Source organism: Phacochoerus africanus, chromosome 6 (genome assembly GCF_016906955.1).
Source record: "Phacochoerus africanus isolate WHEZ1 chromosome 6, ROS_Pafr_v1, whole genome shotgun sequence".
NCBI classification, from domain to species: domain Eukaryota; kingdom Metazoa; phylum Chordata; class Mammalia; order Artiodactyla; family Suidae; genus Phacochoerus; species Phacochoerus africanus.
In genome coordinates, this window is record NC_062549.1 from 104,864,747 (window position 1) to 104,936,835 (window position 72,089).

Sequence of the window (72,089 nt, forward strand, 5' to 3'; positions counted from 1 at the left end):
GAGGCGGGTTTCCATGTGATGCAATGCTGTAGCGGTGACTCTGCGGCTGGATGCAGGGCTGGACCAGAGGAACCAAGGTCTCTTCAACCTTATTCATCTTTCAAGAGTCAGCTCAGGTAGCACCTGCAGCCCTTTCTGAAAGCTCCAGTGAAAATTAGTCCTTATTTTCTTTGTTCTCTGTACTCTATCCAGACCTCTGTTATACCTTTACCATTACATCGAAATGATTTGCTTATTTGTCTGTGGGTCTTCCAGGCTTAGTAGACTCTATAATCTCAATTTAGAATTATTTAATAAAAGACTTCTTAAGATTTTTGTGCCATCTACACTTCGGCAATTGATTAAGCTCATGAACCTCTTCTCAATTTATAAATATATGAAATAAAAGTTACAGGATTATGAAATAAACCAACTATATTAAAGTCAAAATTTTAATAAACCAAATTTGGCTATATTAATATACTGCTTATTAGCATAGTAAATAACAAGATCCAGTGGTGGGTCTAATAAACACTATTTTTTTTTTTTTTGGTCTTTTTAGGGCTACACCTGCAGCATAGCAGTTCCTAGGGGTCGAATCAGAGCTGTAGCCACTGGCCTACACCACAGCCACAGCAACACCAGGTCTGAGCCACATCTGCGAATTATACCACAGCTCATGGCAACACAGAATCCTTAACCCACTGAGAGAGGCCAGGGATCGAACCTGTGTCCTCATGGATGCTAGTCAGATTCATTTCTGCTAAGCCATGACAGGAATTCCCTAATAACTACCATTTTTTGATGTAGATATGAGCATACATAATAACCTAAGATCCATAAAAAATTTAATAAAATATATAATACCTGTGATTTTTATTATGGCAAAGTCACAGTTGCCACAAATATTACTGTGGTTTGTTCCTTACACTCATAAAAGAAGATGATGTTAAATTTCAGTTTCAGGTGTTAAAGATGTAATTTTTTGTCATCCAAATTGAATTCTATCCAAAGACTCCCTGACTTAACAAATCAGATTAAGACTTATCCTGATTTAACAAATCATCTGAAAGTTTAAGGTGATCCACACTACTACGTATAAAATAAATAAGCTATAAGAACGTATTGTACAGCACAGGGAATGTGGCCAATATTTTATAATAACTTTAAATGGAATATCATGTATAAAAATACTGAATCACTATGTTGTACACCTAAAATGAATATAATATTGGAAATCAACTTCAATGATTGAGGCCATGGATCCAACCCATATCCTCATGGATACTAGCTGGGTACTTAATCCATTGAGCCACATTGGGAACTCCTTGTACTTAGTACTTTGAACCACAAACACTGATGTTTATTTATGTGTCCTTCTTGCCCACACCTTGAAGAGGGAGAACTGTCTTATTTATTTTTGTTTCCTTATTCCATTAAACAATAAAGCGTACTTATTGTTAAATGATAAAAGGCTCAGCCCTGCAGCAGTGGGTCTCCTTGTCCACCTACAGCCTACCTGTTCTTCAAGGTCCATCTTTCCTTTAAGAGGGCCCTACCTGTTCCTACCCTCATTGCTCTCTTTTCTGAGAGTGTGCCCACTATGCTGAGACACACCATAAAAACTCTTCTCAGTCAATAATAAAAAGACAAATAACTGGCCAAAGGATCTGAATGGACGTCACTCCAGGGAAGGTATATGAATGGTCAACAAAGCACATGAAAAGAGTATCCTGAGTCATCAGGAAAATCACACTCATGTATTACTTCACACTCACTAGGTTGGCGGTCATGAAAAAGATAGATAATATCGCGAGAGTTGTAGAGGATGTGGAGAAATTGAAACTCAACTATGGCTGAGGGAATGCAAAATGGGGCAGTAGTTTGGAAAAGAGTCCGGCAGTTCTTCAAAAGGGTAAATAAACATAATTACCAAATGACCTAGAAATTCCACTCCTAGATATATACACAAGGGCAATGGAAACCTCTGGCCACACAAAATTTGTACGTTTTATTCATGGCAGCTTTATTTATAATAGCTAAAAAGTGAAAACAATCCAAACGTCGGCCAACTGATGAATGGAAAAATAAAATGTGGCATATTGATACAATGGTATATTATTCAGTAATAAAAAGGAATGGAGTACTGATTGATGGCACACCATAGATAAACCTTGAAAATACTAAGCTAAGTGAAAAAAATGGCAGTCAAAAAGGGCCATAAATTGGATAGTCTCTTTACATAAAATGTCCACAACAGCCAAGTCCATGGAGGCAGAAAATAGCTATCTGAGGCTAATGGGGTTGAAAAGACATGGAAAATGACTGCTAACGGATACTGGCTTTCTTTCTGGAGTGATGAGAATTCCCAAAATTGATTGTGGTGTTGGTTGCACAATCCTATGACTATACTACAGACCATGGAATTGTACACTTTAAATGGATGAATTGTATAGGTCATGATTTCTATACCAATAGTACTATTACTATTGTATAGGTCACGAATTCTATACCAATAATACTATTACTATACCAATAGTACTATCTGTACTAATCCATACTCTGCGCCAGATAAAGGGGAGAGAGAGCAGAATTTATTCAGCAAACAGAAAGATGTTTGGCAAGGCTGGACCACTGAAGAATCTCTGGATTTCCTTGCCTCTGGTGAAGAAGAAGCATTTGAAGCTGGAGAGTTAGGCAAGAGCCAGGTCTCAAATGACCTTGCTGAATATGTTAAGGAGTTTGGATTGATTTGAATTGGAGGGGATTGCAGAGGTTTGCAAAGGGTTTAAATAGAGGGATGAAATGATCAGATTCACAGTTGAGAAAGATGTCAAAGGATACGGGTGAAGACAGGTCTGGGAAAAGGGCATCCAGCAGGCAAGGAGACATATTGGGGGTTGTGTTGCATCCAGGTGAGTGCTAAGAGTGGAAGGGACCCGGGGGTGGTGAAGGAAGAATTGATAGGACTTGAGTATGATTGGTTATAGGGGATTAAGGGAGTGAGAAGGAGCAGAGGGTGAGGGGGGAGAAAGAAGTAGTGGCTAAAAGTGTTGAGTCTCAGCTGCCGTCTAGGTAAGCTAACCTGCCTAGACTGATCTGCCTCTCTGGTCCACACAGATCTAAAGCTCAGGAGAGAAAGGTGTCTTGACAGTGAAGTGAAGCCCTTGACAAAGAGACAGAGAACTTGGGGGCAGGGTTGAATGAGGTAAGAAGACAGGAAGGGCTGTCCTGTCTCAAGATGTCCCGATCACCCTCCACAGATGCTTCTCTGAGGAGTTTGGTGCTAAAAGAATTGCCCTCAAGAGGAGGAGGAAAGGGAGTTCTGCTGTGTGCAGTGCGTTAAGAATCTGACTCAGTGGCTCCTTGCACCGCAGAGGTGCGGGTTCTATCCTCAGCCCAGTTCGGTGGGTTAAAGGATTTGGTATTGCAACAGCTGCTGCATAAGTCACAGCTGCAGCTCAGATTCGATCCCTGGCCAAGGGATTCCATATGCTGAACATAGACATATGGAATATACTATACCAAGACCTATGCTAACTTCCATGTGCCATGGGTGCAGCCATAAAAAGAAGAAAAAAAAAAAAAGAAAAAGAAAAAGAAGAGAAGGAAAGAGCTAGGCTGGCCATTCCATTCTTGTGACCTACAGATTTCTTTTCAAGTACTGGCTCTGAATTTCGTGACTTTTCTCTGGAACTTGGCTTGCTTTCTTTCCATCCTTTGACTCCTCCCCTTTCTCTCCTGGCTTTCTTTTATGTTCTCTTTGCCTTTTCAGCAGCCACTGAAGATGGCTAAGAACCTCTTGTGGGGAAAGTCTTTGAGAATTTAATCTGAAGCAGAGAGTCTGGGAAACTAAGCCCTGTGTTCTTCCAGGCAGGTTCCCGGAATGCTAAGGTCAAGTGAATACTTGAAATGCTGAAAGGTTCTTTACTCTATGATTCTTTTAACCAGAGACACCCATTTCTTGCCTTTTTCTGGGAGCCTGTTCCTTCACTTCAGGTAAAGGACTTTGAAGTTTTAGAAATGACAAAGCAATATGTTTTTGAAAAATCACCTTGGAGATCTGTGTAGGAGTGTTTAATAAAGCTAAACAAGTGCATTCTCTTAGACCCAGCAATCCCACTCCTAGGGATATGTCCAACAGAAATATGTACATAGAATCACCAAAAGACATATACTAAAATACCCATGGTTGCACTATTGCTAATAACTATAAATTGGAGGCAACCCAAATATTCATTAATAGTTGAATGAATAAATACATTGCAGTATAGTTACACAATGGAACACTACACAAAAATGAGAATGAACCATCTATAACCAAACACAAACATGTAGATGAATCTCACAAACATAGTGTTCAATGAGAGAATCCAGACACAAGTGATTACTTACTATATAATCCTATTGATCAGAACAGGCAAAGGGGGTAGTTACTAGAAGCTAGCATGAAGGGGCTTCTGGGTACTGACAGTGTTCTGTTTATCAGTCTGGGTTCCGTTTACATGGGCGTGCCATGCTTGTGAAAATTCAGCAAGCTATATGCTATGCGCCTACCTTTTCTTTTCCCTTTTCTGGATTCCTCATGGTATGTGGAGTTCCTGGGCCATGGATCAGCTCTGAGCCACAGTTGTGACCTATGCTGCAGCTGCCGCAACACTGGATCCTTTAACCCACTGTGCTGGGCCCGGGATCAAACCTGCATTCTGGCGCTGCAGAGATGCTGCCAATCCTGTTGCACCATAGCAGGAACTCCAATGCATGCATTTCTTTAGGTATATTATACTACCATAAAATGGTTTTTAATAGCAAAAAGACAGGACTTTGATTAGATTAACTAAGATGGTTTTTGCTGTCTCACAAAATCTATTGATTTCAGGCACAGACTCTAAAAGGGGTGACTATAAATGTGGTTTATAACCAAGACAATTAATTCTCATTACCACCTGAATGCTCTGGCACAAGTTTCTAGTTCCTTTGTTTCCCAAAGCTAGTGCTGGGAGTGTTCTGCCCCTGTCAAGGCAGTAAGGCATGCATTGTCTGCAGGGAATTTAAAACAATAATAAAATGAACTAAGAGTCAGTTTGCTTTTTTATTATTACCACGCACTGGCAATTCTGAACAAAATCCATGATGAAATCTCTCTTTCCTCCCCTAGTAAATGATTTGCTAATCTAAGTTTGAAACAATTACTTGGCTACTGCTGAGCTGGGCTGGACCGTACCCACGGCCCCATCCCTAGTAGGCCAATGATGGAAAGGGCAGCTATAATTTTGTAGGCATATGTTTTGTATCAGAGACTGGACCTGGTCCTTTTTTTCTGTGTATGAATCTTATTTAAACCTACCGGCTGTGTGGGTTAAGTGTTATCACTCCCATTTTACAGATGAGAAAACTGAGAGTTAAGTCATTGTCCAAATTCACTCAGCTAGTAGAAGGAGGAGTGAGACTGAGCGTCTAAGCTTTCTGAGCCTTTGGGGCATCTTCCTACTAGGCTTTCCTGTCCTGGTACCAACACATACGTGGAGGACCCTTGAGATGTATTTGCTGAATGAGTGAAAGGGGGACTGCATGAACTGATCATTATTTTAATCAGTTCAAGGAAAATGTTTTATATGTATAGAACTTCTAAGTTGGTTTCAATAAGAAAACTCTCCGTGTGCCTCGTTCCTTCAAATTTGAAGGGTATATCCCTTAGAAGGTAGAGCTACCGTTTCGCTGCTTATTGTTTCACATACATTGTCTAAATGTCACCATTATTTTAAGCAGGTTTCATTGTTTCCATTTACACACAGGGAAACTCCAACCTAAGCATTCAAGTGATTAAGCAGTGGGAGGGCAGCTAGTAAGAGTGTAAGGATTTACTCAGTGGTTAAGAAGAAGGGCTTCAGGGTCTGGAGGACCAGTGACAGTGCTACCTCTTGCTACCAATGTGTCCCAGATGGCATTTGAAACACTTCTGGGCCTCAGTTTTATCACTCCTAAAATTGAAGTTACGATAGTATTCACCTTCGAGTTTGCACACTCAAATGCCTGCAGGAGCCAGGGGTAGGAAGGTCTGAATTTTTGGCTGGTTAGAGGCTTGGCACCTGCCTGGGATGCTCCTGAAGGGGATGGAGGGAAGGATCAGGGGTAGAGGGGGGCTTGGAGTCCACTCTCTAGGCTCAAGCACACTCATTCCCTCGCATCAGTATTTCTGGAGCACCCATGATGTGCTAGCATGGTTCTAGGTTCTGGATGCAAAAGTGAATAATGCTTAGGCCCTTTCTGCTCTTGAGGGAGGCAGCCTTAGAAATGATCAGTGAAAACACAGTGTTGTATCATGGCATTTTTAAATTCTGGGAATCGCATCCCAGCAATTCAAAGGCTGAAGAGGCTGCTGGCAGCTCATGTAAGTACATTTGCCTTTCAGTAGGATGGCACCCAAACTATTTCAACCAGGTAAAGAACTCTGTTGCCATAAAGCTCAGAGAAAGGATATTTTACAATATTTTGCAGGTCATCAGGTATTTAAAGACACTCAGGTCTGGGAGTCAGGTCAATTAGTCAATCAACAAACCCATGACACAGTCGCCCACCCTCAGCCTGACCAGCAATGAGCCCTTCTCACCTGATGGGGCAAAGGCTGTTAATCGCAGTAGATGTGATTAACACCCGTCTTGTTCTAGAAAGTACTGTCCTCTGGAGGTTTACAAGCTTAAGATAGACAAACAAATCTGGACAGACACCTCAAGACCATGAGGATAATATCGATCAAGCCGCACATCCCTGTGTCTCTTGGCGGACCACACGGCCTTTCTCACACTCCCTGGGGCCCTCCGTGCCCCTCCCTCCCTCTCTTTGCTGCTCAGGCCTCACCTCTGCTCTCAGTCACCTTTGTTCCCAGAGAGCACAAGCCAGGAACCCTCTTACCCCGTGTTCTGAATGGGCCTGTGTGTTTCAATGTGTAATCTCTGGGCTCCCCTCAGTGAGCGTTTCAGGTGATTGTGGACACACAACTCATTTTGTGCTTATCTCTGTGTGTCACTCCTATGGGTCCCCAGCTGCATGTTCGTATGTGTTCACAGTTGTTAGATGGGGACATTTGTGTTCATTTGCATGGATGGAAGCATAACAAAGAGAATATAAGTAGATGTGATGGACACTCATCTTGTTCTAGAAAATTCTCTGGTGGTTTATTTGGGCAATTAAAAAAATAATAAAGTAGTGTGAGTTAAATGCAGGAGGAAAGAAATAAGAAAATGGAAGGTTGGGGGTTAGTGGGACAGAAATCAGGCAAAAAGAAAGCCTGTACCAGAGTTCTTGTTGTTGTGCAATGGGATCCGAGGCATCTCTGCAGTGCCAGGACACAGGTTCGATCTCCAGCTCGGCACAGTGGGTTAAGGATCTGCTGTTGCTGCAGGTGCAGCGTAGGTTGCAACTGCAGCTTGGATCTTATCCCTGGCCTGGGAAATCCATATGCCTGCCACAGGGGGGCCAAAAAAGAAAAAGAGAGAGAGAGAAAGAAAGAAAGCCATTCCATAATGACCTCTCATGTACCAGGGAATAAATGTGTGTGAACATTAAGGTGTGGATTTCAAGCTAGAGGCGTTCCAGATACTCAAACATCTGTTTTCCATTCCCCTTCCCCTACAAAGTTTGCAGAGGTTTCAGGCTCAGGTTCCCTGCAGCCTGGCTTGGGTGGGAGAAGAAGGTTCAAAGCTGGTCCTCTCTCCCTTCCTAGAAAGTTTGTCCTCTCCTTCCCACTCCATCCCCCCTCTTTTTTTTTTTTTTTTTTAAAGAAAAAATTGGCTTGGCTTTTTCCCTTGGATAACGGTGCCCTGGGAGTAGAGTCTGAAAGTTAGCCAGCGTGGAGCAAGGAAAACACCACCTCCCCTCTCACCTGCCCAGGAAAGCCTAAGGGAATAGGATGTGTCTTTGGAGGTGACAAGAACGGGCGGAAGATACTTGGCTGAGGGAGCAGAGAATTGGTCAGTGACCTGGGAGAAGAGTTGGACGTGAGGGAGTTCCCATCACGGCTCAGCGGGAACATAGGTTCCATCCCTGGCCTCGATCAGTGGGTTAAGGATCCGGCGTTGCTGTGAGCTGTGGTGCAGGTTGCAGATGTGGCTTGGATCTAGCATGGCTGTGGTGGTGGCACAGGCCGGCAGCTGTGGCTCTGATTCAGCCCCTGACCTGGGAACCTCCATATGCCATGGATGTGGCCCTAAAAAGAGAAAAAAAAAAAAAAGAGTTGGAGATGAGCACTGAACAGAAAGGACCAGGTCAAGGAGGGAAGATGGGAGCATGAAAGCAGAAGGGCTCCGGGATGTAACCCGGGTGCCCGCAGAGAGGCTGGGGTGCAGTTCCTACAGGTTGTCTTTAGGCGAAGACGTCGAGAAAGGGTGGGGAGGTGCGTGTGTTTTCCAGAGAGGGAGGCTCCACTGCACTGAAGACAAGGCTGGCGCCTGGACTGAGGCGCCCACAGGGTGGGGCATGAGGCCAGCTATGCAGAGCAAGCCCTCCACTCATGGGTGTGGGAGAACCTGAGCTCTACAAGCTGAAGAGACTGGCACTGAAGTCGCAGGTACAGTGTCACATCTAGAAAGGCTCTGCTGCCTCTTGAGGCTTTTGCCCAAAATCCTGCAGGAGGCCTGGGTGACAGCTTGCAGTTCCACACACGCTATCATGAACTCAGCCCTCTAGGCTTATAGAGGGGCCTCCCACTTCCCAAGGGGGAGTCACCTCCTTGCTGAAGGCTACCCTGCCTGTGGCCTGGTCTATTTTGAGACAGTTCAGCGAGCAGACCCAGAAGGAAGGAGCCAGGCCGCACCAGCCCTCTTTCTTGTTTCTCTTCTCCTGGACAAGCATCACCTGCTTCGTTTTTGCATTGCATGGAAGCAAAGACTTTGTTTGTTTATTTGCTCTTTTTTGGATTTTAGGGCCACATGTACAGCATATGGAAGTTCCCAGGCAAGGGGTCCACCTAGAGCTGCAGCTGCTGGCCTGCACCACAGCCACAGCCATGCTAGATCCAAGCCACATCTGTGATTTACACCTTGGCTCACGGCAACAGCAAACCCTTAACCCACTGACCCACAGTAGACACTCCCAAGACTTGTTTATTGTTCAATCAAGAGGGAATCTGGGGGTTACCGGATGGGGGCCAGGCCGTTGTCATAGTGAGCATAAGATATCTCAGTGTTTGATTGCTTGAGAAGACAGAGTGTGGACAGAGAGGCTCAGGAGGAAGACGAGGTGGATGATGAGTTCATGGCTGAGTGTGGAACGTGGGAGCTCCTCCAGAACCCTGCCCCGCCCCGAAAAAAACACACAGCTCCTACCACTCCCATCATCCACCAAGCTCTGCTAGTCTTTTAAATTCTTCCCCACGTGACGTGGAATTGGGCTATGGATGTTTATGGGAGCGTTTGGGGGTATGTGTTGTGCTTTCTGGGAGGATATAGAAACATGTTTGTGTTTCCAGGGGGACACAGAATATTTGTGGCTGTTTGGGAATGTGCTTGGTGGCAGATGGCGGTCCAGTTACCCGCTGATAGTTGATATTTATGGTTGAAGGTCAGAGGGGTGGAGCCTGGGAGAGAAACTCAGAGACGGAAAACTCCGAGCATCTCTCTCTCTGCAGAGAGGTGGCAGTTGATCCCCAGGAGAGTGGATGACAGGGTCCTGGATCCTGAGGTCTAAGAAGATAAAAACATGAAGAAAGGAAAGCCTGGACTGTATTTCTTCATTTTCCTTTGGATCAAGCCTTGATTCGTTCGGAACCGCAGAGTCTCAGACCCTAGAGGCACCTATAATTGAATTCTGTGTGGTGGAGCTGAGCAGTTCTTAATGAGAGCTGTGACTTGAGGGTTAAGGGTTGGTGTGTAATGCATATGAATGAGGGCGAAGGCGGGTCTCCAGCCGCCGTTCTCAAGTATGACAATGCACTTGCCAGCAGAGTCCCAACGAGTGTTGGCAATTGCCATGTTTCTCCCAACACGAGTGAAGAAAAAGATGTACCAAGGTGTTGCCAGCAGGTGTGTGGGGCCATTTACAACCTCTCGGAATCAGGGACGCTCTCCACGTGGGCATTTTCAGTCCTGCTTTACAACATGATTCTGACTCAGCCTCTTGCTAGTGTGGCTTTGCACCTGCCCATAATTTATTTTGTTTCTGGCTTCACCTGGGGAATTGAAAGGCGAGCCAGAACACCTAGGACACAGGAAGAGATCCTGCCAGAAAAAAATAATAACACCACCCACAGCTCAAAGGGGCCACGCTTGCAGTCGATGAGAAAACACTTCCGTCTTTGGGAACTTGACCACCAGCCAGTGAACGGGGCCAAGGTCAGTCCCTCCATGAACCAGGGAGCTCCCTGGGTTCCTGTCGCCTCAGGCTGCTTAGCCCTGACTCAAGCCAGTTGTATGCAGTTGGTCGTCGGAGGAATGTGTGAGAAAATATGGATGGATCATTATTTTCGCCACTGGAAAAACACCTGAAAGTCTATAGTCAATTAAATCTTGCCTATTTAGACACTATCTTAAATATCATCACATGTACCTTGGCTGACTAGGCCTTTCTACAAGTTTAAATGTTGAGCTAACAATCATCTCTGAACGTGCCCTTCTTGCTCCCCCTGCAAGGAGCTCCCGAGGGGTGGAAGAATATTCTGGCTGCCAACTCCCTGGTCCACAGCGTCCAAATGGTCCCAGCTGAACCTCTCTCACTGAAGGCTTCTGGATGTTCTGAATAACTCAGTAACACGTATTCTGTAGCTACATGAGCCAGGCTCTGTGCTTCCCGTGCGGCGTGTGAAATCATCAAAAATGGCTAGACTTATTGCTGTTTTCCAAATGAAGCATAGGAAAAGCAGAGAAGCCAAATAATTTGCCTAAGGTCACACCACTTGTAGATGGTGGAACCAGGACTCAAGGCCAGATCTGTCCAGCCCTGAATTCCATGCCCATGTGCCCTGTCCCGCTATATTCTAAACTCAGGTCATTGCATCTTTGGGACACCAACAGAGAAAAGAGTGCACTCATTCATGAAATATTTGTTGAGCATCTCTTGTGATATAGACAATATTATAGATGGGAGACTAATAAAGTAAAGTTTGATAATAAAGTTTGATAATAAAGTTATCAAACTTTTTTCTACACAAGGCCAGAGAATAAATATTTTAGGCTTCATGGGCTATATGGTGAGTCACAATGGTTTGACTCTGCCAGTGCAGTACAAGGGCAGCTCTAAACAATATGCAAATGTATAAGCTTGGCTTGTTCCAATACGACTTTGTGTACCAGAGCAGCCTGTGGCCATGAACTCTGCCGCTGCTCGCGGTGCTGGGGTTACAGTAGTGGGGAAAAAAAACCCCAAAAGAACAAAAAAACAAAAAAACATAAAAATGCCTGGCTTTGCGGAGCTTATATTCTAGAAAGGGGAAATGATTGTGTTGCCTGGCCTGCTTTGTTTTTGTTTTTGTTTTTGCTTTTTAGGGCCCCACCCACGGTATATGGAGGTTCCTAAGCTAGGGGTTGAATCGGAGCTGTAGCTGCCGGCTTCCATCACAGCCACAGCAACGCAGGATCCAAGCTGCATCTGCGACCTGCACCACAGCTTACAACAACGCCAGATCCTTACCCGATGAGTGAGGCCAGGGATCAAACCTGAGTCTTCATGGATACAGGTTGGGTTCGTTACCACTGAGCCACGATGGGAACACCCAAGACTTTCCATTTTTAACAAGTTCACAGGTGACACTGATGCTGCTGGTCCCCAGACCACACTTTGAGAACGAGCATTCTCTAGCAATAAGGAGTGAGTCTAAGGACTCCTCTCACACAACTTTTCGGATATCTGCTCCTCAGCGTAACATCACTCTGCAGTCGTCTTCAGGCCAAACCCTCCTAGGCCCTTTATCTCTACCATGTATGAGAAATAACTTACAGATAACAAGCTGTCACCACCACTCAGGCTGAATCAACAGCATACAATGCGGGCGGCCACTAAGACATCACGGCAGTTTCAAACAATGAGAAACAGTGAAACCAGTTTTCAGGGCCAAAAGGTGAGCCCTTGTCCATCACAGAGATGGAGGGAGGCAGAGGACAAGGGCCTTGGGACAGTAGCCAGGAAGGCTGGGTTCCAGTCCCCCTCCTGCTATGTGACCTTGGGCAAGTCCCCTCCCCTCCCTGGGTCTCAGCTTCCTCCTCATCTACACTATGGAAGCTGGCTGAGCAGTGGTGATTCTAGAACCCACGAACAGGTGGAAAATCTCGATAGACCTCCTTACTGCCTCATTCCTGGGGACCCTCTCGGGGCCCACACATCCAGATTGCTCTTCTCTTCCAGCAGGGTGCAAGATCTGCCCGTGTGTCTCTCCCCTGGATTTGATCCTACTATTTTCTCTCAAGGGTTGCTCTGCATTCTCTGAGTCTGTGTTAAAATCCAATGTGTTATCTGTGACGGTCACAGGCCTCCAGCAATGAAACTTCTTTCCTTTGTTCCACGTCTGTGAGCAGAATGTTGCTTGGGGTCCTCAGATCAGCAGTCTGTAAACCCACAAAGCTAAACCAAACCTGTCTTCTCCCGCCCCTGCCTCTTGACCCCAGAAAGTACACTACTGGCTTCCAGGATCTCTGCAAGGACCAGTGGGCCAGCAGAGCCACCCAAATTGGCGGCTAAGTTAAATTGTCATCGATCCCCTTGTCTGGTCAAGCAGCTCAGCCTCCCTTGAGGGGGTTTTTCATTCATTTTTGTTTTTTAGGGCTGCACTAGCAGCATAGGGAGGTTCCCAGGCTAGAGGTTGAATTGGAGCTACAGCTGCTGGCCAACACCACGGCCACCGAGCTGCATCTGCAACCTACACCACAGCTCACAGCAATGCCAGATCCCTAACTCACTGAGCAAGGCCAGGGACCGAACCCTTGTCCTTACAAGTCAGATTTGTAACCTGCTGAGCCACACTGGGAAACTCCAGCCCTTGAGTGTAAGTAACAACCACAACACAAATATCACCAAGGACTCTTAGCAAGGTTTCTTTAGCTCAGTAGGATGTGCTGTCCACATTCAGGGCAATACTGTGAAGGGGGTCCATTTCCCTTCCTGTGAAAAGCTGCTCATGACCATTTCCATACAGAGAAAGAATAGCTTAAGGAGTTAGGTAAACTGGCCTGCTAGGTGGATCAGCCGTCCATCCATCCTCAGGAGGTGGTGAAGCAGGAATCAGGTCAGCAGCCGAGGGAGGGGCTGCTGGTGGGAAGTTCTAGTTTGGTTGAAAGGTAAACCTGGTGAAGAAAAGAGAGAGCGCTGCTGAGACCAGTAGCAGATTTGTTGTATCAGCTCATGTAATTATTCATTCTTTCTAAGCCACTTATAATTATTTCCAGGTGAGTCAGTAAATCTTTGTAAAGTCCTTGGGTTCTGAAACCAGACCACCATGGGTTTTTATCTTGGCTCTGCTGTTTACTTGCTATGTGCCCTGGGCCAGGTTTCTTAATCCATCAGAACCTGTTTTCTTCTATATAAACGGGGAATGATAATACCTACCTCCCCAGAACTGAGAGTTAAAGGATACGATATACATAATAGTGTTCAGCATATTGCTGTTACTACTATTCACCGCGGTTGTTCCAAAATATTAACCCGATTGCTTAACACGTAATAAGTCTTCAATAAATGTCATGCGATTAAGTTGGAAACTGGGTGAAATGTTCCAGTTGTTGCTTATGAAATCCCTGATGAGAGAGGAAAGACATGTTTGCTGAATTTTCTACACTCAGCAAACCTTCATTCTCTCTGGGTAACCTCTAGCCCGTCTAGAAGTTCATAGTCTAAGAAAACACATGGAGTTGAGTATCTGCTAGAGAACATTCATGCAGAAAGAATCTCAGATATGTATTCCTAGTTAACCCAGAGAGAGCATGGTTATCTGCTCAAGGTCACACAACGGGTTCGTGGCAGAGCAGGGACTGGGCATCATCTTCCTTGAATCCTTCTAGTGCATGTGTTTTCACACTTGCTTTGTGCCGCGCCTCAGTTGAGTTCCTGGGCCACGTTACTGAAACCACTCGGGCTCTTGGTGCCAAAAGTCACAGTGACCTTTGCACTTTAGAGGTTAGGGCCAGAACAGATGGGAGGGAGCTGGGTCAGGATGGGAAATAGCAAGAAAGTGGAGAGGGAGGGCTGCAAGGCTCCCTGCCCATCCGTGGCACCTTGCCCTTCATCTCCCAGCTTCCCACAGCACCTGCTCCTAAACATGTGTCTCAGGGCTTTAGAAACCTGGCTTGTCTAATCCTCATGCCATACTCTTTCCCTTCATGGGAAAACTACGCCCTGTGAAATTGTCAGAAAATCACTTTATGGGCCACCATGAAATCGTCATTGACTATTGTTTTTTGCATCTTTGGCTTTAAAACTATTGACTCTATCCACTCTCTCAGGTGGGCATCTCCTCTGGACCCCAGGGGTGCTTTGCAGCAACATGTTCTAGTTCTCACCAGAAGGAGTGGCATCTTCTAACCCTCACCAGCTCCCCCTGGGCATTTCCACGGGCCGGGGGGCGGAGGGGTTTATCACTAGGAAGAGCAAGGTCTTAACTTGGAGACCTGGAGGCCCTTGGCTCTGAAATAGGCAGTCATTTCTTTTCTCTCTACTTCCATCTGAATTTAGTTTCTTTCCCCAGCCCCCTCTTTGCTGATGAGACCAAGTCCCGAAGGACAAGGACCCAGCTTTGCTCTCTTTGTGACTCTTGCTGGCTCAGTGCCTGGCACACAGCGCGTGCTCAGTACACGGGTGAATTAATGAGCAAACGCCTCTCTCTTTGAAGCCTTCGCTACCTCTCTAGAGCTGCTATGAATGGAGCTGTGGCCAGAAGCCAAGACAGCAGGAGAGGAGCAAGGGGGATTCAGAAAGAAGCCACTCAACCTGGTTTTGGTGCTGGCATCAATTATTCTTGACAAGCAGCTAGTGGAGAGGCATCTCTCCTTACCCAAACATCCAGCTTTGTCGGTAGTTCTCGTTTTAAGTGAAAATTCTAGTGTTGGTCATCGAAGGTTTTAAGAGCTTTGTCTTAATTTTCCAGACAAGATATTTTCCCCCCGATATCCATCTATCAACTTTTGTTGAGAGCCTTTCATGTAAGATGCACTGTGCTGAGAGCTGAGACTGTGACGATGAGTTAGGGAGATCCTGCCCAAGGGTATTTTACCCCTGCCCTCTTCCAAACTAGACCACGGAGAGGCGCAGGAACAGATGTGTGAGCAGGCTACTGTGGGGACTCTGTGGTGGCACCAGCCTAGCCAGGGGGTAGGGCATGGGGGGGGGGAGCCTTGAAGAACCGGGCGCTCAGAGGGAGGGCATGGGAAAGTCAGGAGTGAGGGGGCACATGGCAGGAGGAAGGCAGGTGGGGCGGATCTTGAGAGCCTGGGCAGGTATGAAAAGACAAGATGCGTGTTCAGTTATTTATATTCTAAAACAAAATCAATATATGCGTACAGTGAAAGAAAAGAAGGAAGAGAAGAAGGAAGGAAGGAAAGAGAGGGAGGAAGGAAAAGGAAGGGGAAGGAAAAATATCAAAATAAAATCATAAAATCAATCTAAAATTCTCCCTTTCTGCCTGCCTCCCTATCCTTGGTCCTTTCCCATGAATATGACAAACAGCTTCCGAGGCATCCTTCCAGGAAAAAATACACATATTATGATATTCATGTATGCATATTCTTTCTTATTTCCCCCTACGATCATGCATAGTACCTGCAGTATTGTTCTGCATCTTGATGTTTTTAGGTGGCTTTTTCACCTTACATATTAGGAATCTTCTTGAATCAGAGAGTCCACATGTATGACATTGATTTTAACAGCTGCAGAATTCTCCCATCATTTGTTTGAAGCTTCCTTGTTGCTGGACATTTAGGGTGTCTTCACTTTCTATTACAAATATTTCTATAATGAAACTTTTGAGTCTTTGTTCATTCAACAAATGTTTTGAGCATCTCTGTATACCAGGCACTGTTGTGAACCCTAGCATATGGTAGTGACCTAAATTATTGTTCTTTTGTGAGGCTAGCAATAGAACCCACAGGAGAATTGCTGGGCTAATGGAAATGTGCACTTTTAGTTTTGATAACCATTTCCAAAATGCCTGCTGAAATGGCTGCAGAAACCTTTAGTCCCTTCAAGAGCAGAAGCAAACGCCTCGTTTCCCCATCCTCACCAATGCTGAATATTATCAATCTTTCAACATGGTGCCAATCGGACAGGCAAAAAAAAAAATTGCCCTCTTGTTACCACTTAACTTGAACAATAATGAGTGACATTGGGCTTTTCTTGCTTGTTGACACTTGTGTTTCTTTTTATATGAACAGCACGTTCCTGTCTATTAGCTGCTCTCCTATTAAATTGTCATCTTCCTACAGTTCTGAGCTTGCTCCTTGTAAGTTAAGGAAATTAGTCGCCTGTCATATGTGTGGCAAATATCTTTTCTGGGAAATCTTTTGTCTTTTGACTTTGTGTTTTTGCGATGCTTCCTGGCGGAGACGATATTCAAGTCGAGGCTTGAAGGATGAGTAACAACAATTAGTAACTCTTGTCTAGTGCTGCTTAAGGGCTGAGCATGCTTCTATGTGCTTGACATGCATGAACTCACTAATTTTTACAGCAATCCTAGGAGGTGAAACTGTTATTTTCTCCTTCTTAAGAGGAAGAAGCAGAGGCAAAGAGCAGTTAAATAACTTGTCCAGGATCTCAGCACTGCAGCAAACCAGAGAAAGGATTCAAAAGCATGAAGAGCGACTTGCCAGGTAGCCTGGGAGAGTCTGAAAAGGCATGCAGGTACAAAGAGCGCAAAATCGCAGGACAGTTCCAAGATGGGCGTCAAGATAGGCTGCTTCCGAGGAAAGGAAGGGAGCGGAAGGTGCAGAGGCGTGCGGTCCACTTATTCATGGCTTCACAGGGGTGGGTGAGTCTGGTCTCCGGAACCGGGCTTCGTGCCCTTGAATGCAGGGTCTGAGGCTAAGCCCCGTGTTATTAGTGCCATGCAGAACATGTCTAGGCAGCTGGAGAAAGTGGAAATGCCTGTCATTGTGCCTGTGCAAGACCTGAGTGATGCAAGGCAATTTACAGCCTTAGCTCATGACTCAATAAGCCTTTGTGGGTTCATTGATTTAACTCCTGCGAACCCAAGGCATGAGCGGCCAGGACTTCTCTCCACGGTCCTGCCAAGACGAGCTCTGCCTTGGGGTCATTGGGCCACCATCCCCTAGCACATTTCAGGAATGTTTCCATGCTCTCTGTAGGACTCAGAGGAGAACAGATCCAAGAAAGTCTGTGCCAAGAGGTCATGCGACCCCTGCAAAAATAGCTAGAATTATCTGTCCCCTGTCATTAACCTATTTGCGCCTTACATACATGAAGGTGATAATGTGTGATGGACAAAAGGTTCTAGAATAACCAACATGCATTCAGTTCCCTTCTAACAGTGCTTGGCCTCCAACTTGGCTGTGCTTGGCAAACTTTCCATAAGGTTTCTCATTGTTGAGGCAGGAACCGTGGCAGCATTGGCTTCAAAGCAGGCTGGTGAGGGCGAAAGAGTCCTGGATAAGGAGCCTAATATTATAATGCTGCACTATCGCCTGGTCCCAGGGATGGCAGAACCCTGCCACTCCCGTTCCTGTGCCTGTGGCAGACATTGCTAATCAATCACCCACTCTTGTCCACTGAACCTAGATGTAGCCTCAGACTCCTCGAAAGGGTGGCCCCGGGAAGCACTCCCAGGTCATTGCCCTTGGCTCTTAAGATGAAATGCATTTGTCACCACCAACCTCCTAGTTTAAAGCAGAGCTGTAGCATCAGACAAACCCAAGTTTAAATTCTATCTGTGTGATCCTGAGCAATGTAGACTCTCTAAGCTTCTGTTTTCACTGTCAGAATGTTCCTCAGAGAGTGTGTAGGACGTCAAATGGGGATACTGTGCCTTGAAAGCGCTTGGGAAAAGAAAACAAAACAAAACACCAAGTCCAGGTCCAGTGTCAAATCTGAGAAGTCACTTGGAGTCTCTGGACCGCTCCCAGTTCCCTTTCATGAAAAATTACGAGGACAAGCCTAGACCAGCTCCAAAGTCCCTTCCAGCTCGTTCACCGGGACGGGGCTGTTTCATGGATTTAGTCAATGGCTTTTTCCTAAGCACTACTTTGAGCCAGGGAGGAACTGTTCTAGACTCTGAGGCTGAGGTTCTAGGAGATTCCATTCTAGCAGGGAGATAAATAGTAAGCAAATTGTGCAATGTCAGCAGGCAGAAGGGCCATGGAGATCAACAGCAGATGGCTAGAGAGGGAGGGCCCCAGGGCAGACTCCTGGGCGGTAGATTCTGAAGTGAGAGGTACCCCACCAAGAGAGAATCCAAGAGAACTGAGGCTGGGAGGCTGGGGGCCAGCCCTCACCCCATCAAGGCACTTGGCAATCAGAAGATGGTGTGATGGCCAGCCCTCCGCCTTCGCAATCTGTTGGGGAGTGGGGCCTTTCTGAGAAACTTGAGCGGATCTGTTAATTCAGAATTAGACCACAGCCATGCCACAGACATATGTCCAGCCTCCTTCTCCCTTCTAGACTCCTCTTTGGGATGCTCTACCTGGCTTCCACCTGTGCAGCTGGGAGCTTCTGCTCAGTCACTGCTGCTGGGCAGGTGAAGAGGGGCTGGCTCCTGGGCTGGGGAGGGGCAGAAGTCTTTAGGGCTCATTCCATCATCTCTTCCCTCAGCTGGCTGAGCATCACGCAGAGCCCTGGGTGCCCAAGTGCAGTCTTCTGCAGACACCATCCTCTGTATGGGCAGCGTGGTTTTCTTGCCCTTCACCGTGCATCCGTATCCAGCATCTCAATGAGCTGTTCTAAGCCAACAACAGGCTCCACTGGTGAGAAATGAGAACCCAGGGGAGATGGGATGGAGGACGGGAGCACCCAGCTCCAGAGAGAGAGTTGGCCATGCTGCTGTGTTTCAAGGGAGTTGTTATTTGGAATGCATCCTATATAAATGGTTTCCCCGGGAATTGGTACCACGGTGGCTTGAAAGTGTGGAGGAGTGAGAAGACGAGAAGGGGAGGACATTGTTTGTTTTTCTTTTTACAGCTGCACCTGAGGCATATGGAAGTTCCCAGGCTAGGGGTCAAATCGGAGCTGCAGCTGAGGCCTACACCCCAGCCACAGCAACACCATATCCAAGCTGTGTCTGCAACCTACACTGCAGCTTGTGGCAATGCTGGATCCTCAACCCACTGGGTGAGGCCAGGGATTGAACCCACATCCTCAGGGATATCACGAACTCCTCAGTCTCACAGAGAGGAGAGAGAATGAGAGCTGTGGTCCCACTGAGGAGCCCGGAGGAAGTGATGCCTCACCTCAGGGCGCTGCTGACAAAGAGAGACCATGACGACGCCCTCCCTGGCAGGCAGCTGTCACGAGCCTTCACAGGGGCTGCAGGCACCTGCCAGGAAGGGCTTGAAAACCTGACAGAAGGGATGACAAAGAGGGCCTTAAAATGGCATCAAGATGATAAAACTACAGACAACCCAAGAGAGGGAGAAAAAGAGAAGGCACCAGTTCCTCAGCTGAACCAGCAAGGATCCCGAGGGGCCCAAAGAAAGAGAAAATACAAGCATGGAGGTGGGGTTGGCCCAGGAACACAGAAGGGAGGGAAACTCACACTAGCAGGTTCATACGAGGGCTCTGTATTTTATATTTACTGAGCCTCTACCATGTGCCAGGAACTCCGCAAAGTCAGGTAGTTTACCTCATTTAATTTCTACCTCAGCTGTGAGGTGATTTTCCCATTTTACAGATTAGAAAATTGAGGCACGGGGGGGTTAAGTAGCTTGCCCAGGGCCTCTCAGCTAATACATCGTGAGCTAGTGCTCAAGAAATAAGAGAACGGAATGGATAAATGAATGTGAAGCTAACCTCCATTCCTCTTGAAATGCTGTGATGGCGTCCTGGCCCCTTGGACGTGGTGTATCGGGAGTTCATCCCAGTAGGTGACAAAATCTCTTGGAAACTCTCGTAGAGAAGGCGGAGGGCTGAGCAGGAGGGCTGGATGCTTGGTGGGGTCTGTGAGCAGGTCAGGAAGTCCATGAAGCCTCCAGGTGCGTTTCCTAGTCACGCCTCTGTCTTGGCAAACGTCTCTTTCACTTCTGACTTGGATAAACGTAAGCACATCTGATGTGAAGTGTATCCAAGCTGGGAGAGAGAAGCAGGGGTAGAAGGACAGGATGAGACTCGCCAGTAGTGGCTGGGACGGTACTGGACGGGGTGAACTTTACAAGGACGAGGGAATGTCCTGCCCCAGAGGCTGCAGAAACTCCCTGCCCTGTCACAAGCGGCACAGACTCAGTGGAAGTGTAGAGGAAGAAGACCTTGGGATGGACAAGGACTCCAAGTTCAAGGTGGCAGCAGACTGTGGCTCCTTAGGACCCATCTGCGGGCTAAGGTTCTGTTGACAGGGATGGAGTGGCCAGAGAAGGAGGTCCCACAGTACTTCACATGGGTCAGACCCTACCTCGAGCAGGTTGGTTTAAAGCACCTATGAAGAGGGACACTGAGCATGCCCAGAGAGGGGCTCCTATTGAAATCTCTGCAAGCGACTTGACCTTCAGCACGTAAGGAGGTGCTAGGGATGCCTTTCTGAGAAGACCAGAGTCTTAGGGGATACGTCCTAGCTGCCTACAGTTATTTGGAGAGCTTAACCCTAACTCTAACCCTAACCCACAACCCCAAAAGGTCAAAGCACAATCCCTGAGTAAAAATCACAGGGTGGAGCCTTCAGAATGTAGAGCTTTACCATGAAGACTTTGCCCCTGAAAGACCCAAGTGACTTAGGTCTTTTAGTATTAACCTCCTGCTCTGCAACGTGGAGCCAACAATAATATATTTTTCACGGGAATATTATGAAAAGAAATGGGAAAATTGTCAAGTGTATTGCCCAGTGCCTGACCCCCATGCACCACTGAAATTGTTATTTTACTTGATAATGACACGCACTTAGAGGTGACGAATAGTGGAATAGATTGTTCTCCAAGGCGGTGAGCTGACTCCTCCCATGACTGATCGTTTCTAGGGGCTTACAGAGGGGGCATGCGGGATACCAGCACTGAGCTGCGGACTGCAGTCGATGGGATCCAGTGCCTCCCTTCTTCCGTTCTTATCACGTCACCCTCCGTCTCAGTTCATAGGATTCAGGTCCCACCTTAAGACCCACTGGCTTGGCCAGCATATTCCCTTTCTGGGTTGGGGCGATTTACTGTGGGACATGCCTGGAACCCACATTCAGGATGGTGCTGAAGCTGCTGTGGGTTTCTTTCTCCCAGCGTTGCTCATCTTAAGCTGGAGCTCTTAGCGGCATTATTGAGAAAGAAGTCAAGAGACAGAGAGAGAAGTAAATTTGCGAAATGGAGAGACGCAAATTCCTAATGCCATTCTTACAACAGCTAGAGCCAGCTCTTCTTGAAATACTCTGGACATTTCAGCTACCTGAGTCAGGAAATTCCTCTTTTCCTCTAAGTCAGTCTGAGTTGCTAGCTGGCTCTTGTGACCCAAGGGTGAACAGCCAAGCCTCCATCCTACTTTCTTTAGGAGGAGAGTAATCTCCAGGAATCTGGGGGAAAAAATTACAAATTCCTTTGGGTGATTCCAGTCCAAACAATAGCCCACATATGACTGTAACTACATGGGAGACCCCAAGTGACAACCACCCAGCTGAGAGCCCAGTGAACCCCCAGAACGGAGAGCAGTCCTAATAAATTGCTCTAGGGGTTGCAGGAAGTAGCTGAAACTCACACGAAACAAGGGCGCCTCAAAGCCTTCAGCCCAGAGTGAGCTCCCACTCAGTTTCTGGGCTACTCGGAGGCTCTAGCTGCGATAGAGTGACACTATAAATATGGCCTTTATAACTCCTTTGTCCACCTTCTTCCTTAGCAGTTAGGATGACAGCCCTTCTTAAATTCCAAAGAATTTCTTTGATCCTTCTCCCTCATCCAATGCAGCTCCCTCTTAGTCACACAATATGTATGCACACAGATTCAATACTGCACAGAGTCCTAAGGGGATGCTATTTCAAGGTCAGCTCAATCCCTTTCACCTACTTTAGGAGGATATTCAGTCAGGGGAATCCTTCTGTTCCTTGGAGTACCTGTTGCTTGTAATAAAGTTACCGATTCGATCATATCTAAAAAATTAATGTGCATATACTTGTGGACTTAGAAATCCTGCAATAAGTATTTATTCTGTGGACACATGCAAAGGTTTGCTGAGGTAGCTGCACAAGAAAATTAACTGGAACAATTTTGTATTGGGGGAAGGGGGTGGGGAGGAACAGAATACATCGTCCTTTCATAGGGACTGGTTGGATTAATTATGGTGCATTCAAATGATGGGATCTATGAAGTCAGACCTAAAAAAAAAGAGAGAGTGAGAATGAGAGATAAATCTATGTTGATCTGGAAAGAGCACTGGGATATGTATGAAGTGAAAACAACACTCTTACTATGCTGCATAACCCTGGCAGGCACGGTCCACATTGCAGGCTTGAGGCTCCATAAAACACAACGGGGCTGGTATTCTGCAAAGTTGTATGATCCTCAGGCTATTTTGGTGTGTTAATAATACTTAAGCACAAGCGGTTATGATATATAGCATGTCTGTAAACATTTTTCCCCCTTTTTCTGAAACAAAAGAATTAAAAGTAATGCCCTTTGGAGAGGGCTAATTAAGGAGGTGGGAGTTTTACCTTTTATTTTGTGCCTTTTTGTACATATGTATTAGCTAAGAAAGTACGTAACTTTGTTAACATCTATGGATATTATATGATGGTGGGAGGGGGGGATTATTGGCCATGTTTGTTTTATTCCTTCTTTTTTCTTTTTAGCGCCACACCCGTGGCACATGGAAGTTCCCAGGCTAGGGGTTGAATCCGAACTGCAGCTGCAGCCTACATCACAGCCACAGCAACACCAGATCCAAGCCACATCTGTGATCTATGCCACAGCTTGTGGCAACTCCAGATTCTTAACCCACTGAGTGAGGCCAGGGATTGAACCTGAATCCTCACAGATAATAGGTTGGGTTCTTAACCCACTGAGCCAAAATGGGAACTCTTTGTTTTATTCTTTCTCTGTCTCTGAACCTATTTTTCAAACCCTAATGTGTGGCTTTTTTTTTTTTTTTAAGCTACTAAGCTTTACAGTACACCAGGCACAATTCTTGAAGATTATTCAATTTATCCATCATTCTTATGCAAAATATGTGTTGTGCTGCAACATTCCTTCCTATGAGGTGCTTGTTTCTACTTGTGAAAGAAGCTCTGAAATCCTGGGGTTAGCACATGCTTTTGTCCCCCATGCAGTTAGCGGAATGTGGGGTGGCAGGTGGGTGATAGCTTCTGCAGAAAGCCACCACTCTCCACCCCACCTGCCTTGGTCAGTCCCTGCCAGGTGGTGCATGCCATCAGCCATCAGACTCCTCAGTGCTGCCTCCTGCATGCCAGTTCCCAGGGCCCGTTCAGAAGAGGGAGATGGAGCAGCAGGTTTGCCTGATGTGAGGCTGGCCTGGGGCCAGCATGATGTCCTACCTAGCTTAAATTGCCCAACTCCAGCAATAATTGGAAAGACGGGGCCAGAGCTGCCCCTTGGGTTCTGGAAATGGGTTCATCTCCACTGGCTGCCCTGGGAAGACAGATCCCCTGCCAACAGGAGCTAGTCTGGAGGAGGGGCTGCCTCCCCACCAGCAGCACAGGGAGCGGGAAGGTACAGGTAATGTCTGAGGAGCTCCAACTCTCCCATCTGACACCATCTTCCAGGCAAAGGCAGCCTCCAACATGGCCCCTCTGCAGCCTGGTGGACAAGGACCTCTTCCTGCATATTTTTCAGCAATACCCTCTGATCCATTTCCTTATCTCCTCTGTACTGGGGTCCACAATTCTCAAAAGCCAAATGACTAGGAGAATTCAACAATAATTGAGGTAAATCAGTTGAGTGGGAGACTTTCTTGCTGCCAGCCCTGAATCACTCCCTTTCCAGCATCTTCTGTTATTGGTCAGTCAGGCTGAAGAATCCCCCCTCTCAAACCTTGTTCACCTAACCCGAACCCCCATTGCCTCTTCTTGCAAGTTCACTCTGCCTCCAGGTTCTTCCTGCCTCCACAGAAGAATTGGCCAGAATGATGATTCTTTATCCTGGGGGTCCCCTCAGCTCTGTTTGGCTTCATATTCCTGCTGACTGTGGAAAATGCCATCTTATTCCCATTTTCGAAGTTTGACCTTTGAAGCAGATCCCCCTGGCATTATTTTGTTTATTTATTTATTTTGCTTTCCATGGCTTCACTTGCTTTGGACTTGAGCTCCACCTTTTCAGAGGCAGAGAAGTGTTCTTCTCTTCCTTCAAGGAGAAAGTCCCAACGGCTTCACAGACTGGGAGTCCCCTTGGTATGAAGAGCAGTAAAGAACAGCAAAATCCAACAGGTGATTTTATACCAACAATAGCTTCCACCCAGGGACTCTGCTCCAGAAGGGGTGAGTCCCCTATGTCAAGAGACTGTAGGAGTTCCCACTATGGCACAACAAGATCAATGGCATCTTAGGTATGCTGGGATGTAGGTTCAATCCCCAACTGGCACAATGCGTTAAGGATCCGGTGTTGTGGCAGCTGCAGGTTAGGTGACAACTACAGCTCCGATCTGATCCCTGACCTGGGAACTCCATATGCAGCAGGGCAGCCAAAAAAAAAGGAATTCTGATCTTAAATATTCCTCCCAACAGTTCTGAGTGGAAGAATTTTTTGCCCGTTTCTTTGTAGAGAAGCTGAAGTTCAGAGCATCCTGTGATCTGCTAGGGTCACACAGCTGAAAAAAAGCCCAGTCTGTCTCCTTCAAACCCCAACTGCCTCTTTTTGGATGAAGAAAATGACATCACAGACTAGAGAGGCAAACAATTCCCTAGTGAGTTTGCAGACTGAGTGTTCAGAGAGACCCAATTTGCCAGCCCCACTGATGCAGAACGAGTGTGACCCAGCCTGCTGGTTCACTGACAATGGGGGCTCTGAGCCAAGAGAGCAAAGAGATGGCAAGTCTCTGCCTGCAGCAGATAGCATCCCCACCCTGGACTTAATTCCCATGAAAACTCATCAAATAGGACTGGAAAAAAAAAAAAAAAAGACCAAAGGAAGACTTGAACCCCCTTTCCAAGGCTTCCAAGTTCAGGGCCTTTAAGCCAGCTCACTTGTCCTTCCCAGTGTTGGTGAAAGGACACTGTCCCCTGGGACAACATGGGCCCTGGTCCCAGAGTCTTTCCCTACTCATGATAATACTGCTGAAGGGCTGCACAGGGGCTACTGGCCCCCTGAAACACCTGCTTGGCTGTTGCCATGTAGAAATACACCTTGCAGATCTGGCTTGTGGCCCCATGGTTTCCATGATGAGGCTAGAATGGAGTCTCCCAGGCCCCGGTTCTGATCAGACCATTATGGAAGTCAGTTTCCAAGTAGAGTTGACTCTGGGTTATTCATAGACAAATGGGTCAATCTGTACATCCTCTTACTCCTCCTCACCCTTTTCCCTCTCTGTGCCAGCCCCTTTTGGCTCTCCTCATTAACACACCTGCCAGAGTGGGAACAGGCAGTGCCCTGGAGATCCATGAGTTAGGGCCACACTGTTAATGATCACAGTGGAGGGTTTGTTTAAGGTACAGGTTGGATGGTGGGATGTGGATTTTGCATATTCTTGCTAATCTCATTCCCACTTATGGACAATGGGCAACTGCCTTGATTTCTTTGAGCCCCTCTATTAAGTCTTGCCAGGAGAGGAGAGAGAAGGGCTGATGTCTACAACATTGAGCCAGCCCCAGGCGGTGCCTAGCTGGGTTGACAACATGGGGTATATATCTAGAATCTTCCAAGGACTGACTCTTATGGTGGACAGGAGAAAAAGGGGGTTTTGAGATAAAGGAAACCCTCAAAGATTTTCATTTCCTATAGCTGCATGTAAATCAATGAAACTAGAACACACCCTCACACCATGCACAAAAATAAACTCAAAAAGGCTTAAAGACATAAACATAAGACATGACACTATAAAACTCCTACAAGGAAAAATAGGCAAAACATTCTCTGACATAAACTGTACAACCATTTTCTTAGGTCACTCTCTCAAGGCAATAGAAGTAAAAATAAAAATAAACAAATGGGATATAATCAAACTTATAAGCTTTTGCACAGCAAAGGAAACCATTAAGAAAATGAAAAGACAACCTATGGAATGGGAGGAAATAGTTGAAAACAAGGCAACCAACAAGGGTTTAATCTCCAAAATATTACAGACAACTCATACAGCTCAATGACAACAACAACCCAATGGAAATATGAGCAGAAGATCTAAATAGACATTTCTCAAAAGAAGACACACAGATGGCCAGCAGACACATGAAAAAATGCTCAACACCTCTAATTATTAGAGAAATGCAAATCAAAACTACAATGAGGTACCACCTCACTCCAGTCAGAATGGCCGTCATTAAGAAGTCTACAAGTAATGAATGCTGAAGAGGGTGTGGAGAAAAGGAAGCCCTCTTACACTGTTGGTGGGAATGTAAATTGATATAACCACTGTGGAAAACAATATGGAGCTTCCTCCGAGAACCAAATATAGAAATGCCATGTGATCCAACAATCCCACTCCTGGGCATATATCCAAACAAAACTGCAATTCAAAATGATACATGCATTGCTATGTTCATAGCAGCACTATTCGCAATAGCCAAGACACGGAAACAACCTAAATGTCCACTGGTAGGTGAATGGATTAAGAAGATGTGATACATAGATACAACGGACTACTACTCAGCCATAAAAAGAATGAAATAATGCCATTTGCAGCCACATGGATGCAACTAGAGATTCTCATACTAAGTGAAGTAAGTCAGAAAGAGAAAGACAAATACCATATGATATCACCTATATGTGGATTCTAAAATATGGCACAAATGAACCCATCTACAGAATAGAAACAGACTCACAGACATAGAGAACAGACTTGTGGTTGCCAAGGGGGACAGGGATAGGGTGGGATGGACTGGGAGTTTGGAGTTAGTAGATACAAACTATTAACATTTAGAATGGATAAGCAATGAAGTCCTACTGTATAGCACAGGGAATTACATCCAGCCTCTTGGGATAGACCATGATGGAAGATACTGTGAGAAAAAGAATGTGTGTACAGGTATGGGTATGTACTGTAATGTATGTGATGACTGGGTCACTTAGCTGTACAGCAGAAATGGGCACAACATTGTAAATCAACTGTATTTTAATTTTAAAAAAGGGTTTTCCTTTCTTGAGTGGTTAGGGTTTTGGATTTCCAAATTAAATAAGCCAACAAACAAAATATGAAAACCAATTTTGAAAATTCTAAGTCACACACCGTAACAGTCCTCACCCCTTTCCTAACAAACAAGAAGACTTCCCAGGCTTAGGATGAGTCTTGTTCCCCCAAAATGATACCATAAGTTTTCCTTATGTTATTAATGATAATAAATCCTAACATATTGATGATCAAGTGCCAGATGCAATGTTAATTGATATGCATAAAAATATCTTTTTTTTTTTTTTTTTGCCAAATCCATGGCATGTGGAAGTTCCTAGGCCAGAGATCAAACCTGGGCCAGAATTGCAGCTTATACTATAGCTCCAGCAATGCCAGAGCCTTAACCTCCTGCGCCACAAGGGAACTGCCAAAAAATATCTTATTTAATTTTTACAACTCCATGGTGTAAAAACTCCTATTTCTGTTTGTAGCAAATGAGACTTAGTTAAGTCGCTTGCTCCAGATTACCTGCCAGTGAAGGGGCCACGTGGTCTGTCTCACACAATCAACAGACCTCAGGGAACTTGACCCACCCAGGGTTCTGCCTTTTCTACAGTGTGGCCCATGTTACATGTTTTTGCCTCTTGTCTTGACCAGAACAACCACAATGACCCGAACCCCAATCATGTAACTGGGGACCCCCAGCCCCCTTCCTGTTCTCTCCTGATCCTCAAATGTCAAGCCTGAGGGCTCTTCTGCTCTGCTAGACCTCCATCCCTTTTGCTGTTGTTGTTGTTGGCTGTGCCCATGGCATGCAAAATTTCCCCAGCTGGGGATAAACCCGAACCACGGCAGCAACCTGAGCCACTGCAGTGATGATGCCAGGTCCTTAATCAACTGCAGCAAAAGTGAACTACTTTCCAACTCATTTAGCAGTGAATTGGGCATATTGTGTGATTTCTGTGTTTTGTTCTTTCAGCCTTGCTCAGTCTTGTATTGTTATTTAACTTTTTCTGTGTATATGTCATCTCCCTAGAGTAAGAGTCTCATGGGAAAGGATGATGTCACACGTCATCCTGTAATTTTTCATCGTCCCTAGCATGATCCTGGGCACAGAGTAATCACATAGCACTGATTTTCTGGTTATTTAATTGACTGATTCAGGGGCAGACACTTCCAGTATATCTCTCGTGGTGCTTAACACAGCACGGGGCATATAGTAGACACTCAAGACAGTTTTTGTCGACTGTTTAAGTGTAAGGCTACCCAGCAAAAAGAAAGAATGAGAGTTCCCACCATGGTGCAGTGCAGTGGGTTAAGAATCCTATCGCCGTGGCTCAGATCACTGCAGAGGTGTGGGTTCGATTCCTGACTCAGCACAGTGGGTTACAGAGTCTGGAATTGCTGTAGCTGCAGCTCGGATTCAGTCCCTGTCCTGGGAACTTCCATGTGCCATGGGTGCAGCCATAAAGAGAATAAGGAAGGGAAGGGAAGGGAGGGGAGGGGAGAAAAAGAGAAGGGAGGGAAAGGGGAGGAAGAGTCTAACAGTTACCGAGCACCCATGAGTCTGACAGTTATCCAGCATCTACTATGTGGTTTATGTGCATTATCTAATTTCAACTTCATGGTAATTACATGAAGTAAATCCTGTGCCAACTTTTCATAAAGCCCCAAATCCACAGCTGGTGAAGGGTAATACTAGTGTTCACAGGCGGAGCCCTGGCAGCAGGGTGAGGAGACCCCAGGCACCTGAGGAGTCTCCTGGGACAATCCAGGATCCCTCCTGGGGACACCCAGGAGGTAGTCATGAGGCAGGCAAGAAGCATCTGGGGTCAGACAGGCCAGGTCCTAGGAACAATGGAGCGTCTGGACTGGGTGTCTCAGCCAGCAGCCCCTCAGAGCCGCCGGTGAGGAGTCTCCGACCCTTGACCTTGGACCTATGTCTGGCGCCAGGCTCTGCCCATGGCTAGCCTTTGTCTCGGAGCAGTGGACAGAAACCACCCAGGCCCATTACTTTTCAATTGTTCCTGGACCTGTTGGTTCCAGTTGGATAAATCTGGGTCAGACCAGAGAGAAGGCTCCCTAGGAATCTGTGGGAAGGTAGGCGAGATAAGGGACAGGAGGATTAGAAGATTTAACAAAGAAAGCATTCCTTTACATGGGACAATGCCCTACCTGCTGGTTTTGTAGCATTTGTGGGGTGGGATTTATATAGCCCAGGGAACCAGAGAGTTTGTATTTACTTAAACTTCTACAAACGATTCAAGCATGCATGTCTTGTGGGAGACTGGACTGCTCTAGGGTTCCCAGTTAATCCAGCAGGATCTCTGCTCCCATTCCAAGCCCTGAAATGTCCATTTCGAGTCTTAACGGGAAGGCTGAGAGGTGAGGCAGACTTCATCCCGAGGGAAGAAGGACCCAAGACAGTGCCTTACCCCAAGCTGCATCTCACCCAACCCCAGGATGCGTGCCCTCACCCAAGCTGCTTCCATTCTTCCCAGAAGAGGTGGTGCCTGCGCTGCCAGTCTCTGTAAGTCCCTTCTTGCCAGATTTTCAGGAATCTGGTCTCAGCATCTTCCCTTGTTCACCAGTGTCTGCATATACTGGATGCTCAATAAATACCTGTCCAGTAAGTTAGTTTCAGGTCTGTTACCCTGTTCCTCTGCAGAGCTGTGGCTAGACAGCGACTTCATACATCTGGCAGGCAAGGTGGAAGATAGGGGAGAGGGGTGGGCAAGGGGACCCCTAGACAGGTGTGATACTGCTTGGTTCTTGCAGCCTTCCTGCCTTTCTTACAAATGCTGAAACAAGGCACAGGGAGGTGAGGGGACTGCATGCTCAGATGCAGCCTCTACATGACCTGTCCCTCCTCTTTAATTACTCCCTGTGGCTTACCAAGTCCTGTCTCCTTAGCTTGGCACCCACAGCCCCTCCAGACCCTCCCCTGAGGGTCTTAGCTCTCCAATCTCAATTCCCCTCAGGCCCTACACCGTCCACTCCTACCCACTAACATGCAAATACTTTGGGTTCCTCTCCCTCTATCAACCTTCTCTTTTTTCCCTTCTTCATTTGAGAGACTTCTGCATTTGGATTCTGCCCCCACCACCTCCTCTGAGAAGTCTTCCTGGGGTGCCTCTAGGCAGGCTTAGAGGTGACTTGTCCTTGAGTCGCACAGTGCCCAGTGGTTTTCTCTGTCTCTACCAGGGCACTTGCAGTGGTGTTTGGGGGGTTACCTGGCTCTCTCCCTGTCCTTCCTGGGAGATCTTTGAGAGAAAGGATCTTATCTTTCACCTCAACTGCCCGCCAGCCGGCAGCCGGCAGCCACAAAGCAGAAGCTCAAGGAATGTTGAATGACAATAGCAGCTAATAACTAACCAGGCACTTAAAAAAAAAAAAAAAGCTCTTTGCATATCTTAACTCTTATCTTAACCTGAGGAAGGAGATTATGGAGGTGTTTATTATTTTTAAAGTACGTGTTTTATAACCATCATGATAGGAGGAAACAAGGCAGGGAGGGGCAGAGGCTGGAGCACAGGACCACAGCCACCACCTGCAGCACCTCCGTGACCTCCAGCTGCCACCCTCTTCCCAGAACCTCGTCCCTCTTCCACTCTCACGCCAAGGTCCTTCTTGCCAATCTCAGGAATGTTCCCCCCTTCACAGGCTTTTAAAACTGTAACTGTCTCTCCAGACCCAGTCACATTTTCCATGACACTTTTTCTCTGTCCTCTGGCCCAAACAACTGCTCCTGACCTCTCATAGCTTTAATAGCAGCATGTCGCATTCTTTCTTCTCTTCTCTCTTATTTGTGTCATAACATCGCAATCTTTCCAACAGAAAGGATGCGATGTGCTCTTCCAGTCTGGGGTCCGGAGTCTGACATTCTTTTTGTCTTCCCTGCCTTGTGCCCAGCAGACTGTTTGGGAATAGAAATGCTTAGTAAATGCTTACTGATACTTGGAACAAAACACCCAGAGGTTCCATCACATCTTTGCAGATGATCTTTGCTATTTGCCGTCATCCAAATGGTAACCCCCGCTGTGGCTCCATTGCCAGATGCATGTGTTCTGATCTCGGGGTACAGAGACAGACCAGGTCTGGGGATATTTGGGTACACCATGAGGTTCTTTGTCCCATTGTCTGCAGATCTCTGAGTAACTGGACTCTTTCTTTTCCTACCCTTCCTCTGATTTCCTTTCTTGACCCCTGGAGATAGAGGAGTTGTTGATTTAGTCTAAAACAGTTAAGGAGAAAAAAAAAAAAAAAGGAGTTCCCGTCGTGGCGCAGTGGTTAACGAATCCGACTAGGAACCATGAGGTTGCGGGTTCGGTCCCTGCCCTTGCTCAGTGGGTTAACGATCCGGCATTGCCGTGAGCTGTGGTGTAGGTTGCAGACACGGCTCCGATCCTGCGTTGCTGTGGCTCTGGTGTAGGCCGGTGGCTACAGCTCCGATTCGACCCCTAGCCTGGGAACCTCCATATGCTGCGGGAGCAGCCCAAGAAATAACTAAAAAGACAAAAAAAAAATAAAATAAAATAAAAAATAAAACAGTTAAGGAGTTTGAGTTGTACTAAAAGAGATACATAAAATACAAAGGGGGGGGGGGAGCCAGTACTATAAATCAAAAGAAATCCACACCTAGACACATTGAAATCATACTATCAAAAGACAAAAAGAGAATCTTGAAAGCCAAAATAGAGAGAGTAAACAAATAAACAAACACATCATGTGTAAGGAAACTTCAATAAGAGTAACAACTGACTTATCAGAAATTATGAAAGCCAGGATGTGAGATGGTATACTCAAAGGGCTGAACTAAAAAGACCATAAACCTAGAAAACAATCACTCAAAAATGAAGGCAAATTTAAGACATTTCAAGACAAAAAACCAAAAAACAAAAAACTAAGACAATGAGTTACCAGTGGCCCTTCCCTACAAGAAATACTAATATTTTCAGGTGGAAATAAAAGGACAGAAGATAGTAATTTTTATCCACATAAATACACCAGCTTAGGTAACTACATAGGTTAAATATATATGAGACTACAAATATATTTTTGTTTGTAACTAATTTAGTCTATCTCATTTGAAAAGCAATGACATAAAGCAATATTTTTTATGATTTTTATTTTTTCCCATTATAGTTAGTTTATAGTGAAAGCAATATTTATAAAACTGTGTTTATGGACTTAAAATGTATAAAGGTGTAATTTGCATGTCCATAATAGCCTAAAAGAGTGGGAAAGAAAAAAAAAGGGGGGGGGCCTAGGAAAGCAAACTGTGGATCAGCTGGGGAATGGGCTCTCGTGTGTCACCTCTGTCTTTCTGGGGATCTCCTCATGATGGCCCAGCATCCCCACAAGACCCATGGACCAGCCTCTTTGAATGAGCCCATCAGAAGCCCAGAGGATGGGAGCTGAGAGGCCACTTACTATGTATGTGATGGAGCTGGTCAATTTCTCTCTAGATTTCAGTCTCCTCCATGAAAAATGGAATAATAATGTCTAGCCTATCTACCTCATTGGGGTTTGTTGCATGGATTCAATGAGAAAAGCACAGGAGAGTACTCTCTGGACAATAGATATTATATTCATTCATTTGATAAGTATTTATTGAGCACTCGCTATGCACCCCACACTGAGCTTAGTCAATGAACATACATCAGAGGGCATGGTACCAAACACAGGTACTTCCTGCTATCTTGAAGCCTGTGGTCCTTTGGGGAAATGGTTTTCATCAAAGGATCACTATTGTGTGACTGGGAGAGGAAGAGGGTCCCATAAGAGCAAAGTGGCAAAGAAAGAGATCACAAGGCAAGCTTCGTTGCTGCTGTTGAAACCTAGGCAGTGGTTTTCAAATTTTGAATTGGGAGAGTCACCCAGGAAGTTCGTTTAGCTTGTAGATCCCTCCATCACGTCCCCAGGGAGTCTGATTTAGTAGGTCTAGAATCCCTTCTGGATATTTTTAGCATGCTCCTCCTGCAAGTGGTTCTCCTGCAAACACTTGGTCAAATTTTAAGAAAGGGTGAGTGCCTTAGTTGGAGACTGATGCCTAAGGAGGTCTCCAAGGACAGTCATTTCTAACCTGACTCCACTCCCAGCCTTTTCTGAAGCTTGTTCGGTGAACCAGCAGGGTTTCCTCCTTGCTTCAGCTACTTTGAGTTGGGTTTCTGTGACTTAAAAACACCACCTCCTGGCTAATTTAAGTCCCTTCTGATGTCTGCAAGCCTCTCTCATGGACTCTGCTGGCTGGCGGCTGAATACACAATCCACAGGGGGACATCAGGTTCTTTTGTTGGAAACAACATTTAGCATCCTTATCCATTTTCAGCGCCCCCCCCACTCCCCCTTTGCAACTTCTCAGGCTCATCTCCAAGCTTTTGGGGAGCATCTGTGATATATGTAAATGCACATAACAGGACCATCAGCAACTAATCATGAAATACTAATTTCTGACCAAATAAGACAGCTACCCGTGCCAATGACTAAAGACAAATAATTTTGGTCAGATAAGAACTCCACATCACCAAACCACCTATGACAAGGGTTAGGTATTTGGATTCCGGAGTCAGACTACCTGGATTTGAATCCTGGTTCTGCTTTTCCCCTCTGCCAGCCCCATGATGGTGGACTAAGTCACTTCACTTTTCCGAACCATAGATTTTTCATTATGAAAATGGGTATAATGAATAGGCCTTATAGCATTAGTTTGTTGTGAGGATTAGATGAACGATTGATTGTATGTAAAGAATTTAGAACAGTGCCTGGTACCCAATCAGGGCTCAAAGAATATGAGCTAACATTATGTGGATTGAAGTAGACTTGCAATGGCCGTCCCTACATAGGGTTTCCTCAGTCCAGTGACCTCTCATCCACACCAGGAAATCTTGTTGGTAATTGCATTTCCCTTTCTCCTGCTTATGAATTCTATTTTCCATCTCCACATACTAGTTACCTACAGTTTCCTAGAACTTAGGCCTCCTTAACATCCTCCTTTTCTGCCAGTTCAGTGCCCTCTCCTTTTCATGAACGCCCAGTCTCTCTGATGTACTTTCCCGTAAACTCAGGCTCCACCTTGAGCCTCTCACTGTGTCTGTCTCCTCCGTGGTCCTGGGAGCACCCAAGGATCATAGAGGAAACTCCATGCACCCCCAGCCCCCCGGCACACACCCACATGACCACAGCACCTATCTGCCAAGCACTGGCTAGCTAATGACAGAATTTGTGCCATTCTTCCTCAAGTCCTTGAATCTTGATTCCCTTACCGGCATGTTAAGGATAATAACACCAAGTTAATTGCATCGTGGGAAGAATCGAAGATGATGCCACATGCAAAGCCCAGCTTAGTCAATAGTATTGACTATTGTAATGACTTTTATTATCCATGTCTGTAGAGAAAACAACACAGATGAAAGGTCCACATTTTCACACACACATGAACCTGTTTCATTTGAAGACTCTGGAAGATGAGGCCAAAACTTGGCCAACAAAACTGACTGCTGGCCACAAACCCTAGCTTGGCATGATGAGGGCTGCACATTACCGCCTGATCTGGTTGGAAGAGCCCAGGTACCAGTCATTACCATCACTACCATTTTGCTCTAGAACTTTCTCTTTCTCATAAAATAAACATAACATTAAAATTACCGTCTTAACCACTTTAAAGTGTACATTTCAGTTGCGTTAAGTACGTCATTGTGCACCCAGTCTCCAGAACGTTCCATCTTGCAAAACTACAACACTGTATCATTTAAACAACTCTCCATTCTCCCCTCCTCCAGCCCCAGGCAACCAGCCTTCTATTTTCTATTCCTATGGATCTGACTAGTCTAGGTACCTCATATAAGGGGAAATCACACAATATTTGTCTTTTTATGACTAGTGCATTCACTTAACATAATGTCCTCAACTTTCATCCAAGTTGTAGAATGTGTCAGAAATTTCCTTTTAAGGGTTGAGTAATATTGCATTAGATGTATATGCCATATTTTCTTTATCCATTCATTTGTCAGTGGACACTTGGGTTGCTTCCACCTTTTGGCTATTGTGACAAAAGCTGACACGAATATGAGTGTACAAATATCTCTTCAAGACCCTGATTTCAATTCTTTTGGGGATATACCCAGAAGTGGGATTGCTGGATCCTGTGGAAGCTCTATTGTAAATGTTTTGAGGAATGGCCATACTGGTTTCCACAGTAGCCGCACCACTTTTCATTTCAGCAACAATGAACCACGGTTCTCCACATCCTTGTCAACACTTGCTGCTTTTGGCTTTTTTCAATGATAGCCGTGCCCATGAGTGTGAGGTGCTCCATAACTCCTGTAACCTTGAACTCCAAGGGCTTCTCCAACCAAGGACAGGCTTCAGAAGCAGATTTCCAAGCACTCCTTCAAGGCAGTGGGCAGAGTCTTGACCGAGGTAGCCCAGGCTCCACGCCCAGGCCCTTAAATTCATTTATCCTTCAGAACTACTCTAAATATTAGTAATTTCATTTTACAGGTGAGAAGATAGATCAGAATGGTTAAGCAGCCTACCCAAGAGCACATAGCTGGAAAACAAAACAAACAAACAAACAAACAAACCCCACACAATTGCACTGGGCCCTACACCAGTCGGCGCATAATAATTGTCATGTGTCAATATCCACGCTGTACTCCCTGAGTCCAAGGTGACAACCCTCCCTCTCTGATTCGCCTGAAGCAACACCATCTCGGGGTTCGGCTCAGTGGTCCCTCCCCCAGCTGTTGAGGGGCCTGCTGGTTTGGATGAATAGGAAACAAAGCAGATTGCATTTATTATTTAACCAGGCTCCCTGGTGCACCTGCTGTAGCATTGGGTGCTGTTTATGATTGCAATAAAATGTACGGTTCCAAGCATTAGAGGGTTTATAAGAGTTTCCTTCAACTCAGACTGAGGGAGGGGCAGGCGTCAGCAGATGGGGTCCCTTGGAGTAGGACCTGCTCACAGACAGGACTGTTGAAATTTGATGCATTGGGCTTGGCTCTGCCTGACCTTTGTGCAAACAGCAGCATTTACGGACCTCTCCCTGGGCAGCAGCTGGGTGGGGTCACTCAGATACACAGTGTTCTGTACAGAGGGACAAAGTGGGAGGTAAGACAGGGTAGGCTGCCCTGGATCCCATCTGGAGAGAACTGGTCCCGCCTGACCCCGGCTTATAGAGTCAGCCAGCCTGTTCTACCTGAAAGTCTTGGTCCCAGACACGGGTAACTTAACTGCACCCTGAGGAATTACTGATCCATCCAGGCACAGCCTTAGTAGAAGCAGTGGGAGCCTGGCAAAGTGAGCACGCATGGACTCCATGTTTGCCTCCCAGCCACGGGTTAGCGATACTTGATTGCCCCATGCTTGTTACGTTCTTATTTCAGAGGTGACCGTCATACTGTGACCTGATCCCAGAGGGGCCAGAGGTCAGCCCCATCAGAGTCCAGTGAGAAGGACTAAGCAGTGCTTCTGGCCCAGCTCGAGGTAGCATCTTGGAGCAGGAAGGGGACAGGGAGGGGGAGGCTGGGCTTTGGACCCCCACTACAGGTCTTGGAGCCAGAGGAACTTTTCTTGGTAAGGTCCACAGCTGACTTGGCTCGGACAAAAACTACACAGATAGCACAACTCACAAGCTAAAAAATGAGGTGAGGGAAATGCAGAACTCTGAAGGAGCTCATGAGCTTCTGTAAGAGAGAAACGACGAGGGCAGAACATGGGGTTGGTTAAAGGCGTGAGGAAGCGACTGGCTGTAGTTTCAGTTTATCAGTAAAATAGCTATTAAGGTTTACCTTGGGCTAATGGGAAATATTAATGTGAGTGCAACCTTTGAGATGTATACTTTAAAAATATCCCATCATGGAGCTACCACTGTGGCTCAGCCTGTTAAAACCCAACATAGTGTCCCTGAGGACGCAGGTTTGATTCCTGGCCTCACTTAGTGGGTTAAGGATCCAGTGTGGCCACAAGTGGGGGCATAGTTCACACACATGGCTTGGATCTAGCGTTGCTGTGTCTGTGACATAGGCCTGCAGCTGCAGCTCCAGCTTAACCCCTAGCTTGGGAATTTCCATATGCCACAGGTGCAGCCATAAAAAGAAAAAAGAAAAGAGAAAAAATCACATCTTCATATTCAGAGGCTGTATGTATATATGTGCATGATTGAAACCTCGACCCTGGCCTCTGAAAGCTGGAGTTCAAGTCCAGATTCACCCACACACTGTGAGCTTGTATAAGTGGCTTTGCCTCCTGTAGTTTTCATTTTTAATCTGCAAAAAGTGGAATAGTGGTCCTCACTGCAAAGCCCTGGATACACTCACACACCGCACACTGCTTGGGCCAGAGTGAGCTCTCAGGAAAAGTTTGCAATTATCACCAAATTCCAAACCAGGCAGGGCTAATAAGAAAGCAGAGGGGCACCCATGTGCAAGGCACTGGGCCAAATGATATGTGTGAATTCATAATAGTTAATCCTTAGGACGATTACCCAGGCAGCTATTACCCCCATGTTACAAACGAGGGAGGAACGAAACAGCATCCCAGGCAGAGGGCTTGCGCCACCATCAATCCAAAGCAAGGTGAGTTGCTGCACAGTGGAGGAGCACACATCCCTTTGAACTGGCTCCACGTCTACGCTTGCTCCAGAAAGTACAGCAGGACTCATCACTGAGAATTCATCATTCCACGCTGGTTCAATGGGATGGAGATGGATCCCTTTCTCATGTCTGGTGGCTGCTTCTATCACGTCAACAGAATGGCACCGAGGCGCCCAAATCTCCCCAGACAGGCTTTTTGTGGCATCAAAGGTGGCTCCCAAGAGTGCTCAGCAGCCTGGGGCTGCCATGGGAGGCCTCAGACCCCAGGGATTAACATGGAGCAGAAGGAGGTTGAGGCGAGGTCGTGGAGTGAGAACCATCACTTCCTTGAAGGATGCGCTCTGGAAAAGGGAAGCTGGGGGCCCAAAGGAAGAAAGAAAAAGGTACCTGCATCTCTCTCTCAAGACATTTTCACACAGGCTCAGGTGCCTTCACCTTCAGCTCCTATTTAGACCTAGTGATGCAATAGGACCTTAGTCCTGGGAAAGACACAGAGGCTGACTGGTCCAGCCACACTGTTTTCCTAATGGCTCTGAAAAGGCAGGTAACCTTCCCCGGGGGGTGACATGGCTAGCTGGTGACAAAGTTCAGACTGGAACCTCGGTTCCCTCATTCCAGGTGGAGTGTTATTTCCATCTCCTGTTATGGCTCCCCAGTGGCTTGTTTTCGAGCCCTTCCTACAAGACTTTGTCCCTGGCCTTTGGCGAGCAGCAGGAGAGGGGCCCTGCACCTGGGGAGCCCGGGGGGAGAGGGGGGACTACAAGTTCCTTTCCTTCACTGCAGTGGGACAGCTGGAATCAGAGCATGAACATGTTGCGTGTGCCTTGGTGCTGTCTAAACCAGCCCTGAATACTAACCAGGGTGCTTGGATGGAGCTAAAAATAACTGGCTAATCACCACCGGGAAGAATTAATAAGGACTCAGAAGAAAGGGAAATGTCTTCATATTCCATCTCGGTACAGCTGGGCTCCAGCTGGGGCCAGCCTCCTCCCGCTGCCACAGGGCAGGTAATTAGGCAGCACAGAAGCCCCAGCGCTGATGGGCTCTGGGAGGGGGCCTGCCCCAGTCTGCAGGAGGGTAAACGGAAAATGGGTTATTTGGGGTGAATTAGAAAATTGTGAACACAGAAGAAATGCGAGGCGACGGGAGGCAGGTTCTGAAGAATAAAACAGTTGTTGCGTTTTATACCCTTTCCCCTTTGAGAAAACAAAATCCTTAATTAAACAGGGAAACGTTCTTCTATTGTGCTCTGCAAACCTGCTGACCATCCTCCCTTTCCTAGAGTACAGGTGCACAGTTCTGAAAGCACAGGGACCATGTTGAAGTCAGGTCTTCCTGGCAACTGTCCTTTAGACAAGGACCAAGGTGGCCCCACAATAAACTGAATACAGGAATGGAGCCGAGCGTGTGAATGACACTCTGAAAGGTATGCCTAGAATCATTGCTTCACAGAACCCAAAAGAGTAGGAATAGGAAACAATTATTGCAACTTGGACTTGGAAGAGGTCGGTTGAGAGAAATAAAAAAAGAAATAGCATTTTGTAGAGGGCAGGGTCATATGTCAAGAGCTTACTTTCTCCAAAAGGTAAAATGGATTTAAATGAATACATAGAAATTGGTTTAAAAGATGCATGACTGACAGGTGCACTATTAAAAGCAACGGCCCGTGAGGAGGTATTTGGGAGCATATCGGGCCGTTTAAGTAAACTGCACAGCCCGCTTGCTCATTTATGCTTCCCCAGCCTGTGGGCTCGGCAAGGGCAGGTGCTGTCCAGGTATAAGAATAAAGAAGCAAAATGGGCGTTCCCATCGTGGCTCAGTGGTTAACGAATCTGACTAGGAACCATGAGGTGGCAGGTTTGATCCCTGGCCTTGCACAGTGGGTTAAGGATCTGGAGTTGCCGTGAGCTATGGTGTAGGTCACCAACACAGCTCGAATCTGGCATTGCTGTGGCTGTGGCTGTGGCCCGCAGCTTCAGCTCCAAATGGACCCCTAGCCTGGGAACCTCCATGTGCCGTGGGAATAGCCCTAGAAAAGGCAAAAGACAAAAGACAAAAAAAAAAAAAAAGAAGCAGAATGATGTCAGGAAAGAATGTGGATTAAAGGGGAAAAAGGAATGTGGACTTTGGATGCAGAAGATGGAATCCAGTCCGGCTTCACCAATTTTTAGCTGGATCATAGCTAAGCTAGACGTAGCAATGTAGATTTAGTTTGGCTCTTGGGGTCTTTCTTTTCTCACCTGCAGAGGATGCTAAGAACATCATTTTCTCTGTAGAGAGAAGCAAACCACCCAGCACATGTGAAAACACATCATTCATTCCCACAGGCAGCACAAACATTAATGACTTATGTGACGAAAAGGGACAGACCTGAACTGGCTGGGTTCAAGGCACAGAATGAACAAAGATGCATCTAACTGCCCAGTGCCTGCACGCATTTCCCATCACCACCCTCCCTGATTAGATAGATCTTGGCATCCAACTTTTTCTGTTATTTATTGTGACCCTGGGGCTTTCATGCCTGGGAGCCCCACTGCCGTGACCCCGGGAAGGGCGCCGTTGCTGATTTGCAAGCTGGCAGTGTTCTGGAAGTTTCTGTGTTGTTTTCCCACAGCCAGAGAGTCCCCACCCGGCTTCCTGAGTCACAGTGTCATCCCCAGGGAGGAGAGAGTGGCTGTGATTGAGACAGAGAGGCTTCAGAGGATCTTGCCTGGGGCACTCGGAAAAGGCAGATCTGGAATTTAAAAAAAATTCACTAGTCTTGAGTTGTGCCTGCTTCAAACCAGTAGATTTTTTGGGAGAGGTCTTTATCCGACATTGTTCAAAACTCCTAAACAGCATGATGCATTGAAAGTGAAAAGAGGCGTTCCCATCGTGGCTCAGGGGAAATGAATCTGACTAGTATCCATGAGGACACAGGTTCGATCCCTGGCCTCAATCAGTGGGTTAAGGATCTGGCATTGCCATGAGCTGTGGTGTAGATCACAGATGCAGCTCGGATCCTGTGGCTGACAGCTGTAGCTCTGATTAGACCCCTAGCCTGGGAACCTCCATGTGCTGTGGGCACAGCCCCCCACCCCCCCGAAAAAAGAGCAGAAATCAGAAAACAAAAATGGCAGCTGTATCACTTCATAGATGCTTGATATTATCAAATGATTGAGTGACCCTGAGCTTCATCTGGAAGGAAATGTATAGGAAACAAATTTATAAACTGTATCATCTCATTCATAGGGACATTTAATCCATTATTTGAGCTCTTAGGTAGATGGTGATTAATAAAATAGCCTGCATCAGCATAGCACTTATTCTTTTTTGGTCATGGTTATTAAAGCATAAATTAACCCATAAAATATGCCCTTTTAAGTGAAGCTATAGAATAGTTCCACCACTCCCATCATTTCCTCGTGCTCCCTTGCAGTCAGCTGCTCTTCCTACTCCAAGCCCCTGGCAATCACTGATTTTTCTATCCCTATAGTTTTACTTTTTCCAAAATTTCATAGAAATTGAATAAGGCAGCATGAAGCCTTTTGAGTCTGGCTTCTTTCACCCAGCATAATACATTGATATTCATCAAAGTGATTTCATATATTCAGTAATTCAGTCCTTTTCATTGCTGAACAGATATTGCCTTCTATGGTTGTCCCATAGTTTCTTTAATCATTTGGATTGTTTCCATGAATAAACCACTATTAACATGTGTATGCAGGTTTTTATGTGAAAGTTTTTATTTCTCTTGGGCATATACTTAGGAGCAGGATTGCTGGGTCCTTTGGTGTTTGCCTAACTTTATATGAAACTGACAGGCTTTTTTAAGTGGCTACAGAATTTTGCATTCTAGCACAGCACTTAAAAAAAAAATCTTTAAAAAGTAATCCAAAGCCCGCATGTGTCCAATTTTACTTTATTCTCCAAATAGCTCTGTGAGATAGGGATGGTAAATATTACTACCCTCCTGTAATAGGTGGGAATGTGAGGCTAAAAAGGAGAAATAATTGCTCACAGTTCACTGTGGCAGAGGCTGCTATGTCCCCAGGATGTATCCTGGCACCCGCTTTCCTTGTAGTAGAGTCTCCTGCTCCCTGTTGAGGTTTGACTGAGCACATGGTACCACCCATCAAGAGACTACATTTCCCAGCTTCCCTTGCACAGGGAGGGCCACATGACTAGGCTTTAGCCAGTGATAAATGCAAAGTCCAATTTACTTCCTAAAATCTGAATTGGCTAACTCTCCATGTCCCCTTTTCCCTTGCCTGCTGGCTGGAATATGGGTATGGCAGCAACTCTGTTGGACTTGAAGGTGACGGTAGTACAGAATAATAGGAACCTGGGTCCTGTGTCATGGGACAGAGCCGTCCTGACAGCCAGGGTCACCCAAACAGCTCTGTGTGTTTTACTTATCCCCTTGTCACTCTGGGGTCTCTTTGTTACTGTGGCTTAACATTCACCTTAGCTAATCTCATCATGCATCAGATTAAGTAGGAGTACATTACAGCTAGTTTACATAATTTCATCAATCTCGTACAGATTATTAAGGAAAAAGAAAAAAACAGCTTTGCTGGAATCGAGATAGCATTTTGACATCAATCTCCTTGAGAGGGATAGAGTAAGAGTTTCACAGGTAGTTGTAGAAGCCCCAGTAGAGGACCACAGATAGAGAGGGAAACCTAGGAAACTTTGGGAGTCCATTGCAAGTTAATGATCACTCAAGAAAGCGTCAGAACTAAGCAAGCTTGCTTGGCTGTAAAACCATAAATTAAAGCACGAGATATGCCCCAGGTCATTAAGTGAAAGATAAAATGAGGCCTACATTCAAGTTCAGCAAGATAGTGACCCTTAGGACCAAGGAGAGGAATTTAAGGCAAAGATGACATTCCAAAGTAGGAGACCCTCCTTATACAGAAACCTGAGATGGTTCAATGTATTTTTGCATATGTCACCACCCTCATGCTGATCTGAAGAAACGCCATGACAGACAGTCCTGGTTTGACCTCATAGGATCAAATACTCTCTTTTCCCCCTTCTCACTCTCCTTGGCTTAGAAACATGCCATCCACCGAATACTTGGGGCAGAGCCTCCTCTGCTGCCTGCTTGTATTGCTCACAAACATTCTATCCTAATATCTCTGTTTCTTGCCTATCACTCTGGCTTTTGCTGAATTCCTTCCGCACTGAAACACAAAGAACCTGAGCCTCCGTAAGACCAGATACCAGGTGGGTGATTCTAATTTAAAAAACTGTGGGTTCAAGTCCCAGTCTGGGTTTTGGTTCAGGTCAGAGGTGTTTTGGCCTCACCCTGATCAGCAATTTGATCACCGCTCTCAAAAAAATAGCACACACATGCCCTCCCCCAATCTCTTGTATCCATCCATCTGCTGATGGAGAGCAAGCACTTCTTTACTTATTGGCAACATCCTATTTTTTCAGTCTTCAAATCATGAGACGGAGGCCAAATAGGGCCTGACCGATAACACACAACATGCCCAGCCTGGGTCCCCAAGTCCCAGAGCAGCAGGTGAGGGAAAGGGTTAGGCTTTGATGCCATAGGTAATGGGGAGCCACTGTAGGTTTTGGAGGAAGAGTGTATTTTACTAAAAATGGTGTGAACTAATAGTGTAAATCTCACCACCAACAAATAATCATATATATAAGTGATTAGATTTCTTTGAGTGATTAATTAATTCAATATGTCTAGGACCTAAATGCAGTCTTGACGAGAGCATATAAAGCTGCTTGGAGTCTATGGACAAAGGTGAATGATAAAGAGTAATGGGTTCAAAAGCAATGCGATTCTGCTGTAGAGCCCAAGGAACTATATCTGATCACTTGTGATGGCACTTGAGGAAGGATAATGTGAAAAATGAATTTATATATATATATATATGTATGCCTGGGTCACTTTGCTGTACAGCAGAAATTGACAGAACATTGTAAATCAACTATAAGAGAAAAAGTACAAATCTTTTTTAAAAAAAGAGGACTGGGTTCAAGAAAAGGAGGTGTCGGGCAGAGTGCACGGAACTTAACTTCTATACCCTTATTTAGAATTATATAATTTTAGAACTAGATGGGGGTCTTTGAAAACATCAAAGGATGAAGAAAGAGATGGAAGAATGGAGAGTCTTGACCGAGAATCAGGACACCTGGGGACAAGTCCCAACTCTACCCCCAACTTGCTCTGGGCCCTTAGTTCAGTCATCACTCTCTCTGGGCTCCAGATTGACCAATGGTACTTCCTGATCCCAGCAAATGCTAACATTCTATCCACCCAGTGCAATCAAATAACACCTAAATCAGATATGAACACATCACCTATATTGTTCATAGTGAATCGGTGGGCTCACAATAAGAAAGGATAATTTATAGATATTCTTCTCCAACGAGGTACAGGTTCCCCTAGAGATGCTCAGCAGCACCCCCAGGAGCATAAGGAGCTACAGGACAAAAACATGGGATATCCTCTTGGAATGCCAATCATATTTGCAAGACAGGGTTTTAAATATATTTATGTGACATCAAAAATAACTACGGAGAAGAATACAATATTCTAATATGTTAAAAACATATAATATGAAATTCAAAAAACTTTTGTGCATGGGGAGAGCTTTTGGAACTACACCCAAGGATTCTGTGTATGTGTGTGTATGCATGAGCCCTGGCTCAATAGATCTGAGCAGACAGAAATTCATGATATAAATTTGCAAATTGCACTGAGCCTATGACAGAACTAATCCAAGCGAAGGGAGAGGCGTGAAGAAGTGGCACAAGTACACATTTGGTGAAAGCAGCTCATAAGGAGGCCTGGGGAATGTGGAATTGGATGAGAACTTGCAACGAGGCAGGGTGGTAGCAAGGGCCAGGGCAGAGGAAAGGATGGATGGTCCCTGTCAAGGGGCAGGTGTGACCTTTTGTCTCTGAAGTGACCCTCTCAGCCAATCACCTTTGTCCCGGTTTCATCTCCTGGGTAAGCTGTTGGGATAGCGGGTCTGGTAGGGAAGATTCAGGGAGGGCTTGTGGAGATAGGGCTTGGGAGCTGCTGGGGGAGCCGGGAAAGCTGGAAGAGTGGGCTGCCGTCCTGGTCAGCTCTCTTTCAATGCCAGAGCCAAGCCTTCAACCGTCCCCTTCCCCAAGACATTGCCAACATCCCACCCCACTCTCATAGGCATGCACACCAGCATCCCGCTTCCTCCAGCCTCTGAGGACCACCACCTCTTTGGGGGGTCCTTCCTGCCACAAGGCCAACCTTCCTCCAGACTCTTTAACTCCCTCTTCCTGTCGCCTGGACACTGCTCTCCAGTCCTTTCTCACTGGGATTTTCACGCTCACCCTCCGCTCTTGTCCCCCACCCCCCGGTCTATAGGTGTAATCACATTTCTCTCCCCACCCCCAAGACCCTCTTCTCTCTCTCTCTTTCCCTCCCCCCGGAGCTTCAGGGGACACTGCCTCTTCACTGCCTCATGTTCCAGGCACTCCACAAACCACTGCCACCAGCAGCAGGTAGACAAAACAGGTGCCAGGGGCTCTGTGGCACCAAGGTGTTGTGAAGAAAAACAATAATAACAATAAAAGAGTACAGGCATGGATGTATCCATATATATATGTGTGTGTGTGTGTGTGTGTGTGTATACATATGTATATTTAAAAATACATATTTAAATTGATGCTATCTTGGGGAAAATAAAAATTCTATTGGCCTTTATTACTAATTATAAGTTAGCATTGATTTTATTTTGATACACACATGGGGAGGACAATACAATCTTTTTAGTACTCAGAGTCTCTGTCTTACTCTTGCCCTGGAAATCAGGATTGCACCCCTGGTCATCCATGTGCCATGAAAGGCACCGCTCCCAGAGCCTTGGGCCAGAAGCCTTGGAATCACCTTACACTCTGTCATGTGTCCTCCTCATTCCAGGCAATCACCAAATAGCGATGATTGATTTGTTGACCTTGACATGCAGAAGGTCCTGGGCCAGGAATTGAACCCACGCAACAGAAGCAACCCGAGCAAGTAACAACACCGGATCCTTAACACACTGATCCACCAGGGAGCTCCAGTGCCAATTTTTTGTAAACCAGTTACATCTCAAATCTATCACATCCTCCCTAACCTTCCTGCTCCCCACCTCATCCATGACCCCATCGTTTCTGAGCTGGAGCACTAGAGGCACCCTCGCAATGCTTTCTTCCTCCAGTCTGACCTTCACACTTTGACGTCCCCACTTGAAACCAGTCGTGCATTCCCCTGCTTGTACACAAGAGACTAAGCCCTTAGCGGATCACAGGGTCTTCTAGAACCATCTCCTGTTGCATCCCACATAACTGCTCCCTGGTGGCTCCTCTCATAAGCCGCATTGTTTCCTGGCTCTGTACCTTTGTTTATATTGCTGCCTCTTTCTGGAACTTCCTTCCCATCTTTCTTCACCTGGTATCACTTCCTCCTGGAAGCCTTCCCTTAACTCCCTGGACAGGTGCCCACTCTGGACACTCTGTGAGCATCTGTGAGCATCTCCATCTTATAATTTACCGATTGCACCCGAAGCATTTGCTTACGTATGTCTTCCCAAATAAACTATGACATCTTATCCATCTTTGCGACTTCAGCCCTTAGTCCAGGGCTAAATATATATACACACATACATATATAGTGGGTGCTTAATAAATTCTGAGATAAATGTAAGTGGAATTGGACAGGAATTCAGATTGGGGGTGAGAAGGGAGGGCTTGGGGATTGCGTGGCAGGGGAAGGCGATGCGGGGTCCAGAGAATGTGTGGGCTAGGAAGGGTCAAGGAGATGCAAAGTCATGTCACAGGGAAGCTGTGTGTGTGTGTGTGAGCTTAACAGACAGAGAGGAGGAGAGAGGGATAAAAATATAAAGAAAGAGTAAGTGGAGAGGGGTAGAGAGGAAAAGGGAGGGAGGAGACAGCTGGAAAGAAAAGAGAGAGGGATGGGCAAAAAAAATCACACAGGTTGGCCCTTCGGAGAGTCATGGATGGGCACAGCTAGTACTTCGGGAAGCAACGGATGTGACGTCCACATTCGGCCTTGCTCAGGACTGGAGCTGGCTTAGAGATAAGCAGGATCTAGACTCTAGCCATTTTGTGTTTCTTTCTTGAGTTCAGGGTTCCTTTCTCCTCCCCTCTGAGCTCTTTCAGAGGCAGAGGCTTTTATTGCCTGACAGAATAAAACACTAGCTGTGCTGAAAAGCATCCTTCCGCTCAGGGAACACAGCCTCCCTATTTACTCTGTAAGGTGCTCTCTCTCCTCAGAGAAATTAGCCTTGGCTGAGAGTCCGCAGGCCTCCGGGAGGTATAATTTGCTGAAGGAGTTCAAATAAACACACCACCCAGAGCAGAGCCGTGTCCACGGCTGGAAAGGGTCCTTCACGTTCCGGAATCCGCCTGCTGAAGGGCCCCACTCCTCCCAACTGGCATCTGGAAGGGCTGACGCAGGAAAACCCCTAAAATAGGTGCAATGAGAGCTTTGCCCCTGGCATTTGTGGTCAGAGCTTGTGTAGAGTCTTTTTTCACATTGAGCTTCAGCAGCAGAAGGGGGAGGGAAAGGCTGAGTTCTGCCTTCTGAACCTGGCTTCAGACGTGGGTCTACCTGGCTCAGCCCAGCGCCAGGCATTTCGGGGCGGCCAGGTGGGCCAGGCTGGGCCGTGAGGGCACCCCGGCAGGTGGTCTGTGCCCTCCTGTGGACTTATGCTTATGCCCACGGGCATTCGTTTGAGTTCCTGCTCTGTGCAGGCACCCTGGCAGGTGGTCCGTGCCCTCCTGCGGGCATCCGCTTATGCCCTTGGGCATGCATTTGAGTTCCTGCTCCACGCGGGCACCCTGCTGGGGGCCGGCACACCAACATGCAGAACCCTCATCCTTGCCCTTGGGAGGTCACGGGATGCTGGAGGAACTTGTGCACGGAGTGATAAATGTTTTGTGTGAAGGCAACTCAGGATGTGTGGCGTCTGGGAGGAGCCACTGTCCCAGGTTTCACAGTAGAGTCAGCAGAACACCAGAGGCCCCAGAGGCCAGCCATGGACAGCGGCAAGGCGGGCAGAGGTGACATGCCATGTGTGGGCTGCCAGAAAAAGCCTGGTGTTGCCCAGGGGAGAGATGTGAGGAGGGGAGGCAGGAGATGGGGCATCCCGAAACGATGGCTCTGACTCCTCAGCCCCACAGTTTACCTTCTTCTTAGCTTCAACACTAGGGCTTTTTGGTCAAAAGATACAGATTTGAAGGTTGGGGGAAAGGTAGGAGGAAAGAGTCCTTCCCCAGGGAGGAGACAGCTAGAAAGACAGGAGAGAGGTATGGGGGAAAAATCACACAGTTTGGACCTTTTGAGAGTCATGGATGCCCACAGCCAGCACTTAGAGAAGCAAGGGATGTGACGTCACTCAGATGTGAGGCCAGCCCTCTGAGTCCCTCCGCCACCCTAGCAGGGCCTTTTTCACCGAGGATGGTGCCCTCTGGGAGCACAGAGGGGTAGCTGAAGTGGGCCAGGAGGGCAGGGCCGAAGCCACAGCAGAGCTGGGGACAGAGGGCTGGCCGAGAGCCACAGCTCCATGGAAGGCCAGGAGGGCATTCTTACTTCCCTCTCAACTTCCAGCCAACCAAGGCAGCACAAAATTATTTACTTTCCCTCCCATGATGGCTATTCCTTGCGAACATAGTTTTATATGTTTTATATCCTCTGGGTGTAGCAGAGTTGGAACATTCTGTCTTGGCAGGACGTCACTGCTTGGAAAGTATTCAAGAGAAGCTGCCCTTTCTGCCCGGGAGCAAAGGCGACCTCAGGTAGACACTGCTGCAGTCAGGCGCCTGCCGGCTGCTGCCGCCTTTGGAGGGAGGGTGGACCGCTGAGAATCGGCAAGGAACCTGCAATTACCAATTCTGGAGGAGGCGGGCAGAGGACTTGACAAAACTGGATATTTAAGATACAGTTGTTATTTGCAGGTTCTTACTGAAAGACCGTTTCAGCCCATCAGAGTTCCTCATGCAGGTGTGTGAAGGTGTTTGTTGAACAGATCCACTGCCTTCTCAAGATGAGAAAGATTGCACCACTGGGCTGGTTGCTTGTCTTTGTTTCTCTGCCTCTGGGTGTGAAGGTAGGACTTCCCAGACCCTGGAGGAGGGGATTCGATCCCACAGAGTGAGCCTGACAACCCCACAGAGGTTCCCTCCAACTGAGAGAAGAAATTTCAGTCCCCTTGGCAACCGCCAGTCTGTTCTCCATGTCCACCAGTTTTTTTCCTTTCTGTAGATAGGTTCATTTGTGCCATATATCAAGCAATGAGATCCTGCTGTATAACGCAGGGAACCGTATCTAGCCAGTCACTTGCGATGGAACATGATGGAGGATAATGTGAGAAAAAGAATGTATTATATGTGTGACTGGGTCACTTTGCTGTACAACAGAAATTGACAGAGCACTGTAAATCAACTATAATTTTAAAGATTAAAAAAATAAATATATATCATGATTAAAAAAAAATTTAATTCCCCACCTCTCAGCATTGCCATGGCTTGTTTTTCATTACTAGTGGGGAGTGGTGTGGTGGGTGGCAGGGGGAGTGGAATGTTGTCTCAAACCAGGCAGCTGGTAAACTGTATTTTGCATCTTTGTGGTGCAAATGAAACAAATCCCCAGGGATGACTGTCTAACCTGAGAACTGGAAGTCCCACTTTGACCTTCCCCTAACACTTGGGCTTCTGCTCAGCCCCCCTGAAGAGTTGGCTCTGTTTCCTGCTTACCTGTTGGCAGGTCCCATAAAACGCTACTGCTGGAGATGCAACCTGGATGTTCCAAACGCAGAGAGAAGTGGATACTTAGCATTTGCTTCTTTAATGTGCCAGAATTATTTTTTGTCTTTGTTTTTCTCTTTTGACTGATGATCAGCATCCATGCATCTTAGACCATCCTACTACAACTGTCCTTTGGTGTAACTAATATGCACTTGATGTTGTTATGACCTTGTGAAGTGACCTTGCAATCTTTCTCAGTTTCAAACTGGCTACTTATGCAAAATTCTTTTCCCCAACTCTATAACCTCCCTCAGAACCAGCACACTCTTTGGTTTCCTTGCTGGTTTTCTTTGCTAGCAAGATAGTAAACTCAGACATGTGCTCAAAATCAATTTTTCTAAGATATCCAAGGTCGTGACATTACCCAGTCCTCAGGGTACACAGGGCTACAAGGGTTTTCTCGGGCTTTTCCTTCCCAGGCATTTTCAAGTACATGGAGGACAGGTAATCTCCAGCTCCCCACCCCCTTTAGAAAAAACCTGTATAATGAGGTACCACCTCACACTGGTCTGAATGGCTATCACTAATAAGCCTATAAACAACAAATGCTGGAGGGGGTGTAAAGAAAAGGGAACCTTCCTACACTGTTGGTGGGAATGTAAGTTGGTACAACCACTATGGATAACAGTATGGAGGTTCCTCAGAAAACTAAATATAGAACTACCATATGATCCAGCAATCCCACTCCTGGGCATATATCCAGACAAAACTACAATTCAAAAATGTACATGAACCCGTAGTTCATGGCAGCACTATTCACAATAGCCAAGATGTGGAAACAACCTAAATGTCCATTGACAGATGAATGGAATAAGAAGATGTGGTACATATACACAATGAAATATTACTCAGCCATAAAAAAGAACAAAATAATACCATTTGCAGGAACATGGATGCAACTAGAGATTCTCATAGTAAGTGAAGTAAGTCAGAAAGAGAAAGACAAATACCATCTGATATCACTTAGATGTGGAATCTAAAATATGGCACAGATGAACCTATCTACAGAACAGAAACAGACTCACAGACATGAAGAGCAGACCTGTGGTTGCCAAGGGGAGGGGAAGGAGTGGGATGGACTGGGAGTTAGGGATTAGTAGATTACATTTAGAATGGATGGACAATGAGATGAGGGAACTATATCCTATTTCTTAGGATAGAACATGATGGGGATGATATGAGAAAAAGAATGTCTAAGTAGATATATGTATGACTGGATCACTTAGTTGTACAGCAGAAATTGGCACAACTTTGTAAATAAACCATACCTTAATTTTAAAACATAATTTTTAAAAATCTGTTTACTGCTCTTTGTCTTTCAAGACTCATCTCTGGGGCATCTTTCTGAGCAGCTTTTCTTGACGGACTCTCCATCCCTCCTCACCCTTCAGCCCCTCTCTCATCCCCAGCCTAGGGAATCCTTTGTGCACCTGTGACCACCTTGTTTACATCTATCATTCAACACCATGAGAAAAACACAGTTTTTAAAAACTCACCTAGATTGCTAACATACTTGCAACCTGAAAAATAAGAACAGCTAACATTGATCGAGTGCTTGCTATGCACCAAGTACCATGCCAAGAGCTACACAAATGATCTCAGTACAGTTGAACAACAGCCCTCTCACAGACACCCCTGTTGCCCACCAAAACACTAGTTCCTCCCTTCATGGCTGGCAGAACCCTCCTTCCATTTGAGTGTCTCCTACTCTTCTGAGTAACTCAAAGAAAGCTATATCTCAACTGGTCTAAACCAATTACTATGACTCCATTTCTCTTCGAGTGACTGGTTTCAGCATAGACCTGGAATGAAATTCTGGCCATGAGATATGCAGGAGTCTACAGGGGGGGGGGTGCTTCTCAATAATTCCTGGATGCCAGACACTTTGGCAATCGTTTTACAATTAGGAGGGGAATTAGCCTGAGACCAAAAAGACATAAAGAAAATGTCAGAACCAAGAAATGGAAAGGTAATTGAGTTTTTGATGGTGTCATTGATTACTGAGGTAACCAACCTAGAAGTACCAGGACTTTTTTGATGTGAGCATGTATATTTTCCTTACTGTTTAAATTGAATTAAGTTACTTAGAGCCAAAGCATCTTAATCATTGCAAAATCGATTAGACATTTCTATTATTATTTCCATTTTACAAATGAGATAATTGAAGCTCAATGAGCTTAAATAAGCCATTTACCCAAGACTAACTGCTTATAAAAAGTTAACCTGACTCTAGGATTTTTAGACATCACACAGTGCTCACTCTCTGAGAAAAGATTCCAGTTGTACTCTTTTTTAATTCTTGCTTCTAGCTGGCACATAATAGATATTTAAATACTTTTTGAATACTTGTGTGATCTGAACTTTTATGGCCGTTCTCCTCATCACATCACTGAAATATCTGAGCCTCCTGAAGAAGAACAGAAAAATATGTTTCATTTGGGTCTTGCAACACTAGCCCTGGGTACCCCAAAGAAGGAGTATTTAAAATAAGGAAGCGGGAGTTCCCGTGTGGCTCAGTAGGTTAAGAACCTGGCGTAGTATCCATAAGGATGCGGGTTCAATCCCTGACCTCGCTGATAGCCATTTGTAATTTTAGAAAAATTTTAACAAATCAGAAATGAAGAACATTCTCTCAACCTGTTAAAGTGTATTCCATAGAAAAACTACTGCAAACATCTAACTTAATGTTGGATCTCTTTTAATTTAGGGTCAAGACCATCACTGCTTCACTACTTCTACTCAGCATTATATTGGAAATCCCAGCTAGTGAATTAATGAGAGGAAAATAACTAAAAGTTGAAAAGGCGGGGAAAGAAACAAAGCTATTCTTATTCACAGACAATTGTATTATCCACAAAAAAAGAAAAAAGAACCTATAGAAACACGATTAGCATTAATTTAAAAACATTCTGCAAAGTTGCTAGATCAATATACAAGTACAGATTACATTCCAATGTACCTGCAACAATTAGAGAAGGTAATAAAAACATTTTCAATAATACCTATAAGTTTCCTAGGAATAAAACCCACAAAAAGGGGTACTCAAAATCTCTGTGAAGACAATTACCAGTTTACTGAAAAACATAAAAGAAGACCTAAATAAGTGAAATCTGAAAAGTTATGAATTGACTTCAATTACTATAAAATTTTCAGTCCTCCCCAAATTAAACTATGAATTCAACAGGAAGGAGAACAAAGAGGAGCACTGGGCTTCTCAGACATCGATGCTTGAAATAAAGGTATAGTAATTAAGATTTCAAAAGCACCGGTGGACTAGGGCTTCTCAAACTCCCAGGCGCCCAGGAATCCCCTGGGGATCTTGTTAATCACAGATCCTAATTGAGGAGGTCTGCGATGCGGCTTGAGTGTGCATCCCAACAAGCCACCGGGTGATGCTGATACTACGGGTCCATGAACCACCACTCTGAAAAGCAAAGGAGTAAATAATTCAAAGAACAGAATCAAGAGCCCAGAACGAAGCCCATGTGTTTACAAAAACTTGCTATACTCTAAAGATGGCATAGCACATCAGTAGGGAAGGTGGACTATCGAACAGCTTGGGCTGATCCAAGGTCCTTATAAGAGGGACACAGGAGGGTCAGAGTGAGGGAGAGATTTGGAGATTATATGTGTCTGCCATTGAGGTTGGCAGAAGGGGCTCCAAGCCAAGGAATGCTCTAGAAGGTGGAAAGGGAGAGGAAACTGATTCTCAGAGCCTAAAGAAATGAAGCCCTTCTGACATGTTGATTTTAGTTCAGTGAAAGCCATTTCAGACTTCTGTCCTGTAGGCTGTAACATAATGGATCTGCTGTTTTAAGCCGCCACACATTTTGTGGGATATTGTTATGGGAGCATTGCAAAACAGATGCACCACATAGCAAGGGGCATCATAAAAAAGTGAAAAAATAAGCCACAGATTAGGAGATGATTTTTGTAAAGCTTACAGTTGACAAAGAATTGGAATGGGTATATACGGCAACAAAGATAAGTCAAGCGGCCAGCTAGAAAAACCAAGGGGATGTACCAAATTCACAGAGGAGGAAATCTCAGTGACCAAGAGAAATAGGAAAAGGTACATGACCTCACGAATAATCTCAAGAAATGCAAATTAGAAAAACAATGAAATGCCATTTTACACCCACCGAAATTTTAAAATTTTGATAATGTCAAGGGTTGATGAGATTGTAGACCAGTGGGAACTTTCATAAAATACTGACAGGAGTGAACATTTTTGCAATGACTTTGGAGAGAGAAACAGGGCCATGTTTAGTAAACCTGAAGGCACGCACTCACCATGACTTAACAATTCCACCTGTATTTCATGGGAGGCACCTGAGTACTTGGAGAAACTGACAAGACCATTCATTAAGGCATTTTTGTAATACTAAACAACTGGACACAACCTAAATATCCTTCAATTGGCAAATGCATAAATAAATTATAGCATATTCCCGCAATGGAATACCACAGAGCAATTAAATCAGTGAATCAGCGCTTCTCTTATGTAACTATATACATAATCATGCCTTAGTTGGTTTCCCTTCTCTAATGTCTTCCCCATTTCTGTACAACAGAAAAGTCTCTGAAAACCTGATCATGTCTCTACCTTAGTTAAAAATTCTCAGAGTTCCTGTCATGGCTCAGTGGAAACCAATCTGACTAGCATTCATGAGGACGCAGGTTTGATCCTTGGCCTCGCTCCGTGAGTTAAGGATGTGGCATTGCCGTGAGCTGTGGTGTAGGTTGCAGACACGACTCAGATCCTGTGTGGCTGTGGCTGTGGTGCAGGCCGGTGGCTGTAGCTCCGATTGGACTCCTAGCCTGGGGATCTCCATATGCTGTGGGTGTGGCCCTAAAAAGCAAAAAATAAAAAATAAAATAGAACAATTGAGGTAGAGCTGTGTTTACTTATGTGGAACATGTGCTATGATTGACTTGGAGTGGAAAAAAAAAACCACCAAAAAAAGCAAGTTTTAGAACAATTCTTAGGGTGAACCATTGTTTTAAAATCAAAAGCAGCATATATAAAATATTCTCTTGGGCCCAGTCCAAAGATACATATGGAATGATGGCACCAAATTTTTGACAGGCTTCGTCCAGCCATGGGGCTGGGCAATGAGAGAAGCAACTTACAGTATTTCCTGAAGAGTTTAGAAAATGTTGCATTGTTTGAATTTTCAATTTTTACAAGTGCATGGTTTTTTTTTTTTTTTTTTTTTGTAAGTCCAACATGTTTTTAAAGCTGCAAAGAAGGCAAGTTGCCAGTGGGGGTGGGGCACATTTCCTGCCATCCCCCCTTTGTCTGTCCTCAGGCTCCATAGGTGCTTGGCCCTACCCACCTAGCAGTAGACCTGTGCCCCATCTCCTCCTCTGCACTGTGCCATCCCCCCCCTGCCCTCCTCCCTGTGCCCCATCTTCTTACTTGGGTCTTGTCCTCTTAGCAACTCTCCAGAATGTGTGGCTCTTTTGCAGTTTCAGGAAGCTATTGGCGTACAGTCAACCTCAAGTCAATTCATGGTAGCGGGTTTACCTCCCCACCTAGTCTAACTAAGCTCTCTGAGAAGGAAAGGAACTAACACACTTTAAAAAAAAAATTGAACTCCTGACCCTTGGCAAGTATGTCTATATACTTTAGCTCATCAAATAGAATCTCGTAAGTAGATATTTTTATCTCCATTTCACAGAACGCTAAGTTTGGAGCGCTTGTCACCTGCCCAGTGTCGCACAGCCAGAACCCAAGAGAAGCTCTGATTGGCCCCCCACTCCGAGCTTTCTGTGCCGTGGCACAGGGGACGCAAGCACATCCACCCTCCCATGTACTTCCCAGCTCATTTCTTCCCAGGTGATGAGTGCTGGGTAAGTGTTTGCATAATGATGGAGGTAGTTTATCCTTCAGCCAGCGTGTCCATTAAGTAGTCTTTGTATTCATTTTCCATGAAAGCTTCATCTTCCCAAAGCTTAAAATAGGATTGGAAATTTGCTACGTTTGACCTATTTTCACCCATTAGCAGCATGTATCAAATTAGAGAACTGAGAAGCTCTTGGAAAACGGGGGGGGGGGGGGGGGGGGGGGGGGTGCGGGGGGCACCAGGCAATCTCAGGATGGGGAGACAGGGTACCACTAAGGGCACAGGGTCCCAGGAGCATGCAGGGAGAGGAAGGAGGGGGGCTGAAAATGGCCCAGAAGTTGAGGCGGGAAAGAGAAAAGGCAAAATGTTTTGTGTGGCAGAGTGGAAGGATCCCTAGATGTCGTGGAAGAAACCTGGACACAGATCCCAGCTCTGCTGCCTGTCAGCAAGAAACGTGGGCCACACCGGTTTACCAACTCAGCCTCCCCTTCCACCGCTGAAGACTGTGAGAGGTTACCACTGTCACCAGGGTGATGACATCTTCTAAACAGACGATGTGTGTGAAAGCTGCTGGTAAAGAATGAGAAGAGTGAGGCATTGACAGTGTTCCCCATGGTCCCTTTACCCCTCTAATGATATCTTCTCTCCTTTGGATTGAAAATTTGCAGAGTCTGAAAGACAGGATGTTATGAAACTGCAGTAAGTGCTTTAGAGACGGGAATCATTTTGATACGCCGCCATCTCCTGGGACCTAGACTGATGCCTTGCACATAACAGGTGCTTGGAAAGGTTTGCTTGAATGAAGAATGAATGAAGGAATTCAACTTATCTGTTCAAGCAGTGGCCATTTGCAGTTATTGCTACCATGCCCTCAAGCCCTATAGCCTATCCAGCAGCAGAGCCCTGGAGGTAACCTCATAGGCGAGGGCAGCTAGTAGAAACTGGGCAAACATGGCAAGGAGAGTCCAGCTTATAGGTAAGAGGAGGCCCCTGAATGATCTCTTTGGGGACCATCAGAGGCCTGAGGTTGGTGCAGGAAGAGTCAAAGGCAAGAACTAGGGAAGGATGCAGGGACTTGTTGATAAATGGAGAGGAGTCTTCAGATTGTTAGAGGAAAGCAAAAGCAACAAACCAAAATAATAACGGATCCTGATCAGATGACTTTTTAAAACACCTAATACACACGCGCACACACACATACACATTGTGTGTTTATAGTCACTCTAAGTGATGATATATCTAAGGGGAATAAGGTTGTATTTGGTATTGGGGGATTAAATGTTTCGTGTGTGTGTGTGTGTATTTTCTCTAGATCCCAGTAAACATTGTCATGGCTTTCCCTCCATATGTGATAACACACATACTGTTCATTTCCAGCTGCAATTCTTGATTGGTTTTGGTACCAAAAGCACTGCTCGGGGTTGAGATGAGAGAATGATTTAGTATTAGCAAAACGTGGATTCTTTTTTTTTCTTTATCATATTCTTTTCCATTATGGTTTATTACAGGATATTGAATGTAGTTCCCTGGGCTACACAATGGAAACTTCTGTTTATCTATCCTATATATAATAGTTTATATGTGCTAATCCCAGCCTCCCACTCCATCCTCTTACCCACCCCACCTTTCCTGTGGCAACCAAAAGTCTGTTCACCATAAAAAGATGGATTCTGGAGTTCTGTTGTGGCTCAGCGGAAACAAACCCAGCTGGTATCCATAAGGTTGCGGGTTCGCTCCCTGGCCCTGCTCAGTGGGTACCACCATATGCTGCAGGTGCAGCCCTAAATTAAAAAAAAAAGAAAAGATGGATTCTTACAGTGGGCTGAATAATGACCCCCAGATGATATGTCTACATCCGAATTTCCAGAACTTATGAATGTTACTTGATTTGGAAAAAGAATCTTTGGAGATAAAACTAAATTAAAAATTTAGAATCTTTTAAAAATTAAGACTCTTGAGATGATATTATCTGGATTATCCAGTGGGCCTGAATACAATGGGGTCTTTATAACAGAAGGATGGAGGGTGGTCTTTATAACAGAAGGATGGAGGAGGGTTTGAGATAGTTGGAAGAGGAGAAGACACCAAGAGGAGAAGGCAATGTGAAGACAGAGCCAGAGGCTGGACCGATATGTCTACAAGCCAAGGGTTGTCAGCAGTCAGTGAAAGCTGGGAAAGGGGCAAAGAGTGAATTCTCTTCCTGAGCTTCAGAAAGGAGTCTGGCCCTACTAATACTACAATGTTGGACTTCTGTCCCCAGAACTGTGAGAGAATAAATTATTATGTGTTAAACCAGCCAGTTTGGACTGATTGGTTACAGTAGCCCTGTGGAACTAATACAATTCTGAAATGCTGTTTTATCACAAATGTAAACAATACTAATACTCTGGGATTTCCCACCGTGGCTCAGCGGAAATGTACCCAACCAGTATCCATGAGGATGTAGGTTTGATCCCTGGCGCTGTTCAGTGGGGTCAGGGATCCAGCGTTGCTGTGAGCTGCGGTGTAGGTCATAGATGTGGCTCAGATCCTGCATTGTTGTGGCTGTGTGTAGGCCAGCAGCTGCAGCTCCGATTTGACCCCTAGCCTTGGAACTTCTATATGCCATGAGTGCAGCCCTAAAAAAAGACAAAAAAGACAAAAAAAAAGGACACAAATACTCAATCCAAACCGCAGTGGTGACAGTAGAGAAGTGTCCCCGTGGAAGCTCAAGCCAGTTTCTCTCAGCTCAACAGTCTCACAGAGTAATTTCCCAGAACTGCTCATGTTCCCCAACTTCACCATCAGAGCTCTGCCCCTTTTGCTGTATTGTGGGTTGTGTATAACCTTCCCCAGAAATGTGCTCAACTGAGCTCCCCACCCCAGCTCTTAAGAATGTCTAGCACTATGCCTCCCCTACCCAAGTGCAAGGGCTCTAAGGGAAAAGCCTAAGACGTACCTGAAATTCTCATAATGAGAGTATTTTGATTCTAGGGCTGTCTTTGCAGCACTGTGCTTGTACCATAGCGTCTCATCACAATAAAGCACTAGATGACTGCATGCTGAATGGTTAGATCTAGCTTATACCCCTTCGACATCTGCCTGGGGACATGGTGAATGGGATGAAATTGTGTTCTCATTTCCTCCCCATCTCCTTCAAAGGCTTCCATACCCCTAAGCACTCAGGGCCCCTGTGCCAGTCTGATCTCTCTCCAGGGCCCATTCTGCTGCTTCTCTTATCCTACCCACAAATGAACCTATCCCATGCCTGTAGATCTAGGCCTTTCTCTAAATCTAGGAAAAATGGTCAGTAATGAATTAACTAGGCCAGCTCAAGACCTTGACAAATTTCTCATGATGGAAACTAGATGGAAAAAGTTGGCTTAGACAGTATCCCCTCAGGCAGATGCATCATTGGCTGAAGACCCTTACCCAGTAAAAATATCCCAGGCCTTCTTGTTTCTTGCCCTTGGCCCAATCCCAGTCAACATTTTAATCAATGATTTGAATAAAGTCAAAGAGACAAGCTTAGCTAATGTGCAAATGACCCAACTTGGAGCAGTATAGAAACCACTTGTTCCCATATCCAATATTCAAAAAATATGAAATGATGGACCATCATGAATAAATGAGAATCAATGTAACTTCTTTCACTTGGTTTCAAAAAGTGAGCCACAAAACTAAAAGACATGCTAATGGCATTTCGCAAGAGAGAAGAACTAGTTTTACTTCAAGTTCAGTATGAATCAATAGTCTGGGAAGAATTAAAAAGACACAAGTTCAGATTGCATTTCTAGAATGCAGAGATCCAGATCAAGGATGGTGATCATTCTGGAATGCTCTGCACTGGCAACCATAGCTGTAAAGGCGGTTCTGGGTCTCCTGGTTGAAGCCTGGGCTCGTCGTCAGGTACCCAGAGAGGCAAGTCAGATTGGTAAGCATGTTATCTATCCTCACATATCTGAGAAGGGTTGGGAGTGGGGGTAGGGGGCAGGTTGAAACCCTATGTATCTTCAGAGAGTAAGACAAAGGCAAAGAAAATCTGAAGGGGCCAGATTTGGTTTTATGCTGTATATTTACAGCAATATGGTGGTCTGTCATACGAGGAGGGGACAGTCCTATCCTTGGAAATGTTCAAGCAAAACTGTCATCCCAGTGATCACCAATATAGGCTAGACTGAGCTCACTGGCAGTTTGGGTTCCTCTTCCACTAGCACTACCACGCGAAGCCCCTTAGAACCCACCTGATTGGTCAAAAAGAATGCCTTTCCAGACCGAGGATGGCCCTTTCTGGTCAGACTCTCAAGTGGCATTGTCCCTGGTTAGAATCTCTAAATAAACTCTTACAGTCCCTTTGAACAAGTCTCTTATATGCATTTATTTGTATATAGTACTTTATTATGATTATTTTGACTTCAGGTAAAAGATACTCAGCTCAAATCAGCTTAAGGAAGAAAGGGAACTTTTTCATAACAAACACAATTTGTTCAGGAAATTCTGGAGGAAGAAGTGGAGCCGGCCTCAGATGCAATTGATCAGAGCCTGCCTCTCTATCTCTGAACTCTACCTCCTCCATTCAGAGCCCAAGGCTGCAAAGGAGCTCTAGGCTGACTTTACCCAGGCAGGTACCCAAGGGAATAGAGCAGAACAATCTCTTCCGATTGGCTCAGCCTGGGTCACATGTTCACCCCTTGGACCAATCACTGTGCCCCAAAAAACTGGGGCCTATGATTGGCCAGAGCTGGATCCCTTTCTCTCTATTTTGGTCCAGGAAAGGGGACTGTGATTAGCAGACAAGCCAGGATCACATGGACAGATAATCGAGGGAAGTTGCCTGGCAGAAAAAACCATGGCCATAAGTTACTGCGCTTAGCAGTTTACAGAGTGCTTGTGCACACATGATGTCATTTGATTTGCAGTATAATCCCAAGAGGAGTGTAGAGCACGTATTATTTTTCTCCACCACGTGATGCCGCCTCAACTTACAGATGAGGTTTTTCAGCATGTTTGGCAAAATACTTTGAATTTCTTAAAGAACATTTTCATAGAAGGAATTGATTCACTGGCTGTCCTTTACTGTCATCTGATGCTGTCCTTGCACATAGTCAGCTCAAGCTATTTCACCCAAACTCCCAACGGTAGAAAGCTCCCTTCTGAGTTTTCAGATAGCAGGTCCCTGGGGAGGTAAAGCCTACCATCACACAGAAAGTCAATCAGTAGCAAAGCCATCGCTTCACTGCCTAGGAACCCGCTTCTGAAACATTGGTCCTCCTTCTCTTCCCCAAACTCTTTCCTGGCTCCTTCTCTGCTAGAAAAATCAGAGATGCCATTAAGAAAATTAGACAGGTGTTATTTCAAGCAGAACTGCAATTGGCAACAGGTCATTTACTGATGCGTGCATTCATTTTCTTCATTCTTTTGTTAATCCATGCATCTGTTCATTCACACACTTAGATTGTATGAGCATCTGTACACTGATTAAAATTGCTTTGTCTAATCACTAAAGGAATCCCAATGTAGCACATCTTACAAAAAAATAAATAAATAAAATAAATAAAAAGGACTGTATCTGTGTCTCACTTAAATGTGGTAAGCTATCCAGGGGCTGGAGAGCTTTGCTAGGGACCCAAGTTCCTCCCATATTGTTGCTCTGCCATCTCTGCTACATCTGCATCCCCGCCCGTGTACAAAAGGGAAAAGCTACTCTGCTGCTAGGAATGTGAACTGGACGGTCAACTAACTTCTTACCCTTTTGCAGAAACCGTGTAGGGCCATGCCTAGCTGCAAAGGACTCTGTAGCTCTAGCTGGGCAGCCATGGACTCAGCCAAGACTTAGCAAAAGGAAGAAGGGGACAATGGGTAGCTGAGACAGTAGCAAGTGTCTGCCCCAATCTGTTCCACATAATGCAGGGTGCTAGAGAGGATGAAAATCCCACAAGTCTGCTCTCAGGTTGCTTAGAAACTCATGGGAGCGAAGTACCTTGCTCCCCAGCAGTAGTACACAGCAATATGGAATGCGGAGCAATGTGGAGGCAATACAAAAAGCTCAGAGAAGGAGGGATGACTTGAACTTGAACTTGAGATAATTAGACTCATTCCCAAAGGAGGTGGCATTTGAGCTGGTTGGCCTGGGCTTGAAAGATGGCTGTAAACCTGAACATGGAAATGGGGTGAGGCCAGCAGGCACAGAGCAGTGACAACTGCAAACCAAAGGACAGGTTTTCATGCCAGTGAGGGGCCCCTGAGCCACCCCTTCTTAACAGAACTGCACACCCACTCCCCCATTCACCACATCTGTACCCATCTATGTTAGCATCTGCCCATCACCAGCATCCTCCTGGGTCTTGGAAAAGACAGAGGCTCATGCAGACGTGTAGGCTATTTTTCTAACTGTGGCTGGGCAACTCTCCCTTGAGTCATCTTCCATCCCCGTCCGCCACCCCCACCGCCCGCCGCTGGAGGGAGAGAGGCCAGGCTGTGAGTCAGAGCCCAGAGACCTGCAGTCTAATAACTTATTCATGACAAACCTTTCCCAAGCTGTGCAGTTTACAGAGCGTGCTGACCTGTAGAATTTCAACTGAGTCTCATCTCAACTCGGAGGGACCGGCTAAAGGAAGACATCAGATAGGAGTGTGCTCTGAAACATTGCCAGTGCTGCAGAAGGGAAAACATCAGTATAGCAACACTAGAAAATCTCTTCCTCCACTGATTCAGAATGTGTGGTGATTTGCACACAGGTCCAGGCTGAAAACGATCCTTCTGGTCACTATGATGAAAAAGATTTGCTAAGTAAATGAACAGCGTGGCCAAGATTGCCGGCAGACACTCATCACCTACGGAGGACAACCATTTTTGGCGGGTACTGTGGCACTTGTGTAAGCATATTGGACTTCAATTAATTTTGAACAATGCTCTTTTCATGAAAGTAGGTCTGGCGGGACTTCTATGAGGCAATAAAACTTTGGTAGTCATTTGAGCTTCTGAATATTCTAAAGAGTAAGAACACTGCTAAGCAAATGAGTTTGGGGCCTCACAGAGAGAATGGAAGGGTTTAAGAAAAGACTGGACAGCCATTTGGCCAGGATGTTGAAGAGGAGATTCTGGCACCAGTTTGCAGTTGGGATTAATCTTGGCCGTGAAAACGCTTCCTTTTCCTTTCCCTTTCCCTTAAAATCTCCATAAAAGCTCAATCAAGCTGACTCATGCAGAGCAATTCTTGTCCCAGTGAGGGTGTATTCTTTTGATTTCTCATCTCTACACCCGAGCCTCTCCAGGTGCCTTTGACCAGGCGCATCGTTGAATCCTGTATCTCTAAGCTTATGGAGAACCACAGCGATGGGAGCTGACACTTCCTCGGAGCTTATTCTGTGGCAGGTCTATGCTAAGGGCTTGCTGTTACAGATGAGGAAACGGAGGCCTTGAGAGTTTAAGAAATGGATCCCCGACCACACTAACAGTGCCTGGAGGAGCTGGGCCTGGTCTCATACATGCAAGGAACATGCTTTTATCAGCATCCTCCTTCCAGATCCCACCTTCCTACCGACAACCTCTGTTTAGTGAGACATGCGTTAGTGGCCTTACTTTCTGCATTTTTTATAATCTATGTCCTTACACAGCCTACACAGTGAAGAGCCATCTCCCAACCCTATTTCTTGAAGCCTTAACAAGCGAACTTCGTGATGTGCCCCGTCCTTGGGAGAGACGTGGACGACAGCTGAGGAACCCAGGAAACAGGGACCGAAACTTAGCAGTAGGTAGTGGGTTTCAAAGTGGAGGCTCATGGAGTTGCCGTCGTGGCTCAGTGGTTAACAAATCCGACTAGGAACCATGAGGTTGTGGGTTCCATCCCTGGTCTTGCTCAGTGGGTTAGGGATCCGGCGTTGCCGTGAGCTGTGGTGTAGGTTGCAGACACGGCTTGGATCACGTGAGCTGTGGCATAGGCTGTGGCTACAGCTCCGATTCGACCCCTAGCCTGGGAACCTCCATATACCACAGGAGCTGCCCCAGCAAAGACAAAAAAAAGACAAAAACAAAACCAAAGGAGGAGGCTCATGTGTGGGGCATGGAGGGGGCTCTAAGAATCACACATTTGGGATGAATACAGAGCCCAGGGAACAATGTATGGAGCTTCAGTTGGGTTATTTTATCTGAAGGTCACTCGTTCAGCAGACATTTTTTGAACCCCATTCTATGCCAGGCCCTGGGCAGAATACTGGGGACATAGCAAAAACAATGAGGACTCCGGCTCCCAAGAGAAATGACTGGTTGAAAAATAACAATATTCAGAAAATAAGGACAAGTACACAGGGGCCAGGAGCAGTCAGGGCAGAAGCAGCGTGGGTAAGTAGCTGTCACTGAGGGCCTCTGTAGGTGACATCTGTTAAGCGTCGCACTCCCATGACAAAGGGGCTGAGCCCTCTTCCTTGAAGGGCAGGAGTCAAAAAAGACTTCATAAAGATTCCTATAATGACTCCTCGTGATGGTGCTGCAGTCTCAGAGGCAGAGAAATTTGGCCGAAGGAGAGGAGCCCTCGGGAGAGGTCACCAGCCTCCCTCTGCAGCCTCGGGCTCCCTGGGCTGTTGATTCCAGCCGAGAGTAATGATTCCGAAGCAGGCCATGACGGATGAGAAGATTCGGAGGCTGTGCTCTCACCTCAGATACCCTCTCCCTTCACAGAGGGAGGCTGCCTTCTATTTGTGGCCAAACTCCTTCTGGCAGAAACATCTAGGATTCCAAGTACCTACCAGCCCCTGCCCACCTGAGGCACTGTGTTCTTATTCCAGGGTTCTCTGCTATTTTGACAGAAGAGCTGCTCCAAGAGCATGGGAACTGTTGGTTCGGGGGCGGGGGGGGGGGGGGCGTTAGGCTGAAGGAAACGGGTGATGAGCCCAAGGGGAGATGGAGATCTAGCTGATAAAGGGATGCCTACTCCCTTTATCACTGCAGAAGCTCTTTTCAAGGCCTATGAGGTCCCTGCCTTTCCTTCTTAGGCCTTCTCTTAAATGCTTTGAGTTACAAGAAACAGGATCTCACGCTCTTTGCTTCAAGTAAGGGCCTCATTTGCATGAGGATGTTTGCCAATAAAGACTACTGGGCGCTCCTGGGAACCCAGGAACAGCAGTATATTGGGTTCCACCAAGGCCAGAAGAGGGACAAGAGTGAGAAGCATAAGATCCCAGGACAGCCAGTGAGAGCCTCCTTTCTGTCTCCCCATCTTGGTCCCGGGGGCGCTTTCACTCCACGTCACTATGGAAACCGCCTTTCCTCCTCCTGGTGTTGCTGCTGGAACACCTGTCACCTTATATGACCCCACACCTTCTGCTGCATCAGGCTGCGTGACAGACTACGCTCTGTGGATTCTTTTCAGTTTCCCTTTCTGCCCCAAACCCACCTCTCGTCTTAGCCTCCGGTTCATATTCCTGCTTGTCTAGAAATTTCTTGCAGTACTACTGGCCCACTGCTGATTCAGGCAGCTGAAGCCAAATGGCCACGGTCACACGGTATCAGAGTGGCTTTTGAGGAAGGACTGTTCCTTAGTGGAGGGCTTTGGGCTGACTGCATAGCCCCCACCTGCCCCTCACCCCCTCAAAAGGGAGCTGGAGGCATTGATGCATTAGGAGGCTTTTCCTGCCGGGTTAGGGCCTCTGCTTTCAGACACAGGCTCCGAGAAGCAGGGCCTTTAAAGGGCTTCTAGTCCAAAGTCCCTATCAGACTGAGCTCCCTTGTGCCATAGCCTGGCCAAAGCAATGTCCAGCCTCTTTCTGAGCACCTGGCATGACAAGGCCCCTGTGCCTTCCAAAGCAGTCCATCAACCTGTGGTCTCCTCCGCCTGAAGAACAAAATTCTCTTTCTATGGAGTCTGAACCTGCCTTGGCCTGTAACCTGCCAAAGATAGAACCACTGGTCCTATTCTATCCTACCAGGCCTTAAGGGGCTAGTTTTACTCCTTTTATTTTTACTTTTTTGTCTTTTTAGGGCCATACCTGCACCACATGGAAGTTCCCAGTCTAGGGGCCAGCCTACGCCACAGGCACAGCAATGCTGGATTTGAGCTGCGTCTGTGACCTACACCACAGCTCATGGGCAACGCTGGATCCTTAACCCACTGAGCGAGGCCAGGGATCCAACCCACATCCTCATGGATACTAGACGAGTTCGTTACCACTGAGCCATGATGGGAACTCTAACCCTTTTAAATATTATGCCCTCTTAGATAATAGAAGACAGTTTCTTTGCATTAGCCCTTCGTACCAGGATTCCTCGTGTGACTTAAAATTTGAGTTATCCTAACGCTCCCACCATTCTCCCTGGAACCTGCCCCCATTTACCTATGTCCTTTTTAGGATGCAGCCCCAGGAGTTCCTGCTGTGGCACAGTGGGTTAAGGATCCAGTGTTGGCACAGCTGTGACATAGGTTGCAGCTGCAGCTCAGATTTGATCCCTAGCCTAGGAACTTCCATATGCTGGGGGGGGGGGGGGAGACATGGCCCCAGAAGAGAAGCAGTTCTCTAGGCAACACGCTCCCAGCCGAGTGTAGCTAGGCCTGCTCCCATTAAAGATTTCTGACTGTTCTTTTTACACTCTACTCTAGCCAGGGGTTCCTCGGTCCCCAGCTACCCTGCTGGGTGGCATGCTGTCCTCAGCAATACTTCCGTTTTTAGGAGGTGCAGATTTGTTAAAAAGGAATCAGCCAAACACCAGAGGGACAACCTGTGGTCTGTACACGTGTGCGCGTAGCCCCGCGCCGCCCCAGTCAGCCTTCCCAGCTTGCGGCAGTGAGGGAGGACCCTCCCGAGGAGTGGTACCCAAGAGAGAAGAGGGAAGCATCCTCCATAAGGTCTGCATCTGTGGAAGGATTCCGAGGAGGCTGCGGGGGAACTGCGATCTGCTCTGAACTGCTTGCCTTTGGATCTGGGCTCCAGGGAAGTAGAGGCATGAAAGGCTGTCCTGAGACCAGGGCATCTTAGCAGTTGGGTGTCCTTAGTACGGGCCAGGTTTAGCAAAGTGGGTCTGGGGAGCCACTGGGGAGAGAACGGTGGTCACTCACTTTACCGCCACTGCATGACCTTGGGAGACACAAGGTCGCCTGTTCAGTCTGCAGCTCTTTTTGTCTGTGTCCTCCCAGCCTGCTCACCTAGAGAACTCCTTTTTTCTTTTTCAGTCTGAGCTGCTGCTTATTCTTTCAGTCCCAGCTAGTTGTTTATTCTTTCAGTATCTTTGTGGATTCAAGGGACTTAAGGAGGCAGGAGCGGTGCCTTCAGCCTGGTGTTTTCAATGAGACACTCAGGGAAACCACACAGGCCCAGTGGTGGTTCTTGCCTGACCCTCTTCTTCTCTTTGTTTTCTTTTTTACGACCCCCTCTGTGGCATATGGAGGTTCCCAGACTAGGGGGTCAACTCGGAGCTGCAGCTGCCAACCTATGCCACAGCCACAGCAATGCCAGATCCTTAACGCACTGAGCCAGGCGAGGGATCGATCCCGCATCCTCACGGACACTATGTCAGGTTCTTAACCCGCTGAGCCACAAACAGGAACTCCCTGACCCTCTTCTTTTGATTCCTCCTCCTGCCATTCTCACTCAGGCCTTCACTTGAACTGGGGCCACAGGCTCTGCGTGCCCCCAGACCTCTCCTCTGAGCCCCAGGTCCATTCATCCAGCGGTCCGCCCACGGGGAAGTCCAAAAGGCCCTTGAAATTCAACATCCCCGGCACACCTCTCATCTCCCCCACCCACCCCTGATCATTCGCCCCTGCCTTAGAGTTGCTATTGGGTGCATGGGGTCTCCACCCACCCTGGCATTCAACCAGGATCCTCCTCACCCAAGATGCCTCCCTCCCTGTATGTCCAAACGGTTGCCATAGCTTATCAGCTCTTCTTCCTAAGCATCTTTTAAACCTCTTTCTCTGAGGTCTTTTGATCCTTTGCTTGGATTAATATACACCCATAACCCACCTTCCCCTCCAATCTCTTCTCCCTGTAATCCACGGAACGCCCTGCTGCTAGAGAGGTATTTTTTTTTTTTTTGCTTTTGCTTTTGCTTTTTAGGGCCACACCTGTGGCTTATGGAGGTTCCCAGTCTAGAGGTCAAATGAGAGCTATAGTTGCTGGCCTACACCACAGCTCACAGCCACACGGGATCCTTAACCCACTGAGTGAGGCCAGGGATCGAACCCGCATCCTCATGGATACTAGTGGGATTCATTTCCACTGCGCCCAATGGGAACTCCAGAGAGGAATCTTAAAAACAAGAATTGGATCCTTTCCCTACCTATGTAACACCCTTTAATTGAGTCTCATCACCTGGTGTAAAACCTGAACTATCTTAACAGCTCAAGAGGCTTTTCAGCGGAGGGACCTGCTGCCCCGCCTCGTTTTCCATCGCATCTTCCCTTGCACCGTATGATCCAATCACAGAGAAACACCAGCTCCCCGGACTGGCTGCCTTCATCCTCTCTCACCTTTGGACAGGCTGTTCGCACTGTTCGGGAAGTCGGAAATACCAACAAGAATACTGCACCATCTAAGTCTAATACTAGCAAGAATACTGCACCCATAAGCTGGGCACTCTGCTAATGAATTCGCGTGCATCAACACAACAAGTCTGTAAGACGGGTGCCAGTGTTATCTCTACTTTATACTGAATATGAAGAAACTGGGACTTAAAAGAAATTAAGGGAGGGATCGGGAGCTTGGGCTTATCAGACACAACTTAGAATAGATATACAAGGAGATCCTGCTCAGTAGCATTGAGAACTTTGTCTAGATACTCATGTTGCAACAGAAGAAAGGCTGGGGGAAAAATGTAATTGTAATGTATACATGTAAGGATAACCTGACCCCCTTGCTGTACAGTGGGAAAATAAAAAAATTAAAAAATATATATATATATATAAAATAAATAAATAAATAAAAGAAATTAAGAGACTTACCCAAGGTCACACAGAAGCTGAGTGGCAGATGTGAATCCCGGCTTCCATGAGACAGATTCCATTGCCTCTCCTCCTGCACAGGTGATACATTCTCTAAAACCAACTGCCACATCCTTTATCCTAAAACCCGTCTCTGCCTCTCCTTCACCAGCAGCTAGTTGATTCCCACCTTCCCGCGCCTGCGTCCTATGCCTGTGTTATATCAACCACCTCCCTCTGCCCACACCACACCCCCCTGGCTAAGCCCCCGTGCTTGAGACCATGGGTTGTGCCTACAACCCAGGCTGTGGCTGATTGAACAGGGAACAGACACCGAACCCCAAAGGGCTGGCGTGCAGGCTTGGCCTGTAGCTGCAATGCTTATCTATCGGCCTAAACTGAGAGCCCCCGCCAGACCGTGTGGGCCATGGAGGTACTCTACTCCCACCTCCCTCCAAAGAACCTGCTGTGGGCAACGCAATGGCCTGACACCCCCAGCTGCTGCCTTTCGTCTCCTCTGTAGCGTTTCCATTTCTCCCAGTCTGTCCTCAGCCAGCGAGCACACTGGGGATACTAGAGCTGGTCTGCTCTTACCCCAGGTGGGACTCCAAAGGGCAGCCTTGGCTTGGGGAGGCAGCCTTGGCTTGGGAGGCAGTCGGCCTGGCTGAGAACCTCTCCGCCCTCCACGGGGTCTGCCCTCCTCCTTCCTGCTCTCCTTCCACAGGTGTCAGACTTGCATCAAGATGAAGACTTTCCCCACCTGCTCCTGCTCCTTCCCCCTTTACCTGACACAGGCACTGCCCCCAGGAGAGTCCTTGCATGTCACCTTCTGTTTGGGTAACTACTCCATGGAGGACCCTAAAATGACACGGAAGCAGAAACCATCTTACACACGTGACACACAGCACGTGCCCAACAAACACCTGCCGACAGAGCAGTCTCCCCAGCGTTGCTAGTTCTCCCCAAACCACCCTGTACCACTTCCAGAACAGTCCTGGAACATGGGTGTATGCACGGCGCTTCCTTTCATCCCCAGGGGCGAGTAATGCCAGATAAAAGAGGGAAAGATACAATGGTTTAATTAAGGGTTTTTTGAGTGTGCTAAATAACATTAATAAATAAAATTAATTTCTCTGATTGCATTGAGTTTTGTTTTTTTTTTTAAAAAAGGAGAGATTCAAAATGGATCACTGAGTCATGAAAATGGATTTGAAAGTGGTTTTTGAAAATGAGAACTTCACTGGAGCGAAAGTGCCTCTGTTCCTCCCACCCCAACACCATTCCTCTGGGAGCTGTACGTGCTGGGCTTGGATGTCTGCCTGTTTTCCTCATTGTGTTCCCCTGGGAAGAGCTCAGCATCCTTGGCTGGCCCCTGAAGCACCTGTTTCCCTCATCATTAATCTCTAATTCAGGATTCAGTGTCTTCCATAGCTGCCGACTTCCTATGAGTGGTATCAGGGCTGCCCAGTGTTCAGGCCAACAGGGTACCATTCCCATCGTAAGGTCTGGGGATGGCAGTCCCTGGAGTCACACAACACCCAGCCCTGTGTGGATCCCGCATTCCCCAGGGCAGCCTTTGGAAAAACTTCTCTCTCCCTGCAGACTCTACAGCTTGAAACCAACCCAAAACGATTCCTCTGTAATCAGATGCATTCTGCCTTCCCTGGCAAATTTCCCTGAAAAAGACTCTTTATGTAGTGTTTTTGGCATGATAGTCCAAGACAGGGTTATAATAAGCATCTTCTTAAAGCCTTAAATACAGTCTCTAGTTCTGCAAATACCATAATGACAGACTTGCGTTCTCAGTCCTAAGAAATTTTGTGGCCACTGGAGCTCAGAAACATCCTAGGCATGTAAGCAGGCTTTATTCTTATTTGTGTCTGGGATCCAAGGAGAAAATAGGCGGGTTGGGGCGGGGGGGCCCCAAGTGCCAGTTCACACCACACTCTCACGGCGGCTGAGAGGGGGTCTCTGCAACGCGTGCCTCTGAGATGAGAAGGTGAGCAGGACACATCTGTGTGGGTCACTTGGTGCCCCTGGGCCAGGCGGCCATGGGTGTTCAGTATCGGGGTGGTGATGTAGCAGCTTAGAGGCCAAAAGCAGAGGCTGGGACAAGGTCTGGATAGATGGACCGGAGCCTCCCTGCCCACACTGCCTGTGGACAGAAATGCTGGTGGTTACTGCTGGAACTGGAGACATCGGGTTCAAATGACATCGGCGGGTCACTGAGAGGTTACCTCGCTGGAACCATGAAACCAAAACGGGAAGCATCACCACAAATGGTGAACTTGTGTGTGCCACCCCCCCATCCCTCCCTCCTCCTATCTGGGTCGATGCCCCGGGCCCTGAGGCAGACTCCTCCTGAAATTAACACCAGCACTTGCATCCAGTCCACTTGTGCCTTTGTTTTACAGAAGATCAATGTGCTTGAGGAATGCAAGGTTTTACTTGAATTTTTGTATTTTTTAATACAAAAATTGGAGCTCCCATTGTGGCTCAGTGGTAAGAAACCCAACTAGTATCCATGAAGATGTGCCTTCATCCCTGGCCTTGCTCAGCGGGTGAAGGATCTGGTGTTGCAGTGAGTTGTGGTGTGTAGGTCGAAGACAGCTCAGATCCAGCGTTGCTGTGGCTGTGGCGCAGGCCGGCAGCTGTAGCTCCGATTCGAACCCTAGCCTGGGAACTTCCTCTTAACTAGAACTTCCTATCAAAAGTACAGGGATTTACAATTTTTTTCTTTTCTTTTCTTTCCTTTTCTTTTTGGGCTACACTCCTGGCATATGGAAGTTCCCAGGCTAGGGGTTGAATTAGAGCTGCAGCTGCCAGCCTATGCCAGAACCATAGCAACGTGGGATCCAAGCCTTGTCTGAGATCTATACAACCTCACGGCAACGCCAGATCCTTAACCCACTGAGCAGGGCCAGGGATTGAACCTGCATCCTCACGGATCCTGGTCGGGTTTGTTAACCACCGAGCCATGAAGGGAACCCCCTGCCATCTCTTGCTGTCAGGGCACTGCTTCTCACAGATCAGGGCTCTCCCATTACCGCCTCACTGAACCCTAAATACCTCGTTGTGGGTGTGGTCTCTGAATGCAGTCACTTTAGGGGCTAGTGCTTCCACATATGAATGGGGGGGGGGGATCAATTCAGTCCATAGCAGTGGTCAAATATTCAGGGGTGGTGGTACCCTCTGAGGTGTCTGCTGCCCTTCCAATCACAGTCCCAGGTCGCATCTTCTGGCCGAGCCCTGCCCCCGACTGGCTCCTTCCCCCACCATGGAATCTGGCTGTGCTTCTGCCCCATCACATGGAGGGGCAGGGTGGGTGCCCCTGAGGCCGGGGAAAGGAACACAGACTGGCAGAGCTGTCTGGACTGCAGTCTGTCTGAGGAGCCCACTGGTCCGATAGTCCTGGGTGAGCCTGGGGGAAGAGGGGGAGGAAACCGATCTCGTCTATTACTTAAGAGAGATGTGAAGCCGCCTGGGGTCAGGGCACAGCAGCCTTGCAAAGCCTGTGTTTGGCCAGGCTGCCTCACACACATCCCAGGTGAAACCACTGAGACTTGGGGGCCTCGGTATGCCTGGCCCATGATGTAGGGAGACCTTTTCCTACATGAAGGCCATCTTGATCTGCTAAATAAAAAACAGTTGGGGGCGTTCCTG

General features: G+C 46.5%; 1 long non-coding RNA gene across 1 annotated transcript; it reads left to right on the top strand.

The window, feature by feature from the left end:
- Nucleotides 1-29,552: 29,552 nt before the first annotated feature.
- Nucleotides 29,553-57,039, top strand: LOC125128928 (uncharacterized). Its single transcript, XR_007135351.1, has 3 exons — nt 29,553-29,821; nt 55,373-55,544; nt 55,918-57,039. It is a non-coding gene; the product is annotated as an uncharacterized LOC125128928 (long non-coding RNA).
- Nucleotides 57,040-72,089: the final 15,050 nt, after the last annotated feature.